General features: G+C 56.8%; 3 protein-coding genes across 14 annotated transcripts; all 3 read right to left on the bottom strand.

Annotated features, from left to right (window-relative positions):
- Positions 1-9770: 9770 nt before the first annotated feature.
- SNRPE (small nuclear ribonucleoprotein polypeptide E) lies at positions 9771-11897 on the bottom strand. The gene is made up of 5 exons (XM_080358257.1): positions 11790-11897; positions 11034-11060; positions 10606-10668; positions 10284-10362; positions 9771-10040 (listed from the first exon to the last, which is right to left on the bottom strand). Exons 1-5 carry the CDS (start codon positions 11841-11843, stop codon positions 9985-9987), a joined length of 279 nt encoding a protein of 92 aa, XP_080214383.1. The 5' UTR covers positions 11844-11897; the 3' UTR covers positions 9771-9984.
- Positions 11898-12011: 114 nt separating this feature from the next.
- ZC3H11A (zinc finger CCCH-type containing 11A) lies at positions 12012-28012 on the bottom strand. 10 transcript variants are annotated; one of them, XM_080358407.1, is made up of 19 exons: positions 27919-27994; positions 23060-23115; positions 21904-22323; positions 21354-21550; positions 21111-21230; positions 20539-20662; positions 19937-20140; positions 19494-19610; positions 18905-18985; positions 18364-18474; positions 17817-17879; positions 17461-17556; positions 17187-17252; positions 16214-16714; positions 15718-15788; positions 15232-15556; positions 14825-14994; positions 14356-14423; positions 12012-13810 (listed from the first exon to the last, which is right to left on the bottom strand). In XM_080358407.1, the coding sequence occupies exons 4-19, from the start codon at positions 21405-21407 to the stop codon at positions 13552-13554; spliced, it is 2430 nt and encodes an 809-aa protein (XP_080214533.1). In that variant the 5' UTR covers positions 21408-21550; positions 21904-22323; positions 23060-23115; positions 27919-27994; the 3' UTR covers positions 12012-13551. The 10 variants fall into 10 exon arrangements, with proteins under 10 accessions (XP_080214533.1, XP_080214532.1, XP_080214536.1 ...); XM_080358406.1 differs by having other exon boundaries at positions 27900-27959; XM_080358410.1 differs by having other exon boundaries at positions 21904-21956; positions 27900-27930.
- Positions 28013-33714: 5702 nt separating this feature from the next.
- On the bottom strand, positions 33715-53837 carry ATP2B4 (ATPase plasma membrane Ca2+ transporting 4; the record flags this gene model as incomplete). 3 transcript variants are annotated; one of them, XM_080358176.1, is made up of 21 exons in its annotated part: positions 33715-34020; positions 38688-38777; positions 40763-40945; positions 41704-41811; positions 42172-42383; positions 42786-42999; positions 43110-43301; positions 44074-44180; positions 44298-44385; positions 44655-44834; positions 45185-45419; positions 45708-45949; positions 46062-46304; positions 46395-46609; positions 46711-46872; positions 48410-48445; positions 48768-48893; positions 49010-49135; positions 49973-50230; positions 50892-51089; positions 53642-53837. In XM_080358176.1, 21 exons carry the CDS (start codon positions 53835-53837, stop codon positions 33715-33717), a joined length of 3717 nt encoding a protein of 1238 aa, XP_080214302.1. The 3 variants fall into 3 exon arrangements, with proteins under 3 accessions (XP_080214302.1, XP_080214303.1, XP_080214304.1); XM_080358178.1 differs by having other exon boundaries at positions 33995-34020; positions 38585-38777; XM_080358177.1 differs by lacking the exon at positions 38688-38777.
- Between the last annotated feature and the right edge of the window lie 14960 nt (positions 53838-68797).

The following is a 68797-nucleotide window of genomic DNA, read 5'->3' as shown; positions in this document are numbered from 1 at the left end:
GAGCGCCCTTTGGAAATGGGGATTTGTGAAGCTTGCCGAGCTCCACGGCCGGCGGGGCAGGACACAGCACAGGCACGATCCTCCCGCGGCCACAGAGCGTACGAGGGCTTCAGCCTGGGGACAAGGACTGTTCCTGCGTTCGCTCTGCACCTCGAGACACAGCTCAGAGCACGTGTGCACACACAACCGCAGAATCAGATACCGGCCGGTCAGGATTAGGAAACCGTTTTCCTGAGAACAACTTCAATACGAGACGCTGACACTTCGCTTTGATTTAGCGCCCCAAATAATCCCCCCCACCACCCAGCGCCACATCCTCAGCATCTGGTCGTGGCACGATTCACTGGCCAGGCAGGAAAGGGCAGGACGCGACCTTGGTCATCACGGCACCTCCAAGATGTTGCATCGTTCCTGCTCGCCACAGTCTGACCAAAGCCAGGATCCATTTACACGAGCGCCAAACCCCCCCGCTACTCACGCCATCCCCATCGCGTGGGTTTACAGCAGCTGTAGCTGCACAACAGCTGTTGAAGGGAGGAAGCAGCCAAACTTAGCAACAGGATGTACCCTCAGATAGCATGATCGATATCAGAAACGCAGCTTCTCAAGTGAGAGCTGAGCCTTCTGCCAAAACTGGGTGTCTCGGGAGATCGGCACCGATATGGGGTGTCTCTGACTCTGCCTTCGCAACCCCCTGACTTCTCCTCTCCCGAGTCACTTACAGTAACTAGGTGATGTCCCTGCGCTCTGTGGCCTCTGGCGGTAGGTGCTGTGGGAGGGATGGATTCAGAGTGCGGGACCAGAGGGGAAAAGGGCACGAGTGTGCTGGGATCCCAGGGAAGGGACGGGGACCTTGTGGGAACATCGCTCCCTGCCCAAACGGACGGGTCCAGCTGGATCAGAAAGCGTCTGGGTGCTGCAGACGCGGTGCTTTGATAACGTGCCCTGCAATAACAACGCTGCACTGGTGGAAAATGTGTTGGTGTGCGGCCCCCCCGGCTCATAACACCACCAGCCCATTACCAGGCAGGACCAGACATCAGGAGGCACCAGGATGGCCCCAAAAGAGGGTTTTCCAGCCAAGAGTTGGACAAGACCTGCACCAGCTCCACTAAAACCCATGAGCCATCACGACCTCTCCATCACGGGCTTGGATGCCTGTCTGATGGAGCAGCCACACACCCGCTCCCATGGCATGTCCCGAGGGGCTGCTGCTGATTTCCACCAGCCGAGGATGCAGGATGCGGGATGATGGGGCCAGCGATGGACCAGCGCCCTGCATGACATCCCTGCCCGCACACCTCAGAGGTTAAAAATCCAAGTGCTTGAAACAAAAGCAGCTGAGAAAAGCCATATTTCTGGTCTGCCCGGTTCTGGTTACAGGCCTGCGAGTGCAGCTGGCTGAATGCAAAGCTCGGGGTTGCTAAGCCCTGGATGTGAGTCATAAAACACCCCAGCCCAGAGCCATGGGCTCCGGCTCGCACCGGGGCGCTGGCCCTGCCGCGGGTGCCAGCGGTGCCGGGGTCCCCGCCTGGCGCTGGCGGGAGGTGACAGCGGCCGATGCTCAAGCACCAGCCAGGCTGCACCATCCCTGGCACGGGCTCTGCCCACCCACCCCCTCGCTCTCCAAAGGGCTGAACCTGGTTTTATTATAGAGCTGGCACCAGGAAGGCAAAAAAAAGAACCAAACCCCCCTCATCTCTCTATCTGCAGCCATGCAAGGAATATTGTTCAGCGCAGCACAAAAGCATCCCTGAAAATAGAAGCGCCAAGGCCAGGCCTGCCAGTGGCTGTGTGAGATAACGTCTACTTGCAAACAGTGTGCCTTTGTGCCGCTGTCACTGTCCCCATTGTTCAGGAGCCTATTGCCTCGGGGATATTGTTCCCTTCTTTTGTCTCAGCCCGGCTCCTTTTTGTTTGACTTTACTTACCATTTCATTCCTCTCCTTTGTGCTGGGGTTCTTTCTTTTGTCTCTCTCTCTCCCCCTTTTCTCTGTGTGATTTGTATTTAGCAATTGTTCCCGGCCCGTTGGAAACACAATGTACTCCGGGCTCTTTTCTCTCCTCCGTTCATTACCTATTCAGGTGGGTTTGTCTGCCCATAGGTAACGTGGAGAACCTGGGGGGATGTCCCTGGTTGCTCCCACGCCTCTGAAGGAGAGGTGGCCTTTGGGGACAGCGGGGTCCCCATGTCCCCAAGCCTGGCACCAGGTTCTCCTTTCCCTCTGTGACAAATGAGCACCAGGAAAAGGACAAACGGGACCCGCGCTCACCGCTGCCTCGCTCACAGCTGACGAGCCGAGGATGCTGACACAGACACGACGGTGTCACCCTCAGAGCCAGAACGGGGATCCCAGCCCGGTTAAGCAGCCCTGGCACTGGTGGTCCCTGGTTAACACCACCCTGGCTGTCCCCATCCCTGCTTTTGGGGAGCCAGCGAGGGGACAAGGTCAGCACTCAATGGCAGGAAACAGCGAAGCTGCCTCGCAGCAGCGTTCCCACTGCCCAGTGCCCCCCAGCATCTCCCCCATGCTGCCTGGGTGCCCTCCGAGAGGGACCCTGGGGGCATCCCGTGCTGCCAGCGCCAGGGCTGCCGCAGCCCGGCCAGCAAAGCAGGGAGCGGGTTCACCCCTCTGCTCCCAGCAGCTGGAGGACCACGGGAGCAAGGGGCAGCTGGGGGCTCCGTCCGTGTGGTGGCTGGATGCGCCGGGAGACAGAGTGACAGTGTAGAGGCATCTGGGGACAGCTCAAAGGCTCCCGAGGCGCCCCAGCTGCTGCAGGACACTGGGCACCCCTTGCACCCCATCCCCTCGTCCTGCCTCTGTCCCCTCCTGCCTCCTCCCCAGGCCCACAGAGCATTCGGGGTGTCTGCAGCAACCAGGGGGCACAGCCGTGTCTGTCCCCAGGAGCAGGAGGACACCAGGAAACCTTCCCAGAGCGCGGTGACGGCGAGAGCTGACAAGTGGCCATCCCGGGAGACAACAAAGCCCCGCTGTTCTCCGGGCACGCACCGCCTGACCTAACGGGACTTTTCCATCCCTCCCGCTGATGAAACCCCGAGGATCAAAGCCGGCTGGAAACCACCTCCTCCTCCTCCTCTCACACACAACCCGCGCGGACGGGGAGGCCATGGGGACCCCCCAGACTCACCCCGCGAGCAAGGGATGGGGGGACAGCGAGCAGCCGCGGTGGGTCCTCGGGGACCGTGTGAGCCCCCCGAACGCAGGCGGCCCCGGGGCCGCGGGCTGGGGCTGTGGGGGGGCGTGCCTGGGAATAAAGGGAGCAGACTGTGTCCTATTGTTTCATTGTTATGGCTTCAAAGGACAATGGGGCATTGTTGTCTCTGGGGATCCCATTGTTTGCTTTCGCTGCAGATCCCAGCCGCGCGTGGATGGAGGTTTCCCGATGGCCAGGCAGGCTCTGTGTGTGGGACACTGAATAACGAGGCAGGCATGTTTCCTGCCCCACCACCCTTCCTAAAAAGGCACGGCACCCTGCAGCCCGCTGTGCCCGCGCCGGCCAGGGCACGGCCCGGCACAGCATGGCCAGAGGCAGCAGGACCACCCACCCGAGCGGGGAGCGCGGACAGGACCCCCCGCAGCCCGCGGGGACGGGGTGGTGCAGGGGGCTCACCCCGCAGGGGCCGGGGTCACTGTCTCCCTCCCTGTGGACCCATACCAGGGAAAAACCCACCAGCATTTGCAGTGGGAGCTGAAGGCTCATCTGCCAGGACCATCCGGCTGGATGGAGGTGCCCAGGCTCCCACCCGGTGTGGCTGCGGTCCCACTGCCTTCCCAGTGCTCAGTACTGGTGCTCCCCTCTCCGCACCCGCAGCCAGGGCACCGTGGCCGCCTTGCAACATCCCTGCGTTATTGCTGCCTCCTCTCATCACAAAGCATCCCCCCCGAAAGACCCGTGTCCCCCAGGCACCCAGAGCAAGAGGCCTTTGCTGTTGTCTGCTGCAAAGCCTGACCTCTCCACCAGCACCAGGGAAAGGTATGTGGTGCCATCAAAGGGACTTGGGAAGGGACGACGCAGCCCCGAGTCCTCCTGCCACTGTTTGTGCTGCACCCCAGGACCTATTTGCATACGCTCCTTCCGATGTCAGAATAAATCCGGGTGCTGTGCTAAAGCTGGGGGAGCACAGAGCCACCTCCAGCCCCCAGCTGAGCCCACCCCGCCAGCCCAGTCCAGTCTGATTGTCGCCTGAGCGAGAGGGAAGCAAGAGCAGCTAATAAAGGTATCAATTCAACCTTGTTTTGTTTGTGCATGTTTTAATCCTGGGAATTCCCAGTGCTGCTGCTCACACGATGAGGGTAGACCTTGCCTCCCAAATGCCTCTCAGATTCATTTCTGGAAAAAGCACCGAGAGATTTGCTTGGGGATCAACAGAAGCTGTTTGGGAAAACCATAGAAGGTGTGATAAGAGCCGCTGGATCTTGGTGCTGCTGCAGCACCTGCCCTGGACCAAATTCCTCTGCTCCCCCGGGCCGCATCCCCACCACGCAGCAAGGGGACCCTCCCCTGGGGACCCACTGCAGTGTGCAAGTGTTATTTACACACAGACCCACACGCACACGCTCTCTCCCCCTTGAATACTGCAATTTCCTCTCTGATAAAGAGCTCCTACCGCAGCCCCCCCTTCCCTCTGCCCCCAAACTCGTGCACGCCTCATGCACCCATTTCGGAGCCCACCTTGGGCTCTGATATTATCTCACTTCCTCGATATGAATATTAGCTCTGTTGTTGATTTACGATAAAGGGATGGGCTCCAAAACGCTGCGCTCGGGGAGGCGCAGGGGTGCAGCACGAGAACAAAGCCTGCTCGAGAGCGGATGCCGGTCCCGGCTGCACCAGCCCCACAGCCATCGCCACCCGCTGCCCTCCTGCCCCCCACACCTGCATGGGACACGGCGGGGGGGCCCCAAAGCAGCTCTGGGCTGCCCATGACCCTCGGGGTGACAAGCAGAGAGCAGCTCTGCAGGTGCCACCGACACAAAGCGCAGCGCTGGGTGTCCCTGTGCAGCGGGGTCACGGGGGTCTGGGTCAAATGCTCGGGGTGGTCCAACTGCCACTCTCTTTTGTAGCATCTTAATGTACAAGATGCAACAGAAACACGGGAACCCTTTAAGATCCCTCTCCAGCCGGACCTGGCCTGCTTTGAGCTCAGTTTACAAGGTGAAAACACAACCAGCGGAGCAGTTTAACTCTGAACTCATGCAACAGGGATGTCGGGAAGGAGAGGAGCGTCCCTGGAAACTCAGATCTCTTGCCGTGGCAGAGTGCCTGGCAGCAGGAGCCATGCAGGCAGCAGGAGCCGCGCAGGCAGCAGGAGCCGTGCAGGCAGCAGGAGCCGTGCAGGCAGCAGGAGCCGCACAGGACATCGCGCCGCTCCATCAGCCGCACCCCAGGGACTATTAGATATTGCTCCTATTGCACAGAGATGAAGCTGAAGAACAGCAGAGAAAAGAAAACGTTGCACACGAGGGCCGGGCCAGTGGGAAAGCGCAGTCTGCTCTTGAAGCTCCGGCCCTTGCAACAAGGAAAGTCCTGCAAACCTGACCCCCCGTGATTTTTCTGGTGAGATGGGCAAAAACTGGGATAGGACCCAACCGTCCTGGGTCTTAATAAATACATGTGAGTAAAATAAAGTGCCCAAACCTGAAGCTATCTTGTGGCTTTGTTTTCCCACATCTACACCCCAAATCCCGCAGGTAGCTGACAGCCTGCCCCGCGGAGCAGAGCCGTCAATAAGAGCATCCCTGCTGCAAACTGGTATCGCTGCCGGAGGAGCCCAGAAAACTGTGCTGGGTAGGAACACGGCCCAGAGACAAGTGCAAGAAAACCGGGCTTAAACATCGCAGCTCAGGGAACAGCGGCGTCTTCTGGGCGATGGAGTTTGCTGCAACACCTTGGGCTGAAATCCGCCCAAGGCTTTTTGTGCGTGTGTGTGAGGAATTAGGGACGGACGGCTCCCGCAGCCCAGGTCGGCGCTGGCAGAAGCGCAGCGCGGCGGCCCCGGCGCCCGAGCGGGCGGCTCTGCACCGGGGGGCGGCTGGAATGCGAGGCAGCGCGGGGGGCGGCGCTGCTGCTGCTCGTGGCAGCGTCTCCTGCTGCGGGCAGGCACGGTGCCCATGACTCATTTTTCCAAGAGATGTTACAAACAATAGTAATGATGCCCCTGGTGAGTATGAATGTGAAAAGGCACGCCGGGGGGGGGTAACCATGCTGGGCACCTTGTGTGTGGGCTGCCAACGGAGGGCAGTGCCACCAACAAAACCTGCTGGAGCCAGTTTGTTGGCGCTGTGTGCGAGGAGAGCCCTTCTGCAGGGACTTTGGGGGGGGAAAGGGCAAAACGGCTGCTCAGCAAACCCTCCTCCATGTGCTGGTGCTGGTTACTGACCCCGTGTGCAAGAAAACAGGGGACCGGGGGGGCCTGGGGAGAAAAACGGCAAAAAACAACCCGAAATGGTCCCACCCCATGGGGACTGGAAGGAGAACAGGCAGGGAATTTGGGCAAGCCTTGCGGTGCTGCAGGGCTGCGCTGCCTCTACCCTCCACACGAGTTTTCCATATTTAAATGCTGCCCTGAGGGGACAGCTTCTGAGCCTCTGAGTCCTTGACCTTCCACTGGTGTCTGTTTGATACTATTATTTTTAGGCACGAGCTCCTTAAAACATACCAGCACTCGAAATAAGTTCCCAGATAACGTGCGCTGAAGTTCGAGGGTGGAAAGGTGGTTTGGAAAGGTGGTTTTCCCCAGTACAGCCCACGCAGCCACAAATCCCACCTCCCCTTTCCCTCGCTGTTCGCTCAGCCCCCCGCGGCCCGAGCAAACGCACAGAAACGCCTTGCAAGAGCCAGGAGGGACCGACGTGCAGACAGTTGCTGCCTCAGAGCTTTCGGTTCCAACATATAGAAAAACTGTCCTACAAACCATTGCGTCCTACCGAACCGCGTCCCCCTGGCGAGGCAGGACCGCTCTGCTCCTTTCACAGGCACGGGGAGTCTCCTCCGCAGCAGGGCTGGCCAGGGCGAGCAATTCCCAGGCGTGAAAGGGAAGAAATACAGCCTGTTCCCAGAACCCCAAAGCCACAGGCAGAGAAAAAGGCCAAATATTTACTCAAAGTATCTTCTAGTGCTGTTAAAGGTGAAAACGCTTCCGAGAAAGAAAAGAAATCAAGTGCTGCAGAGCCCCACCTGGACCCGCGTGGGCTGCGACCTGCCGGCCCCAATCAACACAATGGTCTCAAACCAACGCAGCGCACGGTGAGAGCTCTGCCTCGTGTTCCCTGGGCCATCACGTGTGCAGAAGCGGGTCTCAATCATTTGCTTTTTAACAGAGTGAGCTCCATTCCTGAAAGCAGACACCGGGGTACAGTGACATGGTATGTAGAACCACCCTCAGCTCGATTTTGGGTTGGGACAGGTACGCGAGTGCTGCTGGTGGTAGGAAAACGTTCTCTGGCAAACCCCGCCACAGGGACGCTGCTTCCGAGAGACGTGTGAACGCTGCAGCGCTGTATCTGTGCCACAATAGGACACCCCCTGCAACCAGCCAGCACGCTGTGCCGCTCCTCATAATGCCACCTAAGGGACCTTCTTCAAAAGGCGCCTTTCCATCCGCCCCGTGACCCACCCTGCACCCTCCACCCCACACCGGAGGGAAAGGAATCTGCATGTTATGAAAAAAGCCCCAAATTTGCCAAAAAGCAAAAGGCAGCAGGCTGCAAGGCAGCAGCAAGCCGAGCCGGGGCGGTTTGTTCACGCCGAGCCCGAGAGCCGCGCTCACTCTACCTTGCTCCTCCTCACCAGACCCTCACTGCTCATCCCCGGCGCAGGACGCCCTGAGCCGCGGAAGGTGCCGGTGCCGCGGAGATCCCGGCGCCCTGTCCGGCCGCCACACCAGACAGCCCGGTTTGCTTCTCTTCCAGGTTGTCTGGGAGCCAGTAAAGCTGCTGGAGGCGCCGGGGAACTGTGTGTTCCTGCCCAGGCTCAGGGCTCGGGGCTGGAGGGGCCGGGGGAGCTGGCCGAGCCCAGAGCACCCTCTTCTGTCCTCCGCACTCTTTTGCAGCCAGTCTGGAGTCTCATTCTGGCACCGAACCGTTGGAGCGGCTCATGAGACGTCACCTCCTCGCTGCCCGCGGCGTGGAAACGCTCAGGACACTGCAAGGATTCAGGCGTAAAAAAAGTCAGCGAGCACTTAGATGAGTCAGTCCTGTGGTTTTCCCGAGGACAGACAAGCGTTTCTCAGGAAGGCAGTTTCGGCAGGGCCGGGATTGTTGCTGTGCCGGGGCTGCGCGCTGGTCGTGCCCAGAAGCTGTTCTTGGACCACAAGGCGCCCCTCAAACAAGGGCGCAGTGTTTGCTCCTGGACACCCGCACCCGCCAGGACGCTCGGGCACTTCTCACGGTTTCCTGCTGGGGAGCGTCTCCTCTTCTTCTGCAACTCCCCCCCAGTAATTGCTGCCTATTTCGGTACCTTATCATGAGATGCTGCGGAGCTGATTAGCCTGGACTTCCTTCCTCCCATCATCAACCTGCTCCAATATTGACGTTCATCCGCGCTAATTCGATAATATCAAAGAGCAGAGGAGCTTTAGGAGGCATTACGGGGCCCTCGAGTGCTCCATTTGGAGCCGGTGGCAGCACCGTTGATAAGAACCAGCTCTTTCTCTCCTAATGTCCCACTCTGCTCACAGAGCAGCCGCTTGCCGGCCACGTGCAGAGCAGACGGACAGACGGCCGTAGGCTCCCAGCCAGTTTTATTCCAGTGGATAAACTGAAGCCAGGAGACGTGACGCAACACATCCCATTAAATAACCTCTTTCTGAGAGGCTATTAGTAAAAAGTTACACACACTTGGGGAAATAAACGATTCCTTCAAAGTTACTCCAGCCTTACTTGGAAGAGAGTGTGTTTTTATAGAGGCTCCAGGCACCATCTCTCTGTAGCAACAAAGACACGAGCGGGTGAATTGAATTCCCTATTAGCGCAACACCTGAGCTACTGAGACAACCCATTCCTGGCTTCACCGATTCCTGCCCTTTGAGGCAAGAAATCCTCCATCTTCAATTTATTAACGTTCATCCTTAAGATGATACACAAATTTAAGTTTGGAAACGCTGAAAGATTATTAAATGATTTCTAGTGCAGCCTGTGTATCAAGGTTCATTTCTCTCCATCCGGGGAATCTCCGAGTTACAATTACAGCCCAAACCTTTATTTTTTCCTCTTTCTTTGCATCAGAAAAGCCACAGAGGACGCAGAGTCCCTAGTCAGCCAGGGAACCCATCTTCTGTTTGTGCAACAAGCATCTCCGCGCTCTTGTGGAAACCGAAATAGAACAACCCAGTCCTCAAAAAGATAATAATAATAAACTAGCATGATAAAACCCCAACTGATACATCCGATATCCCAACTTATTTAACAGTTCCGTGGTACAACCTAGAGATTCTGCCCAAAGCAGCAAGAAATTCGAGATTAAATCCAAACCAACTGCCCTCTGTGCTTCTCTGCCCTGAAAACGTGTTCTTCCCAAGCACTCCCCCCGCTGTGGTTTGTCAGAGGTGGGTTCCTGCACCGCAGCGCCCGTCCCATCCCGCAGGACCACCGAGCTCCAGCACCCCAGACCAGCCCCCTTGTCCACCTCCCGCAGATGTAAATAAAGTTCCCGAACCCACAGACCCATGGCAAAAGTCATTTTGGATCCACGTCTCCCCCTCTCTACCCACAGAAGGGCGGGAGGCTGAAAACAAGCAGATTGGTCTCTACAGTTAACGTGAAAAATGTTTATTTGGGAAATACATTATGCATCGTTTCAAACTACAAAAGAAGAATTACACGCACAAAGACACGCAGAGTTTTCAACCCTGCACTGGACGCCCAGCGGCACGTAACTTCCCATCTACTGCCGGTCCTGCTCCCACTAACACTTTATCCACTCCAAAGCACCGCGGCCTTTGTTCCAAGTGCAGAACAAACCCTAATTAGAAACGCTTTGCAGAAGAGTGATGTTGTCCCCTTTCAACATGATCCGACCTGCAACACAGAGAAAGGAAAAGGGGGGATTAGAGACATCCCAGACTCCGGTCCCAGGCAGATCCTCTGCACATTCAACCGCCAGCCCAAAACCAGCAGGAACTGTGACTGAGCCCGTATCCGCACACTGCACTGCCAACTCAACGCCCTGCGCGTGTTTTGCGCGTTCATGGGCTGCTGTTTGGAACACCCACGGCACCGGGTCTCAGCCACCGCCCCGGCGACACGGATGCGCTGACTTACCCAGCTGCTTCCTCGATTTTGTTTTGGAGTGAATCTCCTCCGCGTCGTCCAGCACCAAGTTCATGTATTCATCAAAGCCCTAAAAATCAGCAAGAAGAGCAGTCAGTGAGCTCAACCACCTGCTCTAAGCTTCAGCAAAACGGATACAAACTATAATTAGCTGTGCTGATGTGGGCTGGACAATTGAGACTATTCACTCAAGAGACATGAAATATTTCCCCCCTCCATGGTAGTTTCTGTTAATGAGAAGAAATAGTTTTATGAATTCGAATTTAAGAAAAACCAATCAAAAGACACAAAAAGGGGAGACGCTGATACTCACAATGATGCAGCCTTCTATCCGCATGTTCACCTGCTCGTAAAGCCACACCTGGATCCTGGACCTCTGCAAAACGGCGGAGGAGAGCAAAACAGGAGCATAAACACTCCTACTGATTTTACGCTCTTCTGTGTGTTAAGGGACCCTCAGCAGTAACAGCCCCATCGGTTCTGTAGCCCTCAGCGTCACCCTCACGCGTGGTTTCAGTTATTTCCTCCGGTATTTTTAAGTTATCACACTATTTCTGTGTTCACCGATGGACGTGTAACAGCACACGATTTAAAATACATTATAAATCCGCAGAGGAAAACACCCCCCGGCTGTTCCAACGGCAACTCCCTGAGGAGGAGCCGCCGAGCCGCGGAGCAGCCCGTTCCCAGCCCGACACCAACCGGCTCCGCGCCCGCGGCCCGAACCAGCCCGGTACTCACGTTCTGCAGGTAGCGGAAGATCAGGTTCTGCAGCGGCGCGTTAAGGACCCAGCGCGGGAACACCGACCGGGAACACGGACCGGGAACACCGACCGGGAACACGGACCGGGAACAGGAACCAGGAACACGGAGCGGGGACACGGACCGGGGACACGGAGCGGGAACACGGACCGGGAACAGGAACCGGGAACACGGAGCGGGGACACGGAGCGGGGACACGGAGCGGGGACACGGAGCAGGGACACGGAGCGGGAACACGGACCGGGAACAGGAACCGGGAACATGGAGCGGGAACACGGAGCGGGAACACGGAGCGGGAACACGGAGTGGGAACAGGAACCGGGAACACGGAGCGGGAACACGGAGCGGGGACATGGAGCGGGGACACGGAGCGGGGACACGGAGCGGGGACACGGACCGGAACACGGAGCGGGGACACGGAGCGGGGACACGGAGCGGGGACACGGACCGGAACACGGAGCGGGGACACGGAGCGGGGACACGGAGCGGGAACACGGAGCGGGAACACGGACCGGGGACACGGACCGGGAACAGGAACCGGGAACACGGAGCGGGAACACGGAGCGGGGACACGGACCGGGAACAGGAACCGGGAACACGGACCGGCGCCTCAGCCCCGCGCCGGGAGCGGCACCCGCGGCCCGGCCGCCCCTCAGGGGTCCGCACGGCAGCCCCGTCCCCCCCGCCCGCCCTCCCCGCGGCCCCCGGCGGGGCTCCCCGCCGCAGGAAGGATACGATGGGCTGCACCATCACCTTCTGCACCTTCTGGCCCTGCCCGCGGTACGCCATGGCTGCCGCGCCACACGCTCCCGCCGCCGGAAGCCGCCGAGCACGGCGGGAGCGCGCAGGGAGCTGTGGGAGCGGGCCGCTCTAGGAAGCTTGGAGGACCGTCGTCTCTACTGCTCTCTGTGTCCCCGCCCACCTCCAAAAATGACCAATTTGACACCTTTCCTGGGTGAGGTTTATTTAAAAACACTGTGAGCTGCTGTCGTGTGGAACAGTTCAACTACCGGTGACGGCGGAGGAGGCCAGACTACGTTTAACACCATACCTTAAATAGAATACAAATATAAAATGGCAGAATAAAATATTTACAGAAATCAGGGGTACGGCGAATCCCGGCTCCAGCGGCCGAGCCGGGCAGCGGAGGCTCTTCCTCTTTACGTGCTCTTCCTCGCTCCCCAGGTCACTCCGTGCGAGCAGCTGATGCAAAAGTCTCAGGAGGAGAAACGGGCTGGGGCCAAACAGCAGTTTTTCTGAATTTGGGAATTTCCCTGTAGGAATGGAGGCAGCGCAGGGGGAGCGAAGCACACGAACGTTTTCTTCCAAAACCAGACTACTGAAAAATGAACTCAAACAACCGATTTTTCCTCTGCCAGCAGCACACGCCTGCGCAGGCAAAAGAGAGAAGTTCTTCAAAACTTTAATAATCCAAAATATCTCTATTTGCCACAGGGTCACAAATTCCAGCTGACACCCAGGGCAGACCAGCAATCTCCAGTTTGTATTGCCACACGGAGCAAAAGCCGCAGGGCTGGGTTTGGGGTGCAGGGAAATGCCCAAAAGGGAGAGCAGGGGGGGCTGCAGCGGTACCGGGTTCCCAGACGGACAGCGGGAGGTCTGACAAACCAACAGCATTTGAAGACGAGTCTGAACAGCCGCTGCCTCCCAAAAGGCAGCAGCTGGGGGGGCGATTCTGGGAACCAAGAGGCACTTAAACCAATTTTCAGTTGACCAATTTGCTGCAGACTGTGAGAGGAATCTTGACCACCTGCTCCAAATCCTGTTCACATCAGTGAAAAGCACCAACCCCCCCCAAGCTTTGGTACAGGAGAACAAAACGGGAGGGGGTGGTGGACCCGCGCCTGAGAGCTGCTGCTTCACACCAACATGTATCATCCCTGATAATTCAAAGTAAGGCTGGATGGCCTGACCCCAACCACCACCCTTGGCAGCACGTTTGGTCCAAAATACTAATTATTCTGCTCCCTCCCGCCCCAACATTTTCATTAAATTACCCCAAAAGATTAAAGTCAAAAATGATAGCATACATAAATAAAACTCAAGAGTTGACATAGTAACTCCAGGCTTTAGATAGCAACTGTCCGAGAAACCAGAACTCCAAAACTGTGAAACACGCTGAACGTTGAGTTGTGCCAGGGGAGGAGGAAGGAAGTTTGAGCCTTGAGGATCAGTAGATCAATTCACAACCACCACGGTTTGTAGACGGGCTTTTCTCTGTCCCCAAATGAACAAGTGCTTTGTCCCCTGACTGTCAAAGGCGTCACCGATGGTCACGGAATGGACGCACAGGACCTTGACTCTGACCAGCAGGGAAACTCAGGACAACCGAGTGCAGATGCTGCCACTTCTACCAGTTCAACTGTGCTTTAAGACTCACGGCAAAGCCTCAGCTAGAAAAGGGGTCACCTCTGGGAATTGAACAAAATAGAGTTTTAATTGGTTTTTTTTTTTTTAAACCTTAAGACTCTGCAGTTCAGCTGTCAATCATTTCGGAAAGTTCCAGAAGGAGATCGTCCTCGTCCTTCCCTGGGTCCAGATCAATTTCTGCTTCCAGTTTGCCTCCTGAGATTTCCCAAATCAGCTTCTCAAAGTCGTCCTCCACTGACAGGGGCGCCTTCCCCGCGCCCGTGGAGCTCAGCCGGCGCGTCTTCGCCGCCGCGGGCGAGGAGCTGCAACCGGAGACGTCCGAGTGTGGCGCGGGGGCCGCCGGGCTGCCCAGCTGCGCTTCAGGACTGGGCAGAACAAGAGAGAGCAAATCAGTGCATGGGACTCCTTAACCAGAGACCTCTTCTGCAAACCTGCTCCTGAAACCACTGTTAATCTCTCCTACACCTCAGCCTTACACAGGGATTGTTATTCAATTAACCTGCAGCTACTTTGAGAGGCCAGTGTATCAGCAGGTATGTTTTTCAGTTTGGGGACTGATCCGTGAAGATAAAACATCTGGCAAAGGAGGTTCCATTTTTGTAGCCACATATGCTTTGCCCCCTTTACTAATTTGACTGTAAAAAGGTTAATTAGTCAACCCCTGTGAGCATTCAGAAAACACAAGAAGTTACTGAAACGCTGTATCAATCTGCAGCATTTTAAGAGAAGAATCTAAATAAGCATTCCCGCTAGCTGCTTGAAAATCAGATTATTTGTTCCTCTGCTTGACTGTGGCATTAAAAACTCCAGGTTTTCCATTTGTGAATAAGAAAAAACCAAACCAAACCTAACCTTATGCTTCATGTGAAAGACACACCAACCGAAACAAAGACCAAGTTGTGGTCGTTACCTGGTTTTGGGTTTCTCTCTCCCGGGCGTGGGGACCAGGCTGTCCTCCGGCAACGCAGGAACAACGGCCTAGGAAAAAGCAAACCAGTTTTTATGATACACAAGTAACAGATTCTTCCTCCACCGCTGCTTCTCTGGCATTGCCGAGCCTCAACCAAAACACACCATCAGGGTGCTCCTGGGGAAAAGAGAGGATTCACATGAAGTTCGCTAATGATCTGGCGTCCTTTTTAAGAACACCACAAAATCCTCCAGGTCACAGAGAAAGCACAGCAGAGCATGATGGAAACGCTGTCATTCATCTCACAAAGAGCAGAAAGGTGCTACAGTCACCCTGCAAACACTTCTGGGTTTAGAGGGGAACAGGGGCCTGTAGAATGTTTCAGTTTTCCATCTTTTCTCCAAGAGAAGGGTTAAATTGGGTGTAAGTTTTACTGGGGATGCGCAGCTGCCTCGGCCACCGTCCTTACCACAGCTGCCTTTTTGGCTGCCGGCTCCTTGGTGTCCCCGCCGGTGGCACTCAGGGGTTTCACAGCGGCCACGGCTGAGCGATGGCTCTCAGCTGCCTTGCGTTTCAGAGCCTGTTTCGTGGGGGAGGCGGCTTTCCCGTCCGAAGGCTTCGGGCTCACCTTGGGTTTGTCTGGAGTGAAGGGAGAGAACACTGAGAATCTCGCTCTGTCTCATGGGAAAAGAAAACCCACAGGTTTTCATAACAGTCCCATAGCCCTTCTGGTTAAACCTCTTCCTGCCATTTCCCAGAGTCTCAGTACTATTTGCCAACAAGCCATAAAAAGGAGTAAAGATAAAATGTGTCATCTGCTGTCTGTCTTTCACCACAAGACCCAAAGTGAGTCTCTAACATACAGTCAGCACCTACTTTTCACTTTGCGTTCCAGAAGCTGCGCTGCCTGTTTCCCTGGGGATCCAGCAGCATCCTTGCCTGGGCTTTCGACCCCATCGTCTGGAGATCTCACCAACGCTCTCTTTGCAGGCGGAAAAGCTGCCCCTGAAACCACGCTGGCTTCAGGACTCCCCGATGCTGGAGTTGGACCCTTGGTCGCTTTTTCCACAGGAGACGGCACAGCGGTCGCCTCCTTTGGCACCTTCTCTTCTTGGCGTTGCTTCAGCTGCCGTTTCTCCCTCATTATCTCGTCAAGGCTCTTCACTTGAACTTTGGAATTCGTTGCACTCTGATCAGAGGGCTGGGAAGAAACAAAAGGACTAATAGGACAAAAATCTATGGAGGTTTCATGAAGAAAATCTTAGCGGCGATCCCACCAAAACGTCTCCGAGTGGAACAGAGCACGTTAATACCCCTCAGATCTGAAATTCTATGAACTGTAAGACTTCATAAAGGACCCACCTCTGCAGGTGCAGACACGGCTTTGGGAGGCTTGTTCAACTCCACCACCTTCTTTTCTTCTCTTCCAGGTGCTTTAAAACAAGCAAAACAAAATATTTTGTCAAGAGTAGAAGTAAAGAAACACGGTTACCATGCTTCCTTGGTGTGTTTATTTCCTCAAGTCTAACAACGGGACAGAGGAAAGGCTCCGGTAAGCAATCCATGCAGCATTGGAGCTCACTTTCCCTCAATTGCACTATCAGATGGCAGAAAAAAGCAGCATAGAGAAATTATGACTACCAAGCTCCTCAATGAATGAATTTTCCAGTGCGAAAACCAACATAATGCATGGAAAAATAATATGGCTGCATATTCTGGCACTTTCTTGCCTTTTGGCTTTGTAGCCTTGAACTCTTTTATCCTCTAGTATACATAGAAAGAAAAAGGAAAGCAAGTCCTGGAATTTGCTCAATAAGCGAAGTGCTTCACCAGGGCAGGTACCAAGCCATCACCTTACCTGCGAGCTTTGTGATCCGTAACAACCTCCTCCCCTTCGGGGCAGGCTCGGGCTGCGCTGGTGGAGCTGGTACATTTTCTCCGCTCTGCTGCATCCGCAGAGCTTTCTCCTGCTTGATCTCCTCCAAGGTTTTAATTCGCACCTCCCCTGCTGCCTTGGCTTTACCGGCCAGCTCTGCCAGCTGCGCTTTGCTGGGCGCAGACGGAACGAGCACATTCTGCCTCTTGGGCTCGCTCTCCGCTTTAGTCTTGGCAGGAATCTCTTCTGGTTTTTGCTTCTCCTCTTCCAATCGCTTGTGTTTTCTTTCAGCCGGGGCTCCTGAGAAGGTTTTGATGCGAACTGCAGGGGAAGGTCTTGTCCCCGAGGGGGGATCTTCTGTTTTGCAGCATCCTTCGGTCTGGGGTTTTGCCTGGGGTTCTCCTCGTCTCTGATTAGCTCTCTCAAGCCGAATCTCCTCCAGCGTTTTCACGTGGATCTCCCCTGTTGGCTTAGCAGCCTTCTCTGTTACCATCAAAAACAGAAGTGTCAACATTTAAAGAGTCCAACAATACTGAAAATCTCCAAAACTTGTATCAGTGCAGAGGAAAACTAGGTCTGAGTGTTCCCAAGAATGCATCTTAGGACAGTATCATTCTGCTTAATACTCTCCTCCTCCTTTAAGCCACTTGTATTTGAAAACCAGTGCTATCCAGAGGACACAAAACACATGAGTCTACTTTATTTGGTTATTTTTCAGACTGCGTCTCTCCCTTAGTGTCTCAAACTCCTGCTCCTGGCAGCGCTTTCATTCTACTTGTGAGTGTCCCGCAGCTCCCGAGGGTTCAGAGCAGGAACACCCCCCAGGCCAGGGCTGCCGGCGGCCACCGGCACAGACGCTGCAGCACTCGAGCAACAGCAATCAGGCAGGTTTTTAAATTAACTTCTAGGGTTGTTCATGGAAAGAAAAAAGGGACATTTAACACTCAGTTATTACCTGTCTCTGTACTGGGCTGTTCAGAGGGCAATCCCAGCCTTTCCTTCAGAGACTTGGGGACTTGGACTGCAAGATGGAAGAGGGAAAGTTAGAGAAACAGCATAAATCTCAGTTTTGTGCTCAGGTTCCAAAATGAGACAGGAGGTCACATAACTGGGATTCAAAGTTACCTTGAGCCCCCAAAAACAGGCCAAAAGAACCATTAGAAAAAAGGACATACAGAAAACCTAAATAGGAAATCTGTGCATCAAATCCAGATGTCCATCGGTCGTACCTCGCTTGGGAGCCTTGTCAGCATTCTCCAGGATCTCTATCTTCTTCCCCAGCCTCTCAGCAAGGTTGCGCTTCAGTGGAAGGACGTTTTTAACAGCTTCAGAAAGACAGAAAATGAGAAATACGTTAAGAACGCTCCTCTGGAGGAGGATTTCAGAACTCTCAGCCACAAACTTCAGTTCTTCCAGGCACACTGTCTTGTATTTGCCTTTTGGTTGCTAACAAAATGTGCCATTTCTGCAGTCAATACAGATCTCTGTCAAAGTGTATTTTCCTCCCACATTCAACAAGAACACCCTTAAATACAGTCGTGTTTAGATGGGGGAACCCAGAGAGCAGCTCCCCAGAAGCTCCCACCTGTGGAAGGTTTCCGCTTCTCCAGTCTCTCGGCAAGATTCAGCTGTATCACGGGCTCCTCCCCTGAAACAAAAGCCAACCTCTTCAGTGCACAGCAACCAGGAGCCAGTGAGAGCATCGTCCTTCCAGCCCATGTCCCAAAAAAGTCATTCTTTTGGTAGCCAAACTACAGAAACCAATGACAACAACACTAACTCTGTCACCCGCTGCCAACGCATTAGCTCATTCACAAGCCTCACTCAACTCCAGGAACACAAAAGTCAAATTAAGCGCATTTGAGAGTCTGTAGGATGGTGATAATATCTGATTAGCTGTGGCTTAACACTAGACTCATAAAAACCACTTCTTGATCTTTTATTGCAACACAACAAACCAAGCACCTATGAATGCCAAATCTTTCCAACACAACCAGGGACTTTAAGCATAAAAGCATCGTTTTAATTAGAAAAGGCAGCACCAGCAGACTAACACGTCTGAATTATCTTAATTATTACTTAACCTTTTGGTTCAGGAGCTATGAAATGGAAATGACCGTATTCACTATTACCTTGCTTGGTAGAGAGAGTCACGGTCCTCACCACCGTGCGCACGTTTTCCTTTTCTGGCACAGGAATAGTCCGACATTGGAGAGGATGAACAGCATCTCCTGAAGGACCTTCTGATCAGAGCAAGCAAATCAAACAAAAACAACCAAACAAAACAGACAAATTATCACAAAGACCACAACCATCGGTTGGTTATTCATGACCGTCAAACATACAACGACGAGCGTGTGTGAACATGAGAGATGAGCAATTTCCCTCTGATCTGCCCTTGGAATTCCAATGCGGAGCAGCAGCTGCTGGAGTTGCAGAGAAGAGGCTGCGTGCCAAAGCAGCTCAACCCTCAGCTAAACAGGGAATGGTCCACGGGCTCCCAGCGCCAGCATCGCCCGGTCTGCACCCAGCGTGCAAACACATCCCCTTTCCTCTGCTAATCACTGTGCTCACCAATGCACACTCAGCTACGCGGGTAGTATCAGAGGGGTTAAAAATAAAAGGCCTGAAGGTGAACAGAAGGCAGAAGGATGAGAAAGTACATTAACTCACCACCTTGTTTTTTTGTTTTTTCCTTTAGTTTCTTCAATTTGATTTCTTCAAGTGTTTTTATTCCAAAATTCAAATTGTCATCTGAAAACACAAAACAGTTAATGAAAAGCGAGGCTGTGTTGAAAAGCACAGACCCTCAGCTTCTTACAGCTCAGAGCCTTTCGGAAGTGTTTTGAATAAACCCTGTCAACACTCCCCCTTAGTGAAAAAGCCATGGAACGGATGGTATTTTGGTAAGGATCGGCACCTTTCCTCACCCCTCCTCCCATGCAGGGGAAAGCCTGCAGTTTTAAGCATTTTAATCCATCTACACGATATTAGATTCCTCTAGCAGTAGATGTGGCTTTCTGCAAAGGCTGAAAGGACACATTTCCAGCTGTTTAAACTCCACTCTGGGGCTCTATTTTACTCTACAAAAGCAAACAAGGAGGAGTTCACCTGTCTGACCAAGGGACACACAACATTCACATGACCAAGGGACTGACTCCACCCAGCTACCCTGTGTTCTACTGTATTTTTAGAACATATTGCTTTTGAGTTAATTGTTAAGTTCTCCTTCCAACCCATCCTACTCCAGCTGTTAGAATACCTTGTTTTGTATTAGAGTTGGATTTCCTAGTGGAAATTATCCGCAATCCATTATGGGCTTCTGTCGCTGGTTGCTGGACTGGTGTTTTAGTTTCATCTCCTTCTTCAGAAAGCTGGTCTGAAAGGCAAAAATAAACCTACTGAGTGATGCAGTGGGGATTAGACAAGATTTTTCATGTTTCTGTAGCTCATGCAATGACATTTCAGTCCATGGGTCATATTGTGTTTCTATTCTTAACTACAAACAACTGTTTACAGAAAGATTGTTTTTAAACAGCTATATTGACCTGACAAACTCATTTAAGGGAAAGAGCTATACTGGGTAGAAGATATCTAGGACTCCAGACTCCCATCTATAGCTTTAACCACTACACAGTTCAGGTATTCTGTGATTTATACATTCAGTTACAGTAGAAGTGCCTTCAATAAGCAACAAATGCTCACCATCATCATCTTCATCATCATCTGCGGCGTTGATCACAACCGGAGGATGGGTGGGACTCGGGACGTTCTCAGAGTTTTCCACTTTCATCACCCCCCTGAGCTGCGGGGAGGGGTTTGACTGGACCGACAGTTTGTTTTGCTGCAGTGACAGCTGAGCCATTTTCCCATCGTCTTCGGCAGACTCGGGCGGGCTGGGAAGCGCAGCTGGGGGAGAGGAGCATCGGCTGTAATCGGGCCATTTCAAACTTGCACCTCAATGCTGCACTCGCTGCATCGCCACCGTGGATCAGGGACATAAACCACCTGGCTACTGAATTTAGTCTCCTCTTCCCCACCCATGAACAACGAGCTCACAAATCTCGCCATCCCACCACCCAGAAAGGATTAAATGAGGGGAAAGTAACCTGAAAGGCAAAGATCCCCCAGAGCAGCTGAGCATGAAAGAAAATATTAAATACCAAAATTACATTCTATTTAGCTGAGAGCCTATGACTGCAGGCTTCTCCCTGCACTCACAAATCAACAGTTACTCGGCACCTTCTACAGCATTGTACCCACTCATAAGTAACATTGAACATTAAGAAAAGACCTAAGAAACTCACTTTTGCTTGGCGGTAAGAAGAGTCCGTCAACATAACGTCCCTTTGTGTGATGAAAAGCACAGTTGGATTTCTGGCAGCCCACCGGCTGATTCTCCCAGTAACACGGAATCTCACTGCGCTTCTTCTGAGGACAGAAAGAAAGAAAAGCCCATGGTAACACTCACCTTCGATTTGCAAAGGGATGCAGGTTCACATCATGGCAGAGACATGGGCACCTTTCCTCTCCCCATCCTGCACTACCCCGAGAGGTTCAATCAACGTTATCTGAAGAGATCCAGGACAGAAGAGCCCTGAGAGGCCACTGCAGTGCCGGCTGTTCACTACCACAGCACATTTACGCAGTCTGATCAGTGTGGCTGCTTTTGCTTCTGTTAAGAAAATAATGTCAGCACCTAATCTTGCTGGCACATTCCTGAGAAATTCATCTTTCTTCCCCCAATTTCCTTTCATCCTCCTCATAGCAACAGAAATCAGTACCATTCAACAGCAAAAAGCACATCCAGTTCACCTACAGCGATGAACAAAGCTTTCAGCGGTTTAGTTTGGGCACACGTCTTTAGGCAAACACTCACATTGATTTCCATGTGTCTGAACCTGCAGATATTCCTGAAGCAGCGACCCTCCTGCCAGAGGGTGCAAACGGTCTCATTCCCCAGAGCGGCTTCACAGTGGCGGAACGAACAGCTGTCTCCCTGGCACAAGGGAATCCAAGAGAGCGGCAAAATCAAACAGGACAGCCTAAAAACACGTCTCTTCCCACTCCTTCCCCGCCTCTCTTAAAAACCAAACCCAAAGCAAAAGAAACCCAAACAGACCTTGTTACACGTGGAATAGAAGTAGAAGTAGCAGTCATCTCCTTGGTTAGACATAACGGATAAGCTCTTGGAACCCGCAGGTTCCAAGGGTTCACCCAGCAGGAACTTCCTCCACTCTTGGCCAGAGCTGGCGGCACTTTCTTGGACTCTGAGTCTTCTCTGGCTTGATCAGTGAAATCTTCTTGTTAAGAGTAACCCTAAAGGAAAGTATCAATAAGAGAAAAATAATTAAGTAATAAGCATTTTTACAGCTGCTTCCCACTAATCAAACTAGTCTCTTGAGAGTGGCGATGTCTTGAAAAAACTATCCCAACACTAAGCTGGGTGTTTTTTCAGCAAGTGTTCTCTTTGGACCCTTCGGAATCGTTATACGCCTTGGAATACACCAAGAACTGCTGCCTGTGGCTGAAAGCCCAACAGAAGAGTCACTTCTTCAAAACTGGTCATACATTTGAGTTATCACTCAATGATTAATTGTGCGTGCTGATCATCTCTATACAATACAATTTACATATTAAACACTTTTCCAAGCACATCCAAGTTCACCCACCTGGCCAACTTCAGCAAAGGTACTGATCTTCAAAGACTCGCAGGTAAGTTCTCCTGTAGGCCGAACCAACACTGAATCCATGAATTGATAATAAAGGGGTAGGAAGAATTTTCCTCCTCACATTGCCAAGGGAACCTCTCCTCCACAATTCAACCATCTGACAACTACCGGAGGAAGCAAGTCCATGTGAATACTGCCAGACTGGAGACAGCCAGGTTAGTGAGCTCTTCACAACCGAAAACCAAAACAGCCAACAAAAAAACCCCGGGGCATTTAAAGATGAACTTGTGGTTCAAAGTGGCTGCAAAAATGAGGCTCCATCTTCCACAGCCGGACAATTTTGGTTTTGTTTTTTGGTTTTTTTTTTTTTTAATTTAAAATTCAGTAAGTTGCAATTTCTGGTCTTCAAGATTTCTTCACCTATTAAGAAAACACAAAAACTTTCCCCCGTCTTTATTACCTGTACAGCAAAAGCATACCTGTGCGTATAAATACACAAACACGTACATACACACACAGCGAAAGTGAGCGATGGGAAACGCACCAAGGGTGACAGTAAAAATTGGAATTTTGGCTATCTGCACAAAAAGCCTCTCGTTTCGAGGGAACCAGCAAAAATGAAAGTTCTACATAAGATTTTGATGAACGTGCCTTGGAGGCCGATGCTCCAGAATAGGTGTGACCTGGGGCCACATGTGCGTCCACGTGCCCCTGGTGTCCCTGCACGCGAGTGCGCGCACCCGAGCCCAGGGGAACGCTCCCTCTGCAAGTGGCACCAGCCCCACAATTTGGAATCATCTTGATTTTTGGACATAATTTGTTTCCGTTTTCCATCATGCTGCTCCCCAATCCATATCCATCATAATCCATCGCTGTGAGATATAAGCTTTGACAACGTGCCCAATTCAGCTGATGATTTTTGGTGCCACCGGAGCAGAAATTGATTTTATTGACCCACAAGCAGGTTTGGGTTTCTTTTTTTTTTTTCATGTGAACTCAGATACCGAATGGACCAAATAAAGTTCAGATTAAAGTGATTCTGATCCCTTTCATTAAAAAGCTGCATATTTCCGTGCAAACTATTTCTGACTCTTTTGGACAAAACCGAATGAAATAGTTCTTACAAAATAATAAAAGGTTGGAACCTTTTACTCACACAAACACTAGTGAATTTTCCAGGATATTTTTTTTTGGCAGGTAATTTTCTCAAATCTAAAATAAAGAGAGGAAAAGTTGGGTTCGCATATTAGTTATTGCTTTTGACTGCTTGACAAAGGGAATAAAAACAGGAGTTAGGTGCAAAGTTTTCTTCTCTTCTTCAGTATCAATGGGACTATTCACGTTCAACCTTGAGCGCCTTCTAAAGCAGACTGTGTGTCACACACACCCCTGTGCATCTGCCTCTAAAAGTTACCGGTGCTCCTTCAGGTGGAAATTTGACAAGAAGGATTTTTCCAAATGTGTTCCCAATACCATTGACAGTTGTATTAAATTTCAAGCATGATTTCTTCAGATTGCACAAGCCAACACTCCAATAGACGGCAATCAAAGAGCGCCACTTTGCTGAGCAGAGCAATTCTGGCTCTAGAAAAAGGCATTTCTTTCCCTAGGGAGCGAGAGCCACCTGCATCATGCAACGTTTCTGCCTCCTTTGAATGCCCGAGCAGCTCAGCATTCAGGTTGTTCCCTTCCATACCCTCAGCAGGCTCCAAGAGCTGCTCAGAATTTGAAGGGATCTTGTTTAAAAATGGGAAAAAGCAAAACTCTACTCTAAAAATCAAACCAAAAACCCACCAAAAAAACCCTCAAAGTTCTAAACTCCATGAAAGTCCTTTCACTTTTAAAAAGGTCAATTCTTCTTATTTGTTAACCTGGTATCAGTTAACATGGCAATCTGAGTGCCGAACAGGAAGGAACCCAACTAACCCTGGAAGGTCTGAACACAGGTGAGTAACTCTGGTGCACTCAGCCCAGCTCTGCTGGGAGCTGCTCAGAATGTTCATCTCTTCTTCTTTGCATTAAGAGATTTTGAATTCATTTTGTGAAAAAAAACAAATCAAAATCATTACAGGTGCAGCAGCTGGGGTAGGAAAAACATGCCAACAAGCGCCACAAACCTGACCTCTGCTAAGGGAAGAGAAACAGCACCATTCGAGTCTGTCTGGTTTGTTTTACGAGCTTGTGTGTCGTGGTACCGCAGAAATGAGCCCGGTCCCTGGTCTGACCGGCCAGCCTGTGCCCTGCCTGCTGCTGCCGAAAAGCTAGAAGGGATCTATTGTTTTTTCTTTGCACCCTAACAAATGCACAAGAGAAGCGTTATTGCCCCTACCCGCGGGTGCTCGGTGGTTACATTCCACCTGCACACGCTCCTGCTGGGCTAAATTGTGCCTTCAATTTCTTACAAAAATATTAAAGACACTTAACTCCGCTGTTTCTGAGGACGGGAAGATGACAAGGAAGAGCAGCAGGAGCCGCATGTTCTAACCCTGCTGCTTCGATCCCTCAGCTGCAAACCAGCCGCTGCTGCTTCACCTGCCTGTACCGCTGGTTTGCGGCTCATTCCGCACGGAACTACAGAACAGCATTGTGATGTGCTCACGAACCACACAGCTCCGTGTCAGAAGAACCTCCCGCTAACACGTCTTCTCCATATGAAAATCTGAAGCTACGCTGGCCAAAGCTGAAGCAGAAAGTCAGAATTTCTACTCTTGACATTTGTTTGGGTCAATTCTAGCTGTTAAATGCTGTCTGAACATGGACTGGGGGTGTGTTCTGAGACAGCATCCAAGATCCTCCCAGAGCAAAGCCAAGAAGGCAAAGGTTAAAGCAGACGATCGTCTCGGCTTCCTGAGTCACGGTCACCTTTCATCGTGTTTTATGAGAGTCAGAGCCAGGAGATACCACAGACACAAGAACAGCTGCCCCGGCGGGCGGGAGCAGCTCCATCTGGAAATGTGCCACCTCAGGACCCCAATTCGGACATTCTTCCCTCAGATGAGGTAAATCAATCTGCTCCTGAAAGGGCTGACCAGCCTGATGCTCCTGTAACTGCCCAAGAACGACCCTGAACTGAAGCGCTCGTCAGATCAGACGCTGCTTCAGTACAGATTTGACCTTAGCTTGACACACCAAGACAGAGAAGGAATTGTTCAGAGCCACCTCTCCAGCAGGGACCTACTCAAGTGGCCAAGACAAAGCGTTCAGATCCAAGCCCAACACTCCATAGAAAACCAGTTTCAAGCCTGAGATATTTCATTTGTCTCCCAGTCCAAGAGTGACGGTGACACTTTGATCTGAAAGTCTTTCCACGTGCTCTGCAAAGCAGAAGGATGTGACGGATGGCAGCACCTGACTGGGAACAGCAGCTCCCCCGGCCTCCACCTGCAGACCAAGGATCTGCGCCCTTCAGACACTGGGACCACTGGAATGAGCTGACAAGAGCCTCATCTCCCTCCCAGGAGGATGCTACTCCACCTTCTACTGTTTTAAGATCACTTTAACATATAAAAGGTAGAGAGAGGTTCACTGAGCAGCTATTTCCTGCTTCAGGTGATCCTGTGGAAGACAGTCTGAACGCTGCAGTTGTGAAGAATTGATCGATGGGCCTCAGAAGAATGAGCAAGCAAATCTCTCAAGCACCTGCTAACCTATTCTCAGTGCTCCTGATTCAGTCTTGAATCATTAATTTTAAAATATACCTCATCGTTGGAAGCTGGAAAGGAAGGGGTGAGGGGATTAAGGGAAAGCCACGCATCAGTTTGGTAAATTCTTTTCGTAGGACACTTCCTACCGCAGAAGTTTTAGCAAAGCCAGCGGGAGGGAGCTGTGTGTTTTCTAACAAGGACTCCTGCTGGTGCAGGATATCTAAAGGTATTAAAGGTATCACTGTCCAGTAGTCCATGGTTGGATCCGCTCCAAGTATCAACAGTTGAACATGTACTTCTGTGTTGTGCTTTCTCCAAAGCCATGAAAAATGTTTCTTCTACAACGCTGTACATACACATTATAGATGGAAAGTGTCTAGTGCCACAATCTGTATGAACTTCCAATATGTTGGCGTTAAAAATAAGAAAAAAAAGCGTCTTCAGTAATCACATTTATAATAGCTGTTTATCTGTTATTTACGTGCATTGTCATATCGGAGTTATTTCACAGCAGTATGTAGTTTGGAGTCTCTGAGTCCCATGGTTAAGATGTATGTCTTTTCTCCTGACAAGCACGTGCTCAGTAGGAAAAGCTGGAACAGAAACACCCAAGGTGGAGATGTGCTCAGTGCATCACCTTCACGGGGCAAAAAATCCTGCAGAATAGCAGAAAATCCAGGAGTGTTTCCTGAGCCACAGGTTACCAGCAGCAGCACCAGCTCTCGGTCACGCAGGAACACTTGCAGTCCACGGCTTCTCCTCTGTGAACCACAGATCCAAAGCTCCACACACTGGAATCTTTGCTCTTCTTGCAGGCGGCAGCGCTGGCTTTACTGTACCGCGTCCAGTGAGCAGCTCCCTCCATCCCTCAGTGGCAACAGCTGTGACAGCAGCAGCTCCTGCAGGTCCCAAATCCTTCACAAATCTTGAGATAGCATCGATTTGTAATGTAGTGGCTTTCCCTTAATGCACAACCCCCTCTTTCCTCTATTTTTAGGGGGTGGCTCTCCTGTCGCTCTCTCTGTCCACCAGCTTCTCCTCCTTGGTGTCCAAATGGGAATCGGTTCCAAACTAAGGGGACTGTGGAAGCTGCTACACCTACTTTTAGGTGAGACAGAGATACATAAGTATAAAACACTAATTATTTTTCGATTTCTGAAATCAGTGCTGGGTCCTGGCAGCAATGACTATGAGGATTCATCCTCCTCGACTAAATGTCTTATTAAATCTCAGAAAGAGCCGATTTCCCCTGGAAGTGGCCATTGGGAAGGGTGCCATTTCACATGAGAAGCAACAGCAAGAGGAAGTTCTCTCCAGATCAGCTTTCTTCCCGGAACACCTGGCCACCCCCCAACAAACCCAGCCTATCTATTCAGCCCGTGTGTCCAATTCAAATACGTGCCACAGTGGTGGCTCTGTTATCATTCCAAAATCCCCCACCCCCAGGAGAGCTCCTTTCCTACAATCAGATAACACGGTGGTTGATGTCAGAGCGTGGCCCAGAGTTCAAAGCACCAGTTCTGGGAACAACCTGCGGGTCCCCCGCACTGATCCCTGCAACGGCAAAAGTCACTTTGGTGCTTTTGTTGTAAACACCAACGTAAGAAAACAGAAACCTCTTAGATGCAATTTGTAAGAAACAAACAAACAAACAAAAAACCCCACGTCATCCAACTGGGTTGTTTCAAACAACCTAAAGGAGGAATTAAGATGACAAGCGGGTGCATCCAGAGTTAGTCAGATCCCGGAGGCAGTTCCTTTGGGGGACGGAGGAGCAATTTGTCAGATGACTACACTACAGCACGGCCCTTATGCGCATTGCTACAAAGGGAAGGCACAAGGTTTTAACCCAAAATAACGTACGCTCACAAGGCACCTGCACTGGGATCTTCAATTTCCCCAACCCAAGCTCTCCGGGGTCTGCCCAAGGGCTCCGTTTCCCCAGGGACCAAGGGGCCCGGGGCGGGGGGCTGATAAAACGCGCAGCCGAACCCTGTGGAAGGGAGCGGGGGGACCGGGAGCGCTGCGGCCCGGACAGCGGGGACCTCGGGCCTACCTCGGACCGCAGGGACGCGGCTCCCCCGCTCCACAGCCGCGGGGCTGGGGCCGGGAGAACACCTCACCCCCGCCACCGCTCCCACCGGAGGGCCCGCACTGCCCCAGGGGACCCCAGCGGCCGACCCGCCGCGCCCCGGCGGCCACGGACACCCCGCCGGGGAGGGCGCGGGGACGCGGCCTGGGCCGCTCGGCCCGCGGGGACGCGGCCTGCTTCCCCTCGGGGGAGCGGAGGGGACCCGCGCCTGGCGAGAGGCCATTTCCCCGCCCCTGCGGTCTACGAACGGCTCTAGTTACCGGCGAGCTGGGACTTTACCGAACCCCAGGGGACCGCCGCAGCTGCCGCCGCGTCGCCTCGATCCGCTGCTCGGGCCGTCGCCTTTCCCCGCTGCCAGCCTCAAAGATGGCGCCGAACATACGGGCAACCTCAGCTCGCCCGCTGCCAAGATGGCGGGCGCAACGGCTTCACCAGCCTCGCTTCCGCCCGTTGAAACCGGCAGGGGCGGGGCTCCGCGCGGGCTCCGCCCACCGGAGCGACAAAAGCGGCGCGGGCGGGGCCCATAAACAAAGTGGGGCGGGCGTGTTTGGTTTTTTTTGTCCTTTTTTCCTTCCGCCAGCGCTTCCAACGCCAGACAAAGCCCTTTATTGGGGGGCGAACAGGAGAGCGGCCCGTTCCCCTCCACCTCTGCCCTCGTGCGGCACCCGCCATGGCGCCCGGTGTCCCTCACGCTGCTGGGCGCTGCCTCACGGTGACACTTGCCAAGCTGGAAGCTTGTGAGGCTCCATGGCAGATCACAGACCCAGCCCGCCTCCCTCTGCTCTCCTCTCCGTGCCCTGTTTTCCCCAGTTCTGCCCTATGGCAGCAGTGAACATCCACCTGGTAGCAAGGGCAGTGGGGACAGGTTGCCTGCTATTGTGGGGCGCAGCCATTTTTCTCACTAAATGACTTTTAAAGCCCTATGATTTGGCTGTTTTTCTTTACACGCAGCCTGGACTATGTTTAAGATAAGATTGCGGCTGTTGGGTTTAATGGAGGACGCTCTCAGCACAGACACCTTCCGAGGCCGCGGGACGCGGTGACACAGCCCCGTGGAGCTGTCACAGCCCGGTGGTGTCACCGGCGGCAGCTCCAAGGGTCACACGCTCTGAGTTTTGGGTTGAACTTTCTCACCGCTGGCGGCCTCGCTCAGCTCCATCTTCTCACCACAGCTTGGCCCGGAGTGATTAAAGACACCCAGGAGCAACCGCCTCTCCACTGAAGCCAGGGAGATAAGCGGCTCCAGCGCCATCAACCTGCTCGGGACGAGCACATTTCAGTGGCTGGTCACTTTTATTTCCCGTTGTCCTTGTCTGAGCAAAGTGCCTCTGTGGAGGCAAAACAGCCTCAGTACAGAGGCAGGACTGGGGTCAAACCAGCCGCGGGAGCTGGAGATCGCAACCTCCACCGTGCACCGCGGGGACAAGGGACGATCTTTGCGCATGGGAGCAGCGGTTTGGATGGCGTTTGACCGCCAGTTCTGGACTCGGCTTGGAGACAAAGCCCCCGCGTCTCCAGAGGGAAACCCCACGCCAAGGGGGGCTTTGGTGGGGCGGTGTTTGGTCCCCATCCCTCCGTCCACCCCTCCGCGCCCCCCCAGACGCCCAGCCCTTCATCCAGGTGGATTTCACGAGCTGGTGGACACACTGAGGACGTCACACTTACACGTGGGCACATTTTATTCTCTGGATGCACTTGCGCATTGTTTCTGCTCAACAGCCAAAGCTTTATTGATTCCAAACCATCACCCTTCTCCCCCGCCCCCAGCACGCTTTAGTTTTTCACTCTATGTAACCCCTTTCCCCCCTCGACCACTCTTCTGCTTCCACTTTGAGTATTATCTCTGCTCGGAGTCTGTTTTCTCAGAAGAAGCCAACTGACAATCCATTCAAAAATTGTTTCTCCCAAGAACCATATAAATTACATGCAAAACATTGTACATAGAGATTAATATCAAAATGCAATACAGATCAGGTGCACTTGAAGCCGGACTCTAGGATATGGCAAACACACCAGGGTACATATTGCTTTGAAACCACCATTTGTTTGCTTGTTTGTTTTTAATGTCATGCATACCACATAATAGTCAGTCTTTTGTTTTGTATTTTTCTCTTTTTATACAAAAATACCAGTGCTTATTATACTTAGTTACTGGAAAAAAAAAAAAGGAAAAACTCAGATCTGCGCGCCCTCTTCAAAAAGAAAGTTTTGTGGCGAGAGCGTTGGATAAATATATATACACACACAAATGTTGGTTTAATACTGTATATATATATATATTTATTTATTTAAGGGGAGGAAAGAAACTAAAGGTGGTTTTAGCCATGGGCTTTGCTCAATGAAAGGTGTATTTTTGAGTTGTTGAGCAGAGATGTGCCGGTCTGGGTCAGAGGAGCAGCCGAGGACGGGGCTGGCGCTGCCCCCTGGGTCAGGCAGGGACCCCATGGCACGGGGACAGCAGGGGTTGCAGGATTGACGGGTGGGACGCTCCGCGGGGCGCTGGTGGAGCCGGCGGTGAGGAGCGGCGGCCGGTACGCGTGTCCTTCCCCGAGAGGCGCCGCTGCGAGGTCCCCGTGCTCACGAGGAGGTGACGGTGGCAGCGGGGAGGTGGCAGCTCCAGGACGGGGCTTCGCCGGTCGCCCCAGCATCGCGTCACCCCGAGAAGCGTTCACAGAGGGGCCGAGCGCTCGGGGCCACCTCGGCTGGGGAAAGCCAAAGGCTGCCCATGCTAAAATTGGGTTTAGTTTTTTTCCTTCTTGAGATTGTTTCGAAATTTTCCTCGAAGCTTATTGCACAAAACCTTGGAAAATTAAGTATAACCCCTGTGCAAATCAAAGGAAACCTTTATCACAATGCAAATGCCTAAAAATGCCTGTTCGGCAATGCACACAGGACATGGTGTAATGTCTTTGGTACCAATCTGCCGATTTATTTAACAGAAAACCACCACCAGAGACCCTACCGTCATCAAGAACTGGATGCAAAATCACATTCAGAGTGTTTTAATAACAAAGCATTCCAAGGCAAGTTAACACGTCTCGCAGGGTATGACTTGATTCCTGTCTGGCATGGCACTGTCCCCCGTGCGCACTCGTGGCAGTTCAAACAAAGCAAGAAAAGAAAAATATATATAGATATATATATATATATATCTCCCCCTCTTTCAAGGCATGTTGCAGAGTCCCCAGAAGTTCGTGCTGCCGCTCATGCCCTTCAGCGTAGAGCACCAATCTCCCCCAATTGTTTTGTAATGTCCTCAATAACTTAACCCAATAGTCACCTGCTGCCAGTATATCACCGAAACTAAATAGAAAAAAAAAAAACAACCCAAAAAATACTTTATAGAAAAGATGTATGCACAATAAACGTTTATACTTCAAGCAACCGGCCATACCAACATAATTTATATAAAAAAACATCTGTGTCATCCAACTAGCGTCTAGTCGAAAGATGGCTGCTCAGAGGAAAGGGGGCGGGTGGCATCGATCGCTGAGCACGCGGCGACCCCGGCTCCGGGACACGCCGCCCCGCGCGGGACTCACCCTTTAGTCTTTGTCTTTAAACAAAATACATATGGCTGACGTAAAAATATCAGTTTCTGAGCTAAAGAAAACTATAGATTTTTTTTTTTTTTTTTGCATAATATTTATATATAATTATTTTTCCCCCCTCCTACTATGGAAACTGGAGCAACAACAAAATATCAGCTAAAGAACAACCGAAGCGTTGTGGCGACCTGCTGGTCACAGATTTTGGGGAGGGACTTGCAGAGCCTCCCAAGTTGGCTTGTTGTTGGTTTAAGTCTTTTGTTAACAGGTCTGAGGTATTAAAAAAATATCAAAAGAAAAACTGGATTGTGTCTCCCCCCCAAACTATTTAATAAATATTTACGTAAGCTTGTAAGAACAACATATTCTCCCCCCCCCTTTATTTTTTTGCACATATTTAAGATAGAAAAAGTGATCTTTTAAGCAATGTCACCTCTGGCACAGACCCAAACCCCACAGCCGCCCCTCCGGTCTGTCCTGTCACCGTTCCCATACAACCCAAGGGAAACACCCCCGGGGTGTCTCTGCGGCTCGTGCGAAGGAGCGGGCAGGGCTGGGACTCTGGCTTTGCGGTTGCAACGGGCAGTGGTGGCATTTGGTGGTGTTTTCTCCATGCTGTTGGCAGTGTAGGGCGCCCAGCCCGCCCCCGCCAGAAGGACCTTTCCTCATGGGAACGGGGCCACTTTGTCCTTCCCTCCTCCCACCCCAAGGAAGGGATGAGTGGGTGCTGGGCTGGAAACAGAAAACAAAACCGAAGACACTTGGTTTGCGGCTGTGGTTGGTTTTTTTTTTAAGGAACACTTAACTTCTTGGCAAAGTGGTGGCCCTGGCGTGGCAGGCGGTGCTGCAGGCAGTGCTCGGAGAAGGCACGGGAGAGTCGGCTGTGCGTTCCGAAAGGAAAGGGAAGGGAAACAACCAAGAAACAACCAGCCAGCCCCTCGCTCAGAGCTCTCTGCTCCCCGGGACGGAGCCTGCGCAGGGACGCGGTGAGCCGGTTACACCGGGTTCCCTCTGCTCCCACCCGAGCCAAAGGGGATGAGAAGGCAGCAGAGACGCGGGGGCACCGGGAGGAGCCCACGGGGAGAAACTCAGCCCAACAAAGCCAGGTCCTGCTCCTGCTCAGCTCCACAGGAGGGGCAGCTCAGAGCCAACGTGCCCAGGACACCTGGGACCCAAAGCCCAGGATGTTCACCAAACAGGAGCGCGAGGAGCAGCACAACGCGGGGCGAAGAGACGACCCTCAAATAAGGGCAGCGAGTGAGGCGAAGCCTCCACGCGGGACCTTCCCTGGAAGCCAACCTGCCGCCTTCGCGAGGAATCATCTCCCTGGCAAAGCAGCTGCACAAGTGCCACGGAAACCAAGGGTCCTCCCTTCAACCCCACCGGCTAAAGAGACAACCAGACTCATCCCCTCCGGCGCCCGGGAGCCGACCCGTGCGCTGGCACTGACCCCACGTCCCAGCAGAGCCGGAGCATCCTCTGGCTTCCCCAGCAGAGCCGAAGCATCCTCTGGCTTCCCCAGCAGTCCACCCGAGCTCGCACTCCGAGGCTGACGGGTTATTTAACCCAACGGGACAGACAAAACGGGCGAGAGACCCTTTGCTCCCGCTGGCCGGAGCTGCTAAAGCTTTGCAAGGCTCTCACCAACAACTTCCCAGCTGTTCAAGAGCAGCAGCGATGCGGCTCTGAGGGGTCTCCAGGAGAGAGCCCTGTTTCCCACAACCATGGGGCTTTTCTTCACTTCTCCACTGCCAGTTCACCTCCACCTCGCTTTGTAGAAAAAACCAGACTCTCTTACATCCAGCAAGGTTACAGCCAAGTCACCAAGTTCCTTGTCTACCGATCTGGAAATAGAGAGAGAAACGCGTGTGCGCACAGAGGAGGAACGGGAGAGGCTGGGTACCATTTTTCAAGGTGGAAGACTGGTGTACATCCCTGTATCCATCAGCCTGTGAGTCAACACCTTCCCCTGGCTGGGTTGTGTTGTTTATTTTTACACTTTTGCACTAACCCCCCCCCCCACTTCCCACTGCTGGGGGGAAAAAAATCCCACAAGCGAAGAACAAACCCCAACATTAGAAGAAAACCCTAAAAACCACAAGTGGAAAAACCAAAGTCAGAAGTGCAGCCCAGCCGGGCGGCTGGAAGCGTGCGTGTAAGACTACAGCAACGGGAACCTGCTTGGAACATGCATTTCTTTTCAAAGTGAAAACCCCCTACAGGCGCATGGAGCCGAATTCGTGGAGAGGAAATAACCTGTCTGCTTCGCTTGGGCGAGTACCACTGAAAATCAGGGATGGAGATGCACGATTTTGGCTTAGCCGCTCTCCCAACACCCAGCATGGTGGTACTCTGGTTCTCACTGCTAAATAATGGTTAAAAAAAATAAAAACAACTAAACCGAAACACCAACATGATATACGTATGAGCAGTTTGACATGAAGTGACCGGTGTGTGATCAGTTACTGGTGCCGATATCACACAGGGCGAAGGTGGAGGAGGAGGAGGGGGGTTCCAAGTTCTAAGGTCAAACCGATGTCTCCAAGCTGTGGAAGGGGCTGTCGGGCTCCGGGACGGTGAGCTCAGCTTGATCGCTGTCCACTGCATTGTTATTTCTGTTGAGGGGTGTAGATCCACCCAGGCTACCCCCACCTCGCTTTTTGAGTCCGTCAGTCTCGGGGTCGTCTTCAGCGCCGTCAAGGAATGGTGTTCGAGGCTCGTCTTCCTCCAGGATGAACTCCGGGTGAGTCATGAAGTTATGGATGGAGCTTCTGGATTCGGGTTTCTCGAGGCCTTCGTACAAGGAGCTACGGAACGCATTCACCACTTTGATCTGCCGGAGGCGGGAGCGTGCGGGATAAACAAAAGAAGGGTCAGTAGCGGCTACGAGAGGCCAGAGCTCCCAGGAGAAAGTACAACAATAAACCAAGACACGATAAAACAAAAAAGCACAACAACAACAACAACATCACCACCGAACAGACAACTGAGTCAAAATGAGAGATCTACGGTGAACTAGGAGGGCCAACATGGAGCAGACTCAGGCACTACGTGTGTGATGGGGAACCCACCGACTATGGGGCGACTTCAGAAGCTGCAAGAAAAGACACAAAAAAACTCAAAAAAAAAACCCCCCAGATCACTTTGAATGGATGGAAGCCAAAATGTATTAGTTGTCGTTATGTGTGCGCACGCGTATCTGTGTGTATAAACGAGGACAAAAATGTGGAACTACAACTCAAAGGAGAGGTGGGTTAGGCAAACAGTGGGTTCACTTCAAGGCAAAAAACGCTACTGTGGGAGCGATGTGTGTGTGTTCTATGCCACTTTCAGGCCTATAGAAAGGAGCGGGCTTTAAAAAGGCGTCACAAACTTTTCAAGCCCACGTGAAGCAGCAGGTCCGAGTGGATGCCATGGCCAGTAACACCGGACCAGGTACACATGCAAGAAGGAAGGCAGCTCCGTGCCTGCGCCGGGACCCTTCCCTACGCCCACATGCTGCAGAGATCCAGTTTCCAAAGGCAGCGAATTCTTTCGGGTGCTCTGTGCGAAACACAATCCCAAACTTTGCTGGCAGCCTGGCCCTGCAGCGCCGCCGGGAAACCCGCCGGGAGCCGGGCTCAATGCGCCAGTCCCGTCTGGACAAGTGGGATACGGCTCTGCCGCCTCCGTGGCACCGGCAGGATTGGTCTGGAGACCAGCGGGGATGGCGGGCAGCGGTGGATTCGCTGCTCCCTCCGGCTCCTCTGGAAATGCAGCCCTGAGCCCCTCCAGGTCTCACCCTCCCTCAAAGCCAAGTCACAGTCGTTCAGCTGGACGGGTGACAAGCGCCCGGTCCAGCCGCGGCTGGGGCAGGGGCTGCGGCAAAGCTCTGCGCCCCAGCACGACCTCGGCAACCCGCACGTGCACGTCGTGCGCGGCAGAACGCGCCCGGCATCCCGCACAAGCTTTCCCCGTGTTTTACAGGAGCAACAGAAGTCCTTGCTCTGTTAAGCAGAGCTCATTTTGGACCAGATCTGCTCAACTCCTCCTCTCTGAGGAAACGCTCCAGATCACCACAAGGCTTTGTTCAGCAATGCCAGGCGGTGAGCGGGACAGGAACATGTCCCCATAGCAGTGCCAGCCGTCCTGCTCTGCCCCGCGGAGCCCTGTCCCATGTCCCCCGCCTGCTGTCAGTGTCCCTGCAGACTGAAGCTGGGGCACCAAAGGGAGAAGATCCTCAGACCCCACGAAAAGGGGTGCTGTGGTCCTCCACAGCATCCCTGCGCGACACCCCAAGAGCCTCCTCAGCACCCAGCCAAGGAGCGTGCGGAGCTGCTGCAGGGAGAACGATTCGGGTATCTCCTCGCAAATAAAGACACGTGCGTGTTCTGCCACTTCTTGGCAAAGGGGCTGTGGGTCTGGTGGGGGAGCAGAGGTGACAGCCCTTCTCTTGGTGAGATGAGCCGGGTTAAACTGCCCCCTGGGTCTGGGACACAGGCAAGGCTGGCAGGAAAGTCACCAACCAGCACAGCCAGCGGGAGCCTCCTGCGGATCTTTGGTCTCAGCACAAACAGCACTCACAAACCCAGACCGGAGAAGTTACTAAAAGAAAAGTCTCATGCCTGGAACCCTGGAGGGTTTACCTGCAAGATGCCTCAGGGTTCCCCGTGCATGAGGGATGCCCTGAGTCCACTCTCCATCTGGCTTGGAGAGGTGGTGCTGCACCGCGGGGCAGCAACGGGGCATCCCTGGCACCGGCCCGGCACATCCCCGGCACCGGCCCGGCACATCCTGCTGGGAGCAAACCAGCCCTGGCACACACAGCAGCACATACACGGGAGCTGGATGACAGACACTCATGAGATGAGCGTGGGCCAGGTACCCCCGTGATGCCCGAGCACCAGCTGGCCTGCGAAAATGAAGGTCGATGTAGGTGGGAACAGCAATTCGGAGCTGTGTTTGCTGCACCAACGACACAGTAAGATCCTGGATAAATGCAGTGGTTGGCGCGGATGCACAGCACACGGGAGAGCGCCAAGCGGGCCACCTTCTAACGATCTGTCACACCATCAGCATCTTGAGAACTGCAACTGCAAGCACTGACCCCTAAAATCAGGGTGCAAAACCAACTAAGCCAAGTGTAACCAACCCAAACAAGTGACCGAGGGCCTCTGTGATGCCAAAGCAACTCAGCGGCCAGTCTAGTCCAAGCCCAGGGGAAGGAGCAGCTCCGCAGATGCTGTCCCTGCCCCACACCTCAACACTGCTGAGTCCAGACCCTGCCCCATCCCTGCCCGCAGCTCCACCATTGCTTGTGCTGCAGCTTTCCCCAGGTTTTCTTTCATTTCACCATCTCTGCCAGCAACTGCTGATAAATTAATTCAGCTGTTCCCTTGTCAAAGGAAGGTAACAGCGAGGAAATGTGTTCTGAATGAGCCAGGCAGTGCAAACACAAATGAAATTCTCCCCAAGCAAGCTGAAAGCTCAGCGCCACCTCCTCTCCATCTGAAACCTTTGCAACCTGAATAACCTCCAAGTTCGGCATTTATTCTCATTTCACACCATCACTGCAGCACTGCAACGTGCTGGGCAAACCCCACTGCTCACACGGAGGTGGAAATTACATCTTCTGCATGAAGCCTCCAGCAGCTCCACCAGTCACACCGGTTTGCTTTGCCCAGCTCTAGACCCTCACGGAGACCAGCTCAGCGCGGCACAGCACGTCCCGAGGGTCATCGCTGACCTCCCGCTCCTCCATCCCCGAGAGGGACGGGGCAGGAGGGGCTGCGAGGTCCAGCCCCACCGAAGTGCAGTGGAAGACAGAGGGACACCGTTAATCCGTACGGGGGGAAGCGGAGCTTGGAGAGAGGGGAGGGAAGCGGCAGAGAAACAGAGAGAAGTCCAGGCAGAAAACCGAGGGAAGACTTAGCGACCTGGGTTAGCTCCTGGTAGAGTTGTTTGCTGCCTGGAAGGGCACAAGCTATCCAAGCGATCTATTCCCTTGCTGCAAATCGGGGAGAATGTTAATCCACAGACTGCAAAAAATCCTGCATTTTGGTCTTGTTCACCCAAGCCCAGTGCCCTGAGACCCCTCTAAGCAGGTCTTCTTCCGATTAGGAAGTCTTGGTGGTGCACAGATGCGGTCGGGAGCAGAAGGCAGCTGTGCTGCTTCGGAAACTTCGGGGTTAAACAAAAAAAATTCGAGCATCAGTGTCGGCTAAATAGAGAGAAAACAAAATTATCAGAAATTCTCTCTTCTCTCCCACAGTGTATAAACAGTGGAAACTGAAAGCTATTCAACAAGTTACCAAGGGTATTTCTTTAATAAGAAGAGAACACAGAAAATGACTGTGCAATAAAAAAAAGCCAATTATCCGGTAAAGATACACTACCTACTCACAGCCTGGCACAGCCCTGCAGAGAGAATTGGCACTCACGTGCTCGCCAGCCCGTCTGCGCAGCTCACGGCAGCACGGAGAGGGGCACAGCACCAGAACGGGCTTCTCCTTGGGCTGCAAACCCGCAGCCAGGCTCCAGCTTTGCCACTGACCTCGTCCACCTCCGTCTGCGTGCAGAGCGCCGTGTGTCTCTGCGCCCAGCAGCACCAGCGTGCGCAGAACAAGCACCCAGGAGCTGCTGCGGTGGTGACACCGGGGACCCGTGGAGCCCCGTGCCGTCCCCGCAGGGCTCCGGGGCAGCGAGGGGCACGCGACGTGCGCGGGCTCGCTCCGTCGTCCCGCACCGCATGCAAGTCGGGACAGGGGAGGCTGCTTTGCTTACAAACCAGCGGCTCTGATGTGCCACCGCTGGCCAGCTGAGCCGCAGCAACCGGCTGCTCTCGCACACCATCCGGGCTCCCAGGAGCAAGTAAATGCACCTCCTGGCCTGTGCGCAATGGCACGGAGCGTGCAGGCAGCACGGCAGTGCGGCTCAGCGCTCCCTGGAGCGCAGTGACAGCCCCCAAAGAGCCGCACAGCCTTGGGAAGCGGCGCCTCTGCCCAGCCCTGCCCTGCTGGGCCTCGCGGGGTTGGGCAGAGCCGTGAAACAGCAGCTTTTAGTTGCCTATTTTTTTTCCCCCCAGCAATGCTTTTAGTTGCTCTTTTAACAAGAGCTGCCAATTTTTGCACCCCTCGTGGGGGCGCGCTCATACACCAGTCCTGCAAAGGAGGAGAAGAGGTAAAAATGGAGGAAGCAACAAGGACTGGGGTGGAAGGACCAGAGAGTATCGTCAACTTGTTAAATATACAGCAGTATAAAAATTATTGGTTTTTCAAATGCTCTCCCCACCCCATCCTTCGTTTTGGAAATCAGTGTGCGAGTCAAGGTTTAGAGGGGGAGAGAACAGGCTGGGTTAGGTTGGTGCAGGTGCTCTCTGTGGTTATTAGAATCATGCATTGTAATAGACTATCACTCACTGCCCGCAGGAGGAGATGCAGCAGCAGCAGCAACAGCAGAAGTGGTGGGAGTGGAATTGACGGAGGAAAGAGCTACATGGGTTGGGCTAGAAACATTTTTTACATCGTGGTGCTGGCTCACGATGGAAGGCTGTCTCCTGAGGGCTCCCTGCAAAGAGGAGGCGCCGGTCTGGAATGTGTAAACTACGTCCATCTGCAAAGAACCAGAGAGTGAGATAGCGTCGCCCTGGCCAGAGACAGGGAGAGGGGATGGGGACGAGGGAGCAGGGAGGGCGGGCAGACACACAGACAGGAAGGAAGAAGGAGGACGGAGAGGTGGGGAGGAGAGCGCCCCCCACCCTGTGCTCCCCACGTCTCGCAGGCACGAGAGGGCAGGGACTGTCCCACCACCAAGAAAGAGATTTGCGTTGGGAGGGAGCGACAGAGGAAACACCTCAGGTTATCCGACAATCTGCAGGAGGAGCAGAGAGAGAGAGAGTGGGCAGAGGTGCGAGCTGGAAGCTGGTGGTCCAGAAAACTGCACTGGGAAAGGGTTCCTGGTCTCTCAACCTCCCGAGATGTACGGCCGGGGGGCGAACGCTGGGACACAGCGCGAACCCACAGCTCCCGCAGCAGCGGGGGGGCTGGAGGAGGTTTCGGCCCCTCGCTGGCTCTGCGCAGGGCTGGGGAGCAGAGCTGGCAGGGATGCAGTGAGGAAGCCCCTCGGTGATGGGCCACTGGCCCCTGCGGATGCACAGCGAGCCCGGAGGACCCGGGCAGCAGCCACGAGTCACTGTGGCTTCCCAGACTGTCCCTGTCCCCGTCACTGGCAGAGCACACAGCCCCAGGACACCTGGGACACTCCAGACCCACTGGCAGCTCTGTTCGCCCTGCAGGTATTTCACACACTGCAGCTTCATCTCCCACCATGGAGGGACTATCTTTTCCCCACGTGGGGAAGAGTCCTTGGCTCTCGCTTCAGACACATTGATTCGGGACAGAAATCCACAAAACGGCCGGGCTGGACCTGCCGGCTGCTCTGCTCCATGTGCAGAGCACCACAGCCAGGAAAGGAGCCACCAGACGGGCTCCAGGGCATCCCAACGTCCAGGAGCATTTTGCATGTTGCAAGAGCTGGTTCCAGCCCAGGTCCCCAGCAGCTGCACGGAGACACCGGTACTGCAGCCATTCGTACCCACCAAACATGCAACACACCTGGAGTGCTTCCGAAGCAGCCCAATGCTCTCGAAACAGCCCAATGCTCCCAGCGCATCTTTCCTGTGGATGAGCTGGCAGCTCAGCACCCCCAGCGGGCAGCGCTGCCCTGGGCCCCCCACCACTCCCAGCTGGTGGGGTCAAGGCTGAACCTCGCCTTGAAACCATCAAGGCAACATCTTACAGAGGAGAAGCAAAGTTAACAGGGCACAACACGGCTGCTGTGCTGGCCCCAGAGGAAGAGGAATGGAAGGTAACGTAGCAGCCCCGGGTGCCAGGAGCTGCTGGGGACCCACAGTGTCCTCTCCATGGGGCAGCTCTGCCCTGGCCTCGGGAAAAGCCGAGGGACAGGGACCTGGTGCAGGGGGCTCTCCCTGCCCTGCCCAGCCAGCAGGCTGGGGGAAAAAAACACCCTTTCAGGAAAAACTGAGTCAGTGAGAAACATATGGAAAAAACATATAAAGAGATTGATTCTCCTCCCCTTCTGTGCTGCAGGGACAAGAGCTCCAGAGAGCTGGCAGGGAGGGGTGGCAAGAGTCCTTGGCCAAAGGGCCATGGGGGAGGACAGAGCAGCCAGAGGGAGACCCGGAGGGTCTGTTGCTGGCACATCCCCCTGGGAGCAGCATCCCAGCAGTGACCAGGAGCAGCTTCCACGCTGTCCCACACGTAGGGCAGCTCCTGAGCCCCCTCCTCTGCTGTGCGGGGGGCCCGTGGGCAGCACATCCAGCCCCCTGCCCGTGGGACACTCTGCTCTGCACCACAACAGCCCGGTGACCCTCCACACCCCGAGCCGTCCCCAAAAACCAGGCTGTCCTGGTTCCCCAACCAAAGGCACAGGTGGTGGGAGAAGTCTAGCCCAGGAGGCGATGGCGTCCTCCGAGCAGCGGCCGTCGCCTCTTTCCACACAGAGCCCCTGGAGAGAAAGAGAGAGAAAGAAAGAGAGAGAGAAGGAAGAGCCCCCCCGGACCCGCCGCCCCACGGTACCTGTGTCTGTATCCTGTTGAGACCCCGGAACCAGAGGATCTGCCCGCGCCGCAGCTCCATCTCCGCGTGGTCAATCTCGTCCACGTCTTCAGGCAGCTCCTCCTCTGGGATCTCCTCCTTGGTGATGCCGTGTCCAGCTTCCTTCAGGAACTTCAGGCGGCTGGTTGGGACAGTGCAGATCAGCTGGGGAGAGGTGGGGAGAGAGCGGCTCCTTAGCCCATGGGCTGCAGCAGCACGGAGCCACCACCGGAGCATCCCTGCAATGAGCTGCCAGGACTTGGCTGAGAGATGCCGGGGTGCAGGAGAGACACGGCACCCATGGAGAGAGTCTGGAGAAGGGAACGGAGCTGGTGAGGGGCTGGAGCACAAGTGTGATGGAGCGGCTGAGGGACCTGGGGGGTTCAGCTGGAGAACAGGAGCTGAGGGGAGACCTTCTGATCTCTGAACTGCCTGAAAGGAGCTTGGAGCCAGGGGGGTCGGGCTCTGCTCCCCAGGAACAAGCGCCGGGAGCAGAGGAAACGGCCTCAAGTTGCGCCAGGGGAGGTTGAGGTTGGATGTGGGGAACAATTTCTTCCCCAAAGGGCTGTGGGCATTGGAACAGGCTGCCCAGGGCAGTGCTGGAGTCACCATCCCTGGAGGGTTGGACAGATGGACATGAGGTTCTCAGGACATGGGTTGGGTTAATGGTTGTATTCGATGATCTTGAGGGTCTCTCTCAACCAAAGTCATTCTATGGATGTGCCCCACTGCAAGCAGGGTGGGAACAGGTCACTCAGGGAGCTCCTGCTCTCGCTGGTGCTGTGGTGCCGGGATGGGGCATCACCCCTTGCAGAGCTGCCCGGACAATAGCCTGGGGAGAAGACGGGCAGCGAAGGAGCGGGAAGGGAAGGGAAGGGCTGCAGCGTGGAAGCAAATGCTATTTTTTTCAGACTGGCTCTTACCTGGCCCCAGAGGAGCTCCCCCACTCCAATAAAAATACACCAGAACCACTGGCTGAGGGTGAGCCCGGAGCAGCTGAAGGGCTTCCCACCAAACTCCACGATGATGATCTAGAGCACAGGAGAGAACGAGTCACCCAAGGGGAGCTCCACAGGCTGCACAGCGCAGCCACGGGACGAAGACATCTCCTACAGCCACACATCTTTTCCTCCCTCCCTGGGATCACAAGAGGAGCAGGACCTCCCATCTAGGCCAGGAACTGCCCAGGACACCAGAGCTGCACTGGCTGCCCGGCTCTGGCATCTCCCTACATACTCTACACCCCAGTATTCAGGTTTTGCATCACCGAGAAGCTGCTGGAGACGAACAAGGACACAGGACAGAGCTGTGGGCAGTGCCTGCAGCGGATACAGGTCCTACCTGCAGCACGGTCCCCTCCCAGCCCCACCAGCTTGTCCCCGCAGCCTCACCTGAGCGGCAAATGTCCCCAGCACCACCGTGCAGAAGATGGGGTTGCGGTAAATGGACTCGAAGACGTTCCTCTCCCCGTGGATCTTGCGCGCATTGATCTCGTTGAACAGCTGCATCATGACGAAGGTGTTGAAGACGATGGTGTAGTGCTCGGTGGGCGGCGAGTGGAGCGGAGCATTTCGGCCGCTGTCGATGTCAAAAAACTTCTCCCCTAAGCAGACAAGGCGGTTTGGGGAGGGGATGGGAAAGGGAAAAGTGAGATCCCACTCCTTGCTTCTGCTTTGTGCTGCTGGAGGTGGAATTAGGATCCAGGCTCTTGCTGAAGCTCCCTTGACCCAGCTGGAGCCCCCCATGCTAACCCCACTGAACCCTTATTTCCTTAAAAATGTTGAAAAGCTGCTGCCCTGGCTAAAACTGCCTCTGGACCCAGAGGGGTCTGGAGCAGCCCCACACCCTGAGCGTAAATCCTCTCCCTTAACACCCCTCCACTTCCCACCCAGGACTAAATAAGCTCTGTCCTGGCCAAGGGGGGTCCCCAGTATTGGTGAGGAACGGGGCTGGGACTCTGCCCCTTTCCTCTTCCCCCACCATTCCATGAGGCCGGAGAGCTCACCTGCAAAAAGCAGCGTGAAGATGATGGTGAGCTGGTACACGGCGTGCCCCAGGATGTTCTTCATCATGGTGCGCGAGATGAGCGGCTTGTTGCGGCCGTAGGGCTTGCGCAGCAGCAGGGACTCGGACGGGGGCTCGGTGGCCAGGGCCAAGGAGGCAAAGGTGTCCATGATCAGGTTCACCCACAGCATCTGCACAGCCTTCAGGGGAGAGTCCTGCAGAGACAGGGAAAAACCCCACATTACGCCATTGAAACTGCCCTTCTCGTCACTCCTCATGCCGCGGGAGCTCCCTTCTCCCCCCAGCGAGCCCCACGGCCCCGCACCTGCGTGATGCAGGCGCCCGTGAAGGCCACGATGACGGCCACCACGTTCACGGTCAGCTGGAACTGTAGGAACTTGGAGATGCTGTCGTAGACGTTGCGTCCCCACATCACTGCCTTGACGATGCTGGTGAAGTTGTCGTCCGTCAGGATGATGTCCGAAGCCTCTTTCGCCACGTCCGTGCCTGCGATGCCCTTGAGGAGCAGGGAGAAAGCGATGGGGTGAGTCACAGGGTGAGCTCTGCGCTTGCTGGCTGCCCAGAAACAGCCCCAAGAGAAAAACCCCCCGGAGCCAGAGGAGCCGGCGCCAGTCCTGCGTTGGATGGTGAGTGCTGCTGTGGCCGCACCAACCCACCCGAGGGAGCGGATGCTCCAAAACAGCGAAGCTTTCAAGGACAGAGCCCGGCTCTGGAGCGCAATTCTGAGCCACCAGCAGCTTTACAGCCTGTCACCAAGTGCCCAAAAGGGACCATAGTGCAGCAAAGCTGGAAAACAGCTTATAAACACAGCGCCCTCCTTATGCGAGGAAACACAGGCATCCCTGCCCAGGCATCTCTGCTGCAAGGAAGAGCTGTGACCTCTAAATAAGAGAAAGAATTTGGCATCCTGAAGCCCCGGTGCCTTCCTGCTGCCTTCTACCCCGTGTGAACTGGATGGCAGCCACACAGCCCCCCCAGCAACACCTGCAGCATCCCAGGAGGCCGCGGTTTGCTCTGCAGGAGCTGGGCTCTCTGCGGTTCTCACCGCTGGCACACAGAGGCGCTCGCTTTGCAGTAATTAAAGGCACCGAAGTGATGCCTGAAAGGAGCTGGGTCCCTGGTGCTTTCCTGGAGAAGCTCCCTTGGGATTTGCAAGATCCACCTCAGATAGAAATACTTTAAGTGTTGAGAACAGCCAAGTGTGCCGTTAGTTTCTCACCCCAGAGAGCAAAAGCTGCTCCTGGGGAAAACCCACCGCCTGCCCGTACCATGGCAAAGCCAACGTCAGCCTTCTTGAGAGCCGGGCCATCGTTGGTCCCGTCCCCGGTCACCGCCACCACCTGCCTCTGGTCACCAACGGTGCTGTCAATAATTCCTGAAACGGAGACAAGCAGTTCAGAGAAAATAAGCCCCAGGGGCAGGCTCCCAGCAGGAATTACGCTGTGAAGGCAGCCGGGCAGAGCAGAACGAGGCACCAGTGAGATGCACCCACCTTTCACCAGCGTGTGCTTATCCGTCGGGGAGGAGCGCGCCAGCACCCGCAGCTTGGGCCAGACCTTATCCAGCTGCTCCTGCTCCACCTGCGAGACAAGGCACGTGTGAGAGGGGACAGGACCCCCAAAAACCTTCTGCCCCACCGGAGAGCAAACCCCAAAGGGACAGGACAGCGCCTTGGCCTCCAAACACTCGCACAGCCCTGCGGCTGCTCTGGCTGAGGATCCCAGCAAGCGGAGGGACCAGCTGCGTTTATCCAAGGAAAACCCAGTGGGATTCAGTGCCAGGCACTGCTGAGGCCATTGGAGAGGCTGCCCACCACCACGGCAGAGCGGGACTAGGGCTGTTCCCCCACCTCTCCCTTCTCGTTGCGGATGAGCCGGTTGAACTCCTTCCCCTCCAGGCACAAGAAGTCCTCCCCCGGCAGCAGGATGCCACACTTGGTGGCGATGGCGCGGGCGGTGTTGATGTTGTCCCCCGTCACCATCCGGACAGTGATCCCTGCCCGCTGGCACTTCAGGATGGCATCCGGCACCTGGGGGACAAGGACAGAGTTGGGGGGCAGACAGGCAGGGAACCCTGGTTCTGCACCCCTATGTGGTGTCTCCAAACACCTTTCAGCCGCATGTGGAACAGGTCTGGCTTGCGCACAGCACCCTGTAGCTGCTGGTGGAAAGTTTGGGTGGAAATGCCCCAACACCAGGTCATTTTGTCCGAGTATGAGAGAGAAGCGCCCGCAGCAGGGAGCTGGCAGCGCAGGGCACTGCAGGGATGGACACAGGAGCTGCTCCGCTTTCAAAAGGGGCTCGTGCTCCTGAGCAGCAGGAAAAGGGGCTCCTGGCGCAGGCACAGGGCTGGGGTGGGGGACAGCGCGGGGTTTGGTACCTCTGGCCGCACAGGGTCCTCGATGCCCACCACGGCGATGCAGGTCAGGTCGGACAGGATCTCGTTCTCGCTGTCCCAGTCGGGCTCGGCGCTGGCGGGGAAGTCGCGGAAGGCCAGGCAGATGGTGCGCAGGCCGTGGCAGGCCATGGGCTCTATCACCTTCTTCACCATCTCATCCCGGTCCTTCACCTTGAACACCCGAGGGTCTCCGTTCTTGTCCAGGATCCTGGTGCACCTAATGAAGGACCGGGGTGGAGGGTGAGGGAGATGGGCGGTGGCACACGCTGTCAGCTCAGCGATCCGCTCCCCAGCCCCAAAACAGCCCCTTTCCCCAGCTCCCTACGGCTCTACCAAAGCCACCCTAAGAGAGTTCAACACTTTGCATGGCAGCACCTCCTGATTTCACCTCCCCGCTCCACAGCAGCTGGACACCCTTCACCCCATAGCCCCCAAAAATAGCTCCATGGTGCATGGAGAGCCCGAAGCCCGGGGAGAGGACCGTGCAGCAAGGGAGGACAGTTACTTGCGGAGGATGATCTCGGAGGCTCCCTTGCTGTACATGCGGAAGCCGCCGTTGCCGTTCTTCACCACCGTGCTCATGGACTTGCGCACAGAGTTGAAGGTGTAGACCTTGTAGAGCTTCTCCTCCGGCACCTCGTTGCGCACAGCCTGGTAATCCTGCTTCAGGTCCAGCACGAAGCCCAGCAGGGCACACTCCGTCTTGTTCCCCACTTGCCGGGGAAGCCCCCCTTCCTTCTCGGGTGGCTGCAGGGGAAAGAGGGAAAGGAGAAGTGATGCCGAACCCCAGGATGGGAGCTGCAGGGATGGCCGGCAGTGGGAAGGCCAGAAGACAGGAGGTTGCGGCCCTCCAGCTCACCAGGATCTTGGATGTGTAGGCTGAGTTGATGGCGACGCCGTTGACGATGAGGTCCAGGACCTTGGGCAGGATGGCTTCGGGGTCAGGGATCTGGCGGTAGTGGGTGTCCCCCACGTAGGCCTGCACCACAGTCATGCGGTTCATGGTGAGCGTGCCCGTCTTGTCCGAGCAGATGGCAGTGGCGTTGCCCATGGTCTCACACGCATCCAAGTGTCTCACAAGGTTGTTGTCCTTCATCATTTTCTGCAACAGGCACCACGAGCAGCAGAGTCAGAACCAAAAGCCTGAATTTCCCCATCATGCCCCCATGACCTCGCTGTATCGTGGCCTCACCTTCACAGAATAGGCCAGGGAGATGGTGACAGCCAGCGGGAGCCCTTCGGGCACAGCCACCACCAACACGGTGACACCGATGATGAAGAACTTGACGAAGTACTGGATGTAAATGGGGGTGCACTCCGCCAGCCAGGGCCGCCCCTGCACCCCAAACGTGTCGATCACGAAGTACAGCACCAAGATGATGACCGTGATGGCCGACATGATCAGCCCTGCGGGACGGGACAGAGCGGCAGGTGAGGGGACGCAGGGGAAGGGGACGGTCCCTTCTCCCCGTGCCACTGGGTGACACCTCGTGCCGGAGGCCACTCACCCGCCTTCCCGATCTGCACCGCCAGGCGCGTGAGCTTCCCCTGCAGCACAGACTTCTCCTTCTTGGGGACCTTCACCTTCTTCTTCTCTTTCTCCTCATTTTCCACCCCTTCCTGGCTCTTCAGGGGCTGGATCTCTAAGGCCACACCATCCTGAGTTTTAGCTACAGCCCAGGGCAAAACAAGACACCACGTGTGAATAGGAGAGACCGGGAAAACCTGTAGGAGACCACTGAGAGAGATGGTGGTGGGAGAGAGAGAGAAATCCCAGAACAAGAACCATTCCCGACGACACACGCGTCTGAGCACATGGAAACCTTGTGTCCCTGCCCTGCCACCTCTCTATGGGGCAGTTTTCTGCCATCTACCCCAGCCCCACGGATACAGGATCCTCAGAGCTGACACTGGTGATGTGACCCCTGGTCACAGCGCTGCAAGAAACACCCTGGCCTGGCTCTGGGGTGGGGACAGATCACCTCCAGCCTCCCCATGGGCCGCTTGACACCCTGCAGCAGATGGGGAGCACTCTGGGCTGAGCCCAGAGACACTCTGGTCCCCCCGGTCCCCAGTGAGCATCCCCAGTCCCCCCACAACGCCCTGTGGGCAGCTCGGCAGGAATCACTTGCCAGGGGAGTGGCTGAGGGGGTGAGATGGAGGGGGACGGTTAGAAATTCAGATGGAGATTGAAGAGGGATGAGGCAGCTCCTTGAATCCCAGCCCTGAGCCGTCCACCCTGGTTTTAGGACCAGGCTTTCACTCGCTAGAGCTGGTCTAGCCCAGCTGAAGGTCTGCGCCAGGGAGACCCGGGGGAGCTGGGAGTTTCGGAGAGGGTGGGAACCCCCCCAGGAGGCTCCTCTGCAGCCGTCAGGGCTGGAGAAGCAGCAGTGGCCCCAAAGCTGCCCAGGGACACCCCAGGACCTGTCCCCTCCCGGCTGACTCCACTCAATGGCTCGAGACACCCTAGAGCTCACAGCAGCTCCACATCGGACACCTCCACGGTTACAACAGAGCCAACACGGACAAAACAAGCACCCGGACACAGTCTGACGGGAAGGAAGGAAACTCAAACTGCTGAGAGGAGAGAGAAAGAGAGAGAGAGAGGTGGAGAGAGCGGTGCAGAAATGGGCTTCCTCCACAGCCTGCAAAGAACAGGGTGAGAAACACTGGCGAGGAGACGCTCACGGAGTCGAGGCCATGGGAGGAGAGGGTGCAACTGTCACGTTGGCCAAGCCCCAGGGCCATTTCACCACAGGAACAGTGGGAGGGGACCCACATCTCTCCCCCAGTCGTGCCCAAACAAACCCTGCAAACGGGCAGTTCCCGATGGGCACGAGGGCTTCAGAGCCACCAGGTCACAGCTGTGGCTCGTGCCAACATGGATGCAGTTCGTCCTGAGACACAGATGCTCCGCCAGCGGTCCAGGCTGCTGGAAGAGCCCTGTCCCCCCTGCACAAAGACTCTGCCCCATGCAGGGGCACCAGCCAGCCCCATCCCAGCTCTGCACACCCGCGGTGGGGTCGGGGGGCACCGCGATGCCAGGCTGGGGCCACTGGCCACGGGACCATTGCACCCTCTCCCAGGACAACGAGGCGAGAGTCCCGCCGGAGCAGCAAAGAGCACAGACTGATGAGAAGAAGGAAGGAAGGAGGAATGCTCGGTAGTTAGTGTGGTGCTGGTTCAAAGGATGGAGAGTCTGGTTACCTTTGTTGCGATTTTCAGGGGCTCCGGTTTTTTTACCTGTTCAAAGAGAGAAAGGGTGGGGGGCTGAGCACACGGACCCCCGCTCACCGTCCGGCTGGTGGGACAGCCCGGGGACAGCCCTGTTCCAAAGGGCCACGTGCTGCTCCGGCAGCATCTATCACCTCCGGCCACCACGCAGCACCGTCCCCACGCTGCTGGGGGGCAGTGGGGAGGGATCCCCCTCCCAGAGCTCACCGTACCTGCCTGCGTCACGGGCACTAACTGCGTCCCACGCGTGTGGGTGTAGCTTGTTGCACAGTGGCGGATAATTCCCAGGCAAGGGAGAAAGGCAAAAAGCAGGTTTGATACATCTCCTTACCTTTCTTTACCTTCTTTTCCTCATCTCCTTCTCCCGCGCCCAAGAGAGTGAAGATGATTCCAGTCTGGGAGTTGATGCCCACGGCCGTCACCACCATCCTGCCGGATCCCTCCATCACGTGGGTACCTGGCACAGCAGGGCGGCCACGGTGAGACGGGACTCGCGGGTCCCATCTCGTCCCCAACACAGCACCCTGGAGCAGCCCCCGCTCTGACGGCACAAACCCAGCCCGGGATCCTCACCCGACAGCAGCATGGGGTCTTTCTCCAGCGATTTCTTGACTTGGTCTGACTCCCCGGTCAGCGAGCTCTCATCTATTTTCAGGTCGTTGCCCTGGATCAGGATCCCGTCTGCTGGCAGCAGATCACCTGCGACAGGAGCGAGGTCCAGGGTCAGCCCCGGCACCGGAGGCGGCTCCGTGTGCCAGCAAAAGGACCCAAAACTCAGTCTCAGACCAAATCCAGAGGGAGAAGCAGCAACAGATGGGTATTAAAAATGATATCAGATAGCTCCAAAATCTTCACTGGTGTACAAATACACTTTTTTAAGGCCTTTTTCTCAGACAGTGCTTCCCCTTACCCGGTTTTACTGAATCAACATCATGTCCTTCTCAAAGCCTCCCAATATATCCAGACTGTCACACCACCCCATCACCCACCCAGGCAGAAAAAGCCCTGTGTGAAAATCAATGCTGTGTTGGATCAACCTCCTTCCTGATGGGAGCAGCTCCCCCAGTAAACAAGGAGCAGGACCCACTTCACCCAACGGCGACGTCTCCTTGCTGAGGAGGTGTTCGCCAACAAGGAGATGGTTGTGAAAATGAGTCATTTTTGAGACCAGCAGGTTGCTAAAGCAACACAAAGCTGCGCAGAGCTCCAGCTCCGGGCTGGCAAGCAGTAAGGGGAGTGGGATCCAGAACCCCCACGGGAGCATCTCCCACTAAAGGAGGGAGATTCAGGCTGGACACGAGGGAGAAATGGTTGGCCCTGAGAGTGGTGAGAGCCTGGCCCAGGTTGGCCAGAGAGGTGGTGGATGAACCATCCCTGGAGACATCCCAGGCCAGGCTGGACGGGGCTCTGAGCACCCTGAGCTGGTGCAGATGTCCCTGCTCAGGGCAGGGGGGGCACTGGGGGAGATGGGGAGGCCCCTCCACCCCAAACCATCTGTGATTGTATGACAACCCAGCCGCCACCACCTCCACTCACCGTACTTGATCTGCGCGATGTCTCCCACCACGATCTCAGCCACCGGGATCTGGATCACCTGCCCTTTGCGGATGACCGTGAACTTCTGCTCCTGCTCGATGCGGCTCTGGAGGCCCCGGAATTGCTTCTCCTTGCTCCAGTCATTGAAGGCGGTCACCAGCACCACGATGATCACCGAAAACAAGATCGCCGCCCCCTCGATCCAGCCGGCCTGCGACTCGCCCTCGTCCTCCACGCCGCCCGTCGACTGGCCGCACACTGCGCTCAGACCGAGAAACCTCGTTTGCACAGAGACACCCGCTCTCCCCAAGTAACACACACAGAGCAGAGCCTGGAAGATGGTCACTCCTCCCTGAGCTGGTTCAAGGGCTTCTCCTGCTCTCAGGAGCGTTTTTACATCCCTGGAGGCTTTTTTCACTTCTCATTTCTGGCAGAGGTTGGGCTGAGAGAGCCGGGGTGGGAGCTGGGACAACTGGTTTCTATTTCCAGTTGCAGCACCCAGCCCGCCCTCCGCTGCGTGACCCTCCCGTGAGTCACCGTCTCCCTGCGCCTCCGGCTCCTCCAGCGACTCAGGGACCCGGAGGGGACACTTGCCCAACACCCTCGCTCAGTCACACAGGGGGTGACACCCCTTGGTCTCTGAGCATCTTTTGGGGGAGCAGGAAGAGCAGCTCTGAGCCACGTCGTGGTGACAACTGTGTCCAGACATGGCCGTTGGCGCAGGTCCCTAGGGAGGGGTGGCACCATGCCAAGGACCCCAAGGATGGGGAGAAACCACCACCTGATGGGTGAGCTCATCTGCTCCAGGGTGGAGGGACAAGCAGGGTGACCTCCTGGAGACGGCACCTGTCCCAAAGCCCTGCTCCCGCAGGGTCCCCACCGAGCACCCCACCACGCCGTGGGGAGCACAGGGACTCACGTTCATTGTCACCGCCCGGAGGGTGGTAGAAGGACAGGCCCAGGGAGATTATGGCTGCGATTTCCAAGATGATTAGCGTGACGTCCTGGAGCGCCTCCCACACTAACTGCAGGAACGTCTTGGCCTTTTTGGGAGGAATAAAGTTCTGGCCGAAGACCTGCCGCCTCTTCTCCAGGTCGGTCGGGTTCCCGGACAGGCCTGGAGTGAGGAGAGATGGAGATGAGGAAACTCCCCCCGGCTGCCCCGCAGCCCCCACCAGCACCCGTGGGCGCCCCGCAAGGAGCAGCTGCAGGGGGTGCACGAGGTGCAGGCGAGGAGCAGCCAAGGCTTTGCTCCTGTCACCTCGGGGCAGGGGACAGCGCGCACCGAGCCGCCTCTCCCCGCTGCCGCAGCCTCGCGAAGCGCCCGAGTGCCAGTTAATGCCAGTTGGCACTGGCCGGCTTGTTTACATGCTGCATCAAATTAGCCGTAAATCTGGCACTGTGAGCGGCGCTCGGAGCTGCCGGAGCCACCTGATCCCTCTGCTCCTGCCAGCTCGGAGGAGCCGCCGCCGCTCAGAGCCACTGGGCGCAGCGGGAGCGTCTCCGAACTCGGCCGAGCCCCACGGACGTGCCGCGGGGTCTGGGGCAGCCAGGGCAGCCCCTGTGGGGAGCTGGGGGGGCACACGGGGCTGCTCCTGTGGAAAACAGGGGGAGGTGGGAGCGAGGAGAGGGGCAGGACACCCCCGGGCTGGGCTGCTGCTCCCCCCAGCTGCATGCAGCAGCCTTGGAGAGGGGGGCGAAAAGGGGGAGCCCCTGCCCCTGGGTAGCAGGGACTGTGAGCCTTCCCATGCCAGAGCAGGGGGCAGTGATGGCAGGTGACAATTCACCCCCCCACCCCGGTCATCCTCTGCATTAAAGCCATTAAAAAGCTGATGGGGTGCAAGATGAGAGTGGCCACCCCTGCCCAGCACCGCAGCAACCGAGCCCCACAGTGACTCCCCACCCTCTCCACCTTAAGACGCCGTGGGGCTGCTGCCAGCTCCCGCGATGCACTGGGATGCACCGGACATAGCGCGGTGCCTGGAGCAGCCTGGCAGCACTGCCCCCCCGGGCTCTGAGGCCTCCCCACCAGCTCCATTGCATCCCAGCCTGGGGGGGACGCAGCAGGATGAACCCCATTCTGCCCCCCATGCACCCCCTTTCCTGCTGCAACACCACCCCGTGGCTGCAGGGAGGGGACGCGCTGGCAGAGCAGCCCGGTGTCCCCACCCAGCGTGACGATCCCGGGATCTCCCAGCCCATGTGGGAACACTTCCCGCCCCACGTCTGCGGCGGGACGGATGGAAAATATGGCAAAGCAGCGCAGCATGACTCACGCCGGCGCCAGGGCCCGGGTGGACACGGCGTGTGCTGAGGGACGCACATGGGATGCTGCCACGGGGCATGGGACGGCGCAAATGTGGCTCCTCCAAAGCCTTTTTTGATATCTGGGCTCAACAGGACGGGGTCTGGGACAGGCAAAGGAGCTTCACCTCCAGAGCAAGAGGGTGAGGCAGGGACACGCTGGGGACATGAGATACGGCGACATCAGCCAGAGTCTGGGAGCGGCTCGGGATGGCGGGACAGCCCCGGCCTCCCCCTCAGCCCGGGGCAGAGCCTTTCGGGTTCACTCCCCCTCCCCTCTCCTCCCACCCCCAGAACAACGCGCTCCCACTTTGGCAGGGCCACGCACATTGTTGTGCGCCCTGGACTTGGTATTTCCACCGGGACTCCCCCCCCTTCTCTAATGACATCCCGATATTGTCTCCCCTTCCCGGTCCCGCTCACAGCTGGGAAACACGCTAATCCCCAGCTTACGGCACTAATAATAACCCGCGAGTTTGCAGGGCCGGGGGCAGCCACGTCCCCACCGCGCACAGCCAAATCCTGCCAGCGCCGTCCCCAGCCCCAGGTAAACGCTCAGTGCTGCACACAGCGGCTCTGTGCCCCCGCACCCCTGTGAGTGCCAAGGAAGGGGTGCAGCACCAGGAGCCCCAGCACTTTGCCCTCGATACAGGAGTCCCAAAGTGCCAGCGCAGACCACAGGGAGGAGAGGGGACATTCTGCCACCAAAATCTCCCACCAGCGACCTGCCACCCGCAGGCAAGCAGCACTGCCACCGCTCAACCCTGGGATGCTCAGAAGCACCCAGCCAGGTCCTTACGAGAAGCCCAGTGGATCCGGGGAGCCCACAGGTACAGCCCCGTCCCCAGCAGCAACCCCCCGGCTGCCCGTCCCTTGGCCGAGAGGCTGACACCCCGCAAACGAGCTCCACAGCACCCAGCCACGCTCCAACCTTTACACTCCCCCTCACCCGGACAGCACGCGGCCCTGTCATTAATGACTTATAGCGTTAATGACTTACAGCACTAACCAGGGGCAGCGGAGAGGAACCCCCCTGCACCCCTCTTACAGCCAGTCAGCCCCGCATCCCGCCTCGCTCCATCCTCCTCAGGGATGCAGGGCTGCGCCTCAGGGTGACCCTCAGGAAGACGCTTCTCCTCTTTTTCTCTTTATATTCCTCCTTCTCTACCCTAAATGACCACTCTGTTGAGATGTAGGGAGCCATCTCCCACAGGACTCATGATGGACACAACAGGACCACGCTCCGAGTTCCGCCAGGAGGGCGATTTGAGCCATCACCCCCCAGCCAGCAGCATGAGCCTCGCACAGCTCCAGCCGGACCCGAGCGGGTGTTCCCACCTCGCAGACCACAGGACGGTCGCTTACCTTCCACTGGCGACGTCTTCAACCTCTTGCAGACGTTCTGCACGCCGCCATAGGAGTCATTGAGCCGGGCGACCGCCTCGGCGCTCCTCAGCTCCATGAGGTTCCTGAGCTCCACCATGGAGCAACCAAAGTCCCCCTCATGGTTGCCTTCAGCAACCGAGTTCGCGGGGTGGTGGTCAGCCACGTTGTTCGTCATCTTGCTGGTGCAGTGACGGTGACACCGGCTGGCGGCTCCTTCAGTGCCCTCCCTCAAGGGTCCGGCGGGGGGATGCTCGGCGCGGTCCCTTCCCCAAGGACTGCCCAGGTGCAGCGGGTGCCTCTAACCAAGCCCAACTTCTCCGGATAAAGGTGTAAACAGGATGTGCATGTTACCGCGGAGGCGACCTTAGCAACGACCAGTGTGCATCTCCCACAGAAGGAGGAGGGCTCCCTGGATACCACAGCAACTGGAGCTGCAAAAACAAGGATGGGAAACAAGAATACCGGCATTAGGAGGCCTGTTAATAAATGCACACACCCCATGGGATGGGCGAGCAGGAGCAATGAACCCAAGAGCTGGCACCCACCAGAAATAATGGGGTTTGGAGGCGCCAGCTTGTTCACCCAGCCCCGGGGATTAGCACGATCTGACCAAAAAACCTGGATGAGCAGAAGTTGGCCCTGCAGGGAGCTCGGACAGGTTGGGTACAGCGCAGGGTGTTTCGCAGGGAGAACCAGCGGCCGCAGCTCGGGCAGCACGTGGGGCCGGGCAGGAAGGGTGTCCAGGTGGTTCTTCACTCAACCCCAGCTGCCCGGCCCAGAAAAACGCTCCCGTTTGCTTCAGTTTAAAAATACATCTCGGCAGCGGAAAACAGCTGCTTCCTCGGCAGGCTGCGGTCCCGGCCGGAGCGCCGGCTCACCGCGCTGCCCCAGGTACGGGCAGCGTCCCCGAGCCAGCCGGGACACGGAGGGAGCAGCGGAGCAGCATGGCCCCGGGGGAAAGGGTTTTCCAGGGGGAAAGGGTTTTCTCTTGGCCAAGGTGGCCTCCAGCTCCGCTCCCCAGCTCGGCTGCCAGCAGCGATGCTCCCAGCAGCAATGCTCCCGGCTCCTCTCCAGCACTGCGGAGGCAAAGAGCCTGCAAGGGAGGCTCTTTATGGTGAGAAAATAAAGTCCTTCCTAGAGCGATATAAATGAATAACAAAAGGGGAATGGCCACTCAGGCAGCATTAGCACCGAGACAGAGATCCAGAGGCGGCATAGCAAGTGGCCAGACAAGAACAGAAGGATGGAAAACGCCCATTGCTGCTTCCCAGGCCCACAGGGGATGCACCAGCCCTCGTCAACCCGACAGACGGGCACCAGGTCACCACGGAGCCATCCCAGCACCACCCCACAGCAAACAGCCCCAACTCCAGCCCTGGTCACACCAGCTTTGCAACCCCTGGGGCAGCAAGACCCCCAAAAAGCAAAGCCCTCCCTGCACAGGCGCCCCTGTGAGCAGCTCTCCTCCCCGCCAGCAGCACCCAGGGCGGCTCTCGGCGTTATCAGGAGCCAACAGGCACCAACTGAAGTCCAGGGACACCAGCGATGCCACCGGCACGGGAGGGTCCCGTCCAGCAGCTGCAGGGATGGGAGCGCAGGGACGCGCTCCCCCCGCTGCCCTGCAGCACCTGGGGCACCCAAACTTGCACCCTGGGGCATAGCATTGCTGCTGCCCCATAAAGCAGAGATCACAACACCCACTGGGGCAGCAGCATCCCTGCCCATGCCCGGTCACCCCACAGCTCCTCGCGGAGCCGAGCTCATCCATCATTTAAAGGCACGAAAGCTGCCAGCAGCGGGAGGTAGGAGACGGCAGCTCCAATTAAGTAGACTCCTGCTGATCAAGAGAAAAAGACGATAATTCCCCCCACCTCAACACGCTAATTTTCCCCTCTTTCATAGCAACTAACATCTTCTGAGGAGAGCTCAGAGGTTAAGAGAAAGACAGTTAATTAATGCTGTAACGGCCAAACCCATAATTACCCCTGAAGGAGCCCACGGGGCACCGATCACCCCCAGCCTGTGCCCAGGCGTGAGGCTCCTTCCCTCCCGCAGCGCTGGCCCTGGGGATGCAGGAGGGACCGTGCAAGGTTCTTGCCACCTGCTTGGAGCATCTTCCTCCAGCCCCAGCCCGGGGGTCACAGACCCGCTCGTGGCCCCTCTCTGCCCCATCACAGCAGCACGGGACAGGCTGGGCAGGATCCATCCCCATCCTCCAGCAGCGCTCTGGCACATCCCAAACCCTGTCCCCGAGCAGGACAAGGGTCCCTGCAGACAAAGAGGCGTTTGGGGGTGGCGGTAGGAAAGGACACGGACCCCCTGGACCCGGAGAGCGGGGGGCAGCCGGGGGAAGGAGCGTGCAGGCTGCGGGAAGGAGGGAGCGCTGGCAAGGAGCGGCGAGGCCGGTGCGGTGCTGCAGACAAACCTGCCCGGAATAATAAACGGCTGCATTACACCTCCGTCCTGGCTGGGGAGAGCGGCCGCCGGCCAGCGACGGGGCCCAGGAGCGCTCGGCACCCCCAGCGTGGGCAGCGAAGCGGCTGCTGCACGAGGAAAGGGACTCGCTGGGCTTGAGGGTGGGGGAGAGGAGAGCGGGCTGCTCTGGGGGGGACAAGGAGGACAAAATAGAAGAAAAACCAGCTGGACACGTCACATGTGGCACGTTCGGCCAAGCCACGAGCGGTCCTGCTGATGCCAGTTCTGGTCCCTGACCCCTGCGCAGCTCAGCGCACTCTGCCCAGACCCCGCGGCGGTTGAGCAGACACAGAACAAGCCCTGACCGAGCTCATGGGTTATTTCACCCATGAAAAAGGGGGAAAACCAAGCTCCTGCTAAACTTCCACCATCCGGGGCAGAAAGCACCATGGTAAAGAAGAGCAACACCCAGCACCACCTGCCCTGCCTGGAACCACAAACCCAGCCGGGCAGGATCGGGCCCACTGAGCAAACCTCAGGTTATTTGGATCAAAGTTCATCACCTTTTCCAGGCCTGCCCGGCCGCACTGGGACAGCGCCACCCCCACCCCACACCAGCCCTCGACCGGGTCCGTCTCCTCTTCTGCTCCGGGCTGGGGTGTTGGAGCACGCGGCTGCTGTAGGTTGCCATGGCAAACTCAGTGTAAAGCTGTCGGGGATGCTGTTTATGTTGCCAAATGGGGAGGAAAAAAAAACCCACCAAACCTCAAACCCTGAAATTACCCTCCCTGGCCTGGGTTTCAGATTGTTCTCTGTGGAAACCCGAAGCCGAGCTCGGTCCCCAGCGGAGAGGCGGTGTCGAGCCCGGAGCGCAGCCGCACGGACAGACCGACACGCAGGCTCCGAAAGCCAAAGGAGCCAATTAAAGCAGAATAATGGCCCTGAAGCACCTTTCCCTGTCCCCTCATCCCAGGGAGAGATGCTGCAGATCTCTTGGCTCTGCTCCCATGGACCTCAGCACTGCTTAGCACCCACCGGGGCTGCTGGGAGCTGCGATGCTCCGATGGGACAGGGGGCCAAAAAGCCACGGGGGTGGCTGCATCTGCCAGGAAAACCACCACGAGAGCCATTAAGCGCTGCTGCCGGAGCAGGGTGTTTCGGGAGAGGAAGGGAGCAGCCATGGTCCCCCCTGGGGCTCCCCTGGGCTGGCACCGTGTCACCCACAGGACGTTACCTCCTCGCTGGTGCCTCTTCCCACCGCAGCATCCGCTTCCTTTGCTGCGCCCCGGGGAGGGGACGGCAGCATTTCCCTCCCCAGTGGGAAACCCCAGCGACACGCGCCCCACAGCTGCGGCACCCCGGGCGCTGCACACGGGGACGGGTGAACGCACGAGCCAAAATCCCGGGATGAGAGAAACCTCAACGACTGCAACACCTTCTCATTTTCCTTGGAATGCAGTGGGAGAGGAAGCTCCCAGCCTTCATTTTGCAACACTGTGGGGACTAAACGTGCCCCCCAGGGCATTGCAGCTGGAAATGGAACCAGCCAAACACCCAGAAAGCGGTGGGGCCTCGCACGGCTCAGCGGCAGCAACAGCGAGCCAGGAAAAGCGAGTGGCGGTGCACAGCGCGGGGGTGACGCCGCAGCCCAGGATCTGCCGTTCTTACCGCGCAAACACCAACTCCGGTGGAAATTCGCTGCGGGGTCAGCAGGAGCTCAAGGCTTCTCCTACACTGACCCACCGGCTGCCCCGCGGCAGCACCCGGGAACAGCAGCATCTTCTCCTCCCGCATCCCCACGGCGGGACCCGCTGGCCCCACGGCAGTGAGTTCAAATTCCCAAACTCCCACGCGGTGCCGACTCCTCCACACCCCCCGTCTGCGCGCTGGGACGCTGGAGGTGACGCCAGGGTGGGAGGGGGACACACACACACATACAGAAAGCACCCGGTTACCGTAGGCAACGTGTAACGCTGTCACGCGCGGTCCCTGCCGTGGAGTGACACGTGTTGTCGGAGGCGCGGGAAGGAGCTGCCGGCCCCGGGGTGTCACCGTCACCAGCTCCCCACCCTCCCCTGCTGCTGCAGCATGAATTGCACCAGCCCACGGGCGGCAGAGCCCGTAGTATTTCTCCCACGCGCCTTCGCCGAGGCACACGCTTCCCTGCTCGCTCAGGTGCCAAGAGCGCGGCAGGACCGCACGGCGAGCTCCGCGCACACAGCCACCGCCAGCACCCGCGCCCAGCGCTGCCACGTGCAGCGGCACAGGTGAGGGCTCACATCCCCAAACAAGCTGCCACCCCCCAGCCGGGTTTGCACACTCGTCCCCACTCAGGGTGCAAAACACACGAACGCCGGCGCTGAAGTGACCATGGATGAGGAAGAACACGGAGTGCCATCCCGCCCCGAGCTGCGCTACACCCTCACACCATCCTCCTCCTCCTCTCCTGCCTCCCGCTGGGCTGCAGGGACCAAAAGCAAGGATGTCACCAGGGGTCAAGGTCACAGGGAAAGCACAAGCGAAAGACAGAGGTGACCCTCTCCACAAGTGCATCTCCCCGCGCAGGCCACTCCGCGGGGAACGCCAGCAGCTGCCGTCAGCCGCTAATTACAGCTGCCGCAGCTCCGTTTGTGCAAGTATTTCACCTCCTCTTAACGAAGGTAGGAAAACTGTTGGGTTTTTTGCATGCCCAAGGCAGCAATTAGCTCCAGCGAAAGGCGGGGAAGAGGCTGGAGGCAGGAGAGCGCCGGGCGCGCTGCGGAGGCGTCAACATCGGGGATGCGGTGAGCCGTGGTGCTGCTCCCCAAAACCCGCTGCTCCCCAAAACCCGCTGACCGAGCGGGACACATCCACGCGCCCAAAGCCACCTGCACACCTGTGTCAGGGGCTCAGGAATCTGCCCCTGGGGCTTCCCCGTGCCACCGAGCGCCCAGAGGAGCGCACAGAGCGCACAGCCCAGGAATTTCAGGGGGGTGGAGAGGAAAAAAAAGAGGGAGTCTCCAGGCGAGCTGTCAAGGGGAATGTTTCCATCTAAGGCCTTGGTATTTCTCTCCCGGCGCCTGCACTAAATCACCCCAGCTCCTCTCATTATTCTTTTGTGCTTTACAAGGTAGCGCGGCGGCGGAGGAATGCGCGAGCACGCAGACAGCGAACGCCAGCAAACGCGACACCTGCAGCCCCCCAGCCTCGGGCACACGGAGCGGCCGGAGCCGCGTCCCAGTGGCGGGAGGACGGGATTTGAACCGAGGGGACAAAGGGGACAGGCAGGGATGCTCCGGGCAGCTCAGCCGCCCCTGTGGGCGCCCAGCAGACAGGGCAGCCCATGAGCACCTCCCTGGCAGTGACAACACGCAGATGGGGAAACTGAGGCAGCACCACGCTCGAGTGCAACAGCAGGGAGGAGAACCCGGCTCCCACCTTTCTGCACCCTGTCCAGGAAGCGAAGGCACAGCTTGGCTTAAAATAAAGCAAAAAACCAGCAGGCAAAACCCGACCTACAGAGCATGAGGGAGTTTCACAAGCCAAACAAGACCCAGAGAACGAGCGAGCGATCGGCCAGGACACGAGGGTACAGCCGGGATATTTATAGCAGTCTTACACAGGGACAGGGGATTCCTACCCTGAACATCCCCGGGGGCTTAAAATAGGTCCCATCACTTCCTCCCAGCAGCGCTGGGAGAAGCATTTGCTGCTTCTGGAGGCCAGGATGAGAGGCTGAGCCCTTGGGGTGTCGCGATGCTGCAGGGGGAGCCCCACAGCACCCCAACACCCATGGAGGCACCAGAGTGAGTGCAGCACCAACCTCCGCTGCCAAAGCACCGCGATGAGCGGCTTCCTCCTGCCCCGCTTTGGTGGGGAGGAAGAGCCCATACAAAAAAAAACCCCAAAACAGCAGCAATAATAATAATTTAAAAGTCCCCCTCTCGTTTGCAGCAAGGGAAACTGAGGCAGGGGAAGGCGAGTCTGAGAACACACGGAAAGCTGGTGCGTTGCCCAGCCTTTCCTTTAAAAATCCAAGCAGAAAGGGGAATTTGCAGGTGAAGATGAAGCAACCAGCGGGGGCCGTGAGCCCCCTGCCCGCCCCAAAGGGTTAAACAAAATAAAGCCGGCAAAAAGCGTGTCTGCGATAGGAAAAACACAGGCGCTCCCAGGGAGAGCGCGCCGGCTGCTCGCCGCTTCCCTTCCCGACATGCCTCGCTCCTGGGAAAGTGTAGGCTGTTTTCCATATATAACTGCAAACTGTTCCATGCAGTAAGAAGTCTAATTAAAGGGAGGGAGGGAGAGCGGGAGAGACGCAGAGGACCGAAAGGCAATATTTATACGAGGGAAGAAAGCTTGCATCCCGGGCACCAAATTAGACCCTTGCAGAGCAAAGCCCGTGATATCATCGGGAGATCAAATCTGGGCAGAGCAGCAGCTTTGCAGAAGAGGCAGATCAGAGCCTGGAAAATATGTCCTGATAAATAAGAGGAGAGAGCCAGATGGGCCAGGAGAGCACGAGGAGGGGCCGGGGAAGGAAGAGCTGGTCCCAGCCAGCGGTGGGACAAGGCAGAGTGTCACAGGACGGTCCCGGGGTCCCTGTTCCCCATATCCTGCAGCCGGAGCCCTGGCCCAGGGCAGGGGGAGTCACGTCACGCTGGGTGGGGAAAATATGGGGAAAACACGCACCTGATCTGCTCTTCAAAGCTTCTTTGTTAGAGCTGCACTTCCCACAAGCGCCAGCCACAGCCCCAAGGTAACCCACAGCCAGCTAACGCACTCCCGGCATCACTATGTCCTCTGCCTGCACTAGGTGTTGATGCATTTTAAAACCGTTAACGTGCTTTAATTAAGTGCTGATATATTTAAAAGTCGCCCTACCTATGCTGAGCCCTTGTGGAGAGGCTGGCTCAGCGCCCGGCCGCAGGGTTTGCTGCGTCGCTCGGTGCCAATGGCACCGGCACCGACATCCCCACAGGCACCGTGTGCGCCGCTCCCAGCAGGAGCTGGGGACCGTCCCCTCCAGTCCCCAAAACTGGACCTGAGACACGGCCGTGCCGCCAACTCCACAATCCAGCCAAGGGTCCAAAGCTTGGGTTGAGTCCATGCAAAGACACTGCAGAGTGGGGACCACACGCGATGGGGAGCAGAGGCGATGGGAAGCAGACGACCCCGCTGCGCGTTGGGGCTCATACCACCCAGCACCCCCACTCCAGTGAGCAAAATCTCACAGCAAAATCACCCCAGCCCCCAAAATCTCTGCCCAGCCTCCACGCAAGAGGAAGAAACCAGCCCCGCGTGGCACAGCGGAGCCCGGCACGGCCCCGGGGTCACCCGAGGTGACAGCCGGACACCAGCCACTTTGTCCTGGCTGCACCCGGAGGCGCAGGAGCCGTGGGCGGCTTTGGAACAGTCCCTGCCTATCACCGGCATTTATACAGGTGGGTATCTAAGCACCACCGCTAATCTGGGGATAATAGCAGCTTTAGCAGCGATAGGGCAGAGATTACTGCCGCAATCCGGGTGTTAGGGGCGTTTTGTTGGCATAAGCAGCGCAGCAGGCAGGCAAACAGAGCGAGGCGATCCGCAGGGAGCACAACGAGCGGCCGGCGACGCGACCCGGCTCCCAGCGGCTCCCCAGCGTCACTGGGCTGGTGCTGGGGCCGCGGGGACAGACGTGCTGGGGCCGCTCGCCATCCAGCTGGGAAAATGCAAAACCCAGCTGGTGCCCGGGGTTCTGTGTGGGCAGGATTCCCCTCCGCCCCCTGCCCCGAGCGTCCTACCCCGGGCGGTTCAGCAGCTCTAATCCCCTCCGCTCCCAAGGCTCGGGCTCCTCTGCCCCCACATTTTCCCGGCTGGTCCTTCGCCATCCTCTCCATCAGCCTTTCCACCATCCTCTGAGCCCAGGCAAGCTCAGGGCAGGTGTTCTTTGCTCTCTGCATAACAAGGACAGTGGGAATGCAAAAAGCAAGTCTGATCGCTTGATTCGTGGTCCCCCAGCATCACTCGGACTTGCTCTGCCCCCCACAGCCAGCGTACCGGAGGCTGAGATTCAGGGAGCCCCCACCCTCCCTGCCTGCTTTTCTGGGTCCCTTCTTAGCGATTCTTTCCCCAAATGGATCACCTCGAGCCGGGACGGAGCACAGCAAGGCCTCAGGGGCTGAGAAACAGCGCGGGCAGCTGCGTCCGGGGGAGCGGGAGGAGGAAGGGAGGATCCCTCATTGTCCTTTCCAAAGGGAAAAGGGACAGTCCCCTGAATGGAAGTGCCAGGCAGGGCAGGAAACACCTCCAGGCTCCATCTGCCCGCGGAGAGCAGAGGACACCTGCACGCAGCACAAGTTCCCCCCGTGCTGCACAAAGCACGGTCTGCAACATCTTGCAAGGATTTGATGCATTTCACGTTCAACTGCAGGAGCGAGAGGTTTCCCCGGCTGCTGCCCTGCAGAGAAACACCCCGGGGCTGCGGGGAGGGAGAGGAGGAGGAGGAGGAGGAGGAAGGGCCGTTCCTGCAGCCAGTGCTGGGTAACGGCGCTGTGAGATACCCAAACTGGTGCCCAGCGAAGTGCAACCAGGCGCACAGAAGGCAAGTGTGTCCACAGATGGCGGGCATGGATGGGGAGAGATGGAAAGAGTGGGAAAACAACACCAAGAAGGGAAGCAAATAGATGAAAGGCAGTGGGTCGGGAGCTAGCACGAGGGAATTTAGCGGCGAACGGAGCTGGAGCGCATTGTTGAAGGGTTTTGGCTCACCAGAGCCTGATGGTTGCACCCAAGGGACCAGCTGCACCCAACCATTGAGCATGTCCTGGGTACCAGCGCAGCCACCTCTCCACCACCCTCAGGCAAGTCTCCCCAAAACAGGCACCTCCAGAGCAAACCTCAACCCCCCAGCCCACAGCTCCAGCCTCATCCTCCATCAGGCAAAACAGCCGCCTCCTCCGGGAGCCACGGCCGGCTCCATTTGGCACCCAGCACATGCCCAATAATTCAAGCTGCCCCTGGGAAGAGCAGCCTGTGGAGTGAATGCCCCGCGGGGCAGACACGCATTTGCACAGCGGATCCCTGGGGACGCGGGAGCAGGGAGCGGGATGAGGTTCTGCTGGTTTCTCCCCCATGGGGAGGTGAAGCAAGTCTTGGCTGCTTCCCTTTCTCCTTCCCCCAGGAGATGTCCCGCTCACTCGGGAAACACCCCCAGGTGCCCAGCGGCGCTCGGGGAGGAAACACTGCCCGAACAGTCAGCTGGTTTGGTCCTTCCCTTCGCTTTTTTGGACAGTCCATTTGAGGTCAGCGTATAGCACAATTCGTCACTTGGGAAATAACACCACTTCAGGCCTCCTCCCTCAAATAAACCTCAAAAGACATCATTTAGGCGAGCTTAATTTGGACAACTAAAAATAGCCGGCATAAGTCACACTGGAAAACACAGGCTGTGGAGCTTCGCGCTTTCGTAGCTCACACTGGGACACGGGGGTTTCTGGCTATGAGAACGGTCCCCCCCATCTCTGCAGATGTGCCCCAGTGGTGAGCACAGCCCTGCTCCCATGGGATAAGGGCTGGGGACAGCGGGACCCACTGGGGACCCAGCCCTGGGGTCACCAGCACCCTGCGCAGCTGCTCCCATTGAAGTTTTGGGTCCCCGCGCTTTCCCGACCAGGATGATGTGACTCACGGCCACATCTGCACCGGGACACCCAGGGAAGAGTGGCTGCACTCTTCCATCACCAGCCTGGCTGCTAGCATCACCAAACAGCCCCGGCACAGCCGCAAATCCAGCCTGTCCCCATTTCCCTGCAAACTCCCTCCTCGCACCAGCCTCCCTGCTCCAGAGGCAGGAGTAATATTTAACTTGGGTTCACGCTGGAGCACGAGCTCCCTCCCGGCCTGGGTCACTCCCAGGCTGTCTCCACGGCAGGGGCCGTGCTGCCGGCACAGCCACGTGCCCGCGGCAGAGCCCAGTGCTGGCACAAAGCCCCTGCAGAGTGGGCAGCACCGGGACGCTCGGCACCGCTGGAGCTGCAGCGATACGGCACAGCATGGGTCTGTGCACAGCCAAGGCGGCTCTCCCGGCACACACACAGGTGCCACGCTCAGCTGGGAGCCCCACGTAGCACATGAGACACCCTGCCCTGAATTTCACAGCCAGCACATTGTGCCTGGAGCCATCGTCCCCCGGGACACAGCCCAGTGCAGAATCAACGCCAGAGCGGGAGCGTCAGCCCCTGCACGGAGGGGATGAGATGGGAAGATGCTTGAGGGCTGAGCCACCTTCTCACTCGCCCTCGTGTCCCTCAGCTGCCTGCAAGATGCCAGGAGCAAGACAGCGGCTTTCCCAACACCCGTTAAAAACCATCCATGCATCCCGAGAGCTGCCCGCAGCAGCCAAGTGCCCAAACCACCCGGGGTCATTTTTAAGTAGCAGTTGAGATGGTGAGAAGGGAGATGAAGAGCTGGAGCACCGCGACACTGTGCCACAAAGGCTCCGGGGCGCTGGAGCAGAGAGAGACGAAGCATCAGCATTTCCAAGCAGGAAAAAAGGGCAAGAAAAGCCGAGGGCACACTGGGGGCTGGCCAGGGCCATCAGCACCCCCCGGGCAAGCGAGAGGTGGCGAAGGGACAGTAAAGCTCCGGCTGCTGCAGCAGGGTCCTTAATTAGCATCTTGGGAAACCGGCTTGAAAATCAGACACCTTCTGTCCGAAATCTGAGCCCAGACCTGAAAATCCGATCACTGGATCCGATGCTCAAAGAGCAAAGGTCACGCCAAGCCCCAGGCGAGCCCTGCAACCCTGGAGCCCAGCTCCCCCACCATCCCATCCCATCCCCTCCACCTTTGCCCCCTGCCCACCCCCGGCCCCGGTGGGAGCACAGGCAGCACCCCAAGGGCTGGCGGCTTATTTTTAGCTGGGGGAAGGCAGGAGTCCGCGAGCAGCCCTTGGCTCGCTGCTTTTACCACTGCAGCGAATGCCTCGGGCCTCAGCCCACCCCACCACCCCCCAGACTCCGCACTCAGCCCCCGCCTGGCATCACCAATCCCTTCCACCACACGAACCCTTTCTCTCCCTGGGGAGGAAGAGGAGGATGCCGGGACCAGCCCAGGAGCCGGCGGCTGCCACAGCCCCACGGCAGAAGGATCTGGCTTATTTACGGCCCCTTAACGGATGGCGGTGAGTTCGGCAGGGCTGACCTTTTGAGGAGACAAAGAGGAGATGCCAGCGGGCGTGGAGCGGTGGCGGATCGGCGGAGCGGAGCCCTCGCTGGGATGGAGCGCAGGCCGGGGAGCGGCCGGGGCCGCGGGGAGCGGAGCGAGCCGGGATCCCAGTCTGGGAAAAGGAGGGATCGGATTCCTCCCTCCCCGGCCCCGCCGGACAAACTCTTCCGGGTAGGGACTCCTACGCGCCGCGCTGCCCAGGCACAGCGGCCGCTCGCCGCTGCCCGCACGCCCCGGGAAAACACACGGGTAGCGCGTAAAATAAAACCAAGAAAAGGGGGGGATGGAGCCTTGCCCCCCAGCAGCAGCACTCGGCTCCTCGGGCTGTCGGCACCTCGGCTCAGCCCAGCTGCCGACTCATCCCTGCCATGGAAGCGTAGAAGCAAAAGTTTCCCCGTCAGCATAAAACACGGACAACCGGCCAAAGCTTTGACTTGGCTCCTGCCGCCCTGGCAAGGAGTCCCCGTCCTGGGGACCTGCCATGTCCCGGCTCGGGTGCCCGCCATGGGCGGGGGTGGGGGACTGTCCCACTCCCTGTGTCAGGGGACCGGCGTGTCCCCGCGGGCTCACCGTGGACCCTCGTGCCGTGGGGAGGGAAGGGTTTGCTGAGCCCCAGAGCTCTCCCGAGCCAGCCCTTGGCGCTGCCCGCCAGGATGATCCTTTCCGTGCCCAGAGCGATCCAACCGCAGCATTCTGGCCGAGGACACCACGCGGAGCTGGTGGCACAGCTGCACGGTGCCCCCTCCCCAGCCCGGCTCCCCCCGCTCCATACAGCATTTAGGACAGGATGGCACAATGCAGAAGGACAGATGTCCCCGCGAGCCATCCCGGGAGCGCTTGGCATCCCAGCCCACGCCTGCGCCGGGGTCCCCACGTCCCTCTCCATCTGCCAGGGCTGCGGTGACACAGCCACGCATCCCAGAGCGGTGCCAGCCCCTCGCTCTGCTGCCAAGGTGCTGTGGGCAGAGGGACGATGCTCCTGGCCAGGACCCCGTGGCCCCGATTCCCAATCCCCCAGGGCCACGTCGCTGCGCATCAGCTTGTCCCGGGTAAATCCGAGACGCCTCCCAGAAGCTCACAAATGCAGGAGGACACCCAACTCATCTGTTACTCACAGAGAGCTCTCGGAGGATCTAAGTTGCTTAATTAGTGCTTTAAAAGAGTCACCATCCAGGTGGGTGACACACCAGAGGGTTGTCATGTGCTCCACACGTCTCAGGCATTTGCTTTCTTCCTTTCTCTATCCAGGGTTAGCTGCTTTTTTTTTTTTCTTCCTTTTTCTAATGAACAAATAGAGGGGCAGGTTTTATAAGTCCACAGAAACTCTATTATCCCGCTGCATTAAAGCCAAAAGCAACTAATTAAAACATCAAAGTCAGTGTTTCATTAGTTCGGGCTCAGAAAGCGCTGGCAGGTGGTGGCAGGGAACGGGGCTCTCACAGCCTGCTGCACCGAGGGACCCCAGGGCTGGACCTGCACCCCGAAACACCGTCCCCATCGCAGTGCTGCTGGGAAACCCAGCGGAGAGCTCTGGGCAGAGAGTGGCACGGTGCTGTCACCTTGTCACCTGCCCGGCCCTCTCCTCAGCCGCTCGCTGCTCATCGCAGGGCGCCTTTGCACGCACTGATCTTGAGAGGAGGAGGCTGGAGACAGATGGACCAGCCTCCCACCATCAACGCCACTTCCCCAGCCAGGAGCATCGCTCTCCCCAGCACCACAGGATGGGTCCTTGTCCCCTCCCAGGCACAGCACAAGGCGGAAAGGGACAGGTTCAAATTCCCTGCTCAACCGCACCGATTTATTTCCTCCTTTGCACACCACATCTCCACCTGTCCGACAGAAACAACATTGCTGAAACCATGAACCTGAGCAGGAGGGCTCCAGGGAGCCAACAGGCATCGTCTAGCATCCCTCCCCCTGCCTGGACCCGCGCCCAGGAGTCCCCAGCCAGACACGGGCGGTGGGGAGCACCGAGGAGCTGGGGAGCCACCGAGGAGCTGGGGAGCCACCGAGGAGCTGGGGAGCCACCGAGGAGCTGCTGCACTGCAGCAGCCGCCTCCCCACCGAAGGATCTGCATCCCATTGCCACGGTCACACCGAGCATCACCGCATTCCTCCCCTGGGCTCCCACCACGAGCCTGGTCCCTGGCACGGCTGCACCCCAGCAGAGCGGGGTTCCCTCCCCACGCTCGCTGGGGGTTTAACCCAGGTTTTCCTCCGGCTCCCGGAGAGCAGCGGTGATTTGCCAAGCGCGGCGCAGCCATCCCCGGCAGGGAGGGGCCCTGGGCAAGGAGGAACCCGAGCAGCTGCCGGTCCTTCCCAGGGGAGCAGCAGCGAACAGCATCGGCAGCGAGTCCCTGCTGCAGAGCTCAGCACTGGGCACCCCGTGTCCCCAAAACCCCGGGGCTCCTTCCAGCGCTACTGCAACAGGCGTGTGCAGACACTGTGGGCAAACTCCACTCGTGGCCTAGCAGGGAATCAATTAATAAAAAAAAAAAAGAAAAAGGAAAAACAACAAGCCGAAGGAACCCGCAGCCCCTGCGAGGCGCGGGCAGGGAAGGAGCAGACTCATCTCCCAGCGCAGGCAGCTGGGGCAGGCCTTGGGGAAGAGGGGGAACTCCAGGCACAGCTCCACCCCAGCTCTTTCTGCTGCAAAACAATAGCAGAGAGGAGCAGCAGTCCCTCCCTGCTCTTACTCACCCTGCCCAAGGACCTGTGCCACAGCTCAGCCCTCCCTGCCCGGCCCCCGGGGGGCTCCAGCAGGCAGGTCCCAGCTCCCGGGGCGCAAGGTGACGCTCCAGCCGCGGCACACGCCGACAGCCAGAGATCTCCGCACGCGGAGCGCGCCAGAGCCGGACCCACGGCAGGGAATTCCCTCCGTCATCATCTCAACCGAAAAAAACACCACCGCCCAACACCACCCTTTGCCCTCTCAAGCCTCTACCTGCAGCGCTTGCACCACCTCCCCTCCCGCGGGGAGGGAGCCGAGGCTTCGCAGAGGTCCTGCGTGTCCCCTCCCTGGGCAGCACCCGCGGCCCCGCTGGCGAGGGTGGGACGAACCTGCGCCCCAAGGGGTGTGGGGGTACGGGGAAGCTCTACCGCGCTGCCCTGGGCACTGCCCAGCTCTGCTGGCACCATTGTCCTGGCAAAGGCACCTCCTGTGCAGCACCCGCCTTGGCACAGGGAAGAAAACCCACATATCTGAGTCAACCACTGCCAACAGGCTTTGGGGGATCAAAGGGCACGTTGGTTTGGGGAGGCTCTGAGACCACCCAGCCCCCTCTGTTCACCCTGGCACAGCACCCGCTACCTGGGGCTGGGGGGCACCTGCGGCCGGCCCTGACCCCACGCCATCCCCAGGGACGGGGGGAGTTCCTGGGGGTGACCGAGGGGACAGCTCGCAGGACACCCAGCCGGGGAGGGAACCCCATGCCACTGCGGGGTGGGGCTGGCGGAGCGCGGGGGCGTCAGCTTCTCTTCGCTCATGATTAAATAATTTAGGTGCGTTTCGGTGCTCAAGGAAGCGAAAGATTGA

The sequence above is a fragment of the Nesoenas mayeri genome (genome assembly GCF_963082525.1).
Source record: "Nesoenas mayeri genome assembly, chromosome: 23".
NCBI classification, from domain to species: Eukaryota; Metazoa; Chordata; class Aves; order Columbiformes; family Columbidae; genus Nesoenas; species Nesoenas mayeri.
Note: the sequence above shows the minus strand (reverse complement) of the source record. Positions and strands in the feature narration are given on the sequence as shown.

Coding starts and splice junctions, on each gene's coding strand:
- SNRPE (XM_080358257.1), bottom strand. CDS start 11,843: ATGGCGTACCGCGGGCAGGGCCAGAAGGTGCAGAAGGTGATGGTGCAG. Junction 11,061..11,789: donor AGGTGATGGTGCAGCCCATC/GTATCCTTCCTG, acceptor GCGCCGCTGCAG/AACCTGATCTTCCGCTACCT. Junction 10,669..11,033: donor TCTTCCGCTACCTGCAGAAC/GTGAGTACCGGG, acceptor GCCGTTTTGCAG/AGGTCCAGGATCCAGGTGTG.
- ZC3H11A (XM_080358404.1), bottom strand. CDS start 21,407: ATGTCTAACCAAGGAGATGACTGCTACTTCTACTTCTATTCCACGTGT. Junction 19,611..19,936: donor TGATGATGAAGATGATGATG/GTGAGCATTTGT, acceptor TTTGCCTTTCAG/ACCAGCTTTCTGAAGAAGGA. Junction 15,789..16,213: donor ACGGATCACAAAGCTCGCAG/GTAAGGTGATGG, acceptor CTTGTTTTAAAG/CACCTGGAAGAGAAGAAAAG.